This window comes from Pleurodeles waltl, chromosome 5 (genome assembly GCF_031143425.1).
Source record: "Pleurodeles waltl isolate 20211129_DDA chromosome 5, aPleWal1.hap1.20221129, whole genome shotgun sequence".
NCBI classification, from domain to species: domain Eukaryota; kingdom Metazoa; phylum Chordata; class Amphibia; order Caudata; family Salamandridae; genus Pleurodeles; species Pleurodeles waltl.
This window is the reverse complement of record NC_090444.1, coordinates 75,512,823-75,584,911: the sequence shown is the minus strand read 5'-3', so window position 1 is coordinate 75,584,911 and position 72,089 is coordinate 75,512,823. Positions and strand designations below refer to the sequence as shown.

Below are 72,089 nucleotides of genomic sequence, written 5' to 3'. Positions count from 1 at the left end.
GATGGGTGAACCACGCTCTCCGAAACTACTCGCCCTTAACATTTGGGGGTTTAAATCCCCTAATAAACACAAACAAATTTGGAGGTACCTTGCCCAACATGACCCAGACATCGACTTCCTGAAAGAGACATATCTTCTTCTGAAGGACCACATTCACATGGGTCACCCAAAATACCCTCATCAATTTTAGGGGTGGCCATTCTATGAAAAACCCATGTAGCCCAGAATCAGTCCTTGGTGTACAAAGCTAGGGAAGGACTGTGTTAAGTCTGTGTTAAGATCCACATCAAGATAGCAGGTACACCACCACCTACACGCTACTATATTTTGCACACGCAATACAGCACAGGACACCTTACGCTCTTGCTTCAGAGAACAATTTAAGGATGCTAGGGGGGACATCATAGTGGGTGGGGACTTCAAACTGGTATGGATCCAACTCACGACAGGAAACATAACTCATACAAGGAGAATGGAACAATGCCGGACCTACTTTAAAAGGAAATTGCGCAGTTGGGTCTAGTGGATATCTGTTGCCACTTAAACCCTGGTTTCAGAGACTTCACCCACTACGCCATGTACAACACTCTTACTCTTGAATCAACTATATGATTACTACTCACTTGCTCCTTCGGTGGGTGACCTCGACAGAGATTTCAGATATCTACCTCCCACTACACCAACACAGAACGTACATAGATCCACAGCTTACACCTACACCCTGGAACTTCCAACTGGTGCCTGAAACCAAATGTTTTATGGGATTCAGTGAATAGAGATACGATGCTGACTTATCACTTACACTATGGGATGTGTTTATGACCACGATCCTGGGTTCTCTGATTACTCTGGAGATACAGCACGTGAATTGAGCCTTCTTATGCACACACACACCTCTGAGGCACCTGAACATGGAGATAAACAGAAGCCCTCTAAAATCACCCAGAGAAAGCTAGCTATATCACAAAGCCAATTCTGATCCCAAGGGATGAACCGTGCTGAGTGTTCATTGTTATTTTTGAAGCAGCGTTTTTATGACAGCGGGGGTACCAGGTGGGGACACTACTGGCATGCAAAATTCGCCTTGAGTGGGCTAAGACATACATCTTCCAGATTAAGTTCTATGATGACTTATGGGTAATGAAGACACAGAAGAAGCAAAGGTAATTTCATGAGTTCTATCAAACTCTATATAAACAAGGTGATGAACACAGGACGGACATCCAGGCTTACTTACACTTGTGGCAGAGCACCAATCTCTCTCTCATACAACAAGCTTTTGGAGACAGAATAGAATTTTACAAAATTTGAAAAGTCCTTAAGGTGATGCAGACGGGGAAATCACTGGGACTTGTTGGCCTTCCATTTACCTTTTATAAGATTTTTCTGCCACTCCTTCAACTCAGTGATGAGCCTGACACCTACCGTGTGTGAAGCTGAAATTATGCTCATTCCCAAGCTGGGCATGGATCCTGCTCACTGCCCTTTTTATCGCCCAATAACATTGCTGAACAAGTACACTAAGCTATACAGCAAAGTATTGGCAGAGGAACTGGAATCTCTACTCGTGTCTGATTGATCCTGACCAAGTCAGTTTTATTTGCAATCACCAAGGCGCAAAATACATCAAAGGCCTTGTACACCTGATTGGAAAGACACACAGACGTAACATTCCTTTTCTGCTCCTCTCGCTGGATGCAAAGAAAGCTTTTAATAATGTCAACTAGGCCTTCCTTGAAGGGGTACTGGGTATGATAGCATTAAGACCAAAAATGATCTCTAGGATTATAGCAGCAGATATATTTCTGACTGCCTATATATGCCTCAAAGACCAATGCACCTCCTTCATTAAGATCGAGAGGGATCCAAGACAGGGTTGTCCACTCTATCTTCCCTCTTCTTTACCCAGGAGGTAGAGCCACTGGCTATTTGGATTTGAGCCTTGACCGAGATCGCCGAGATTCTCTTTGGCGACTGCAAATCTCTCCGCAAATGATCTTCTCCTTGCTGACAAATCCTTCTGATTCTTTACCGTAGGTGGTCACATTGGTTGAGGAATTTGAAAGGGTTTCAGGATTGGAAGTCAACATATATAAACCCTTCACCTCAGATGCATCGTTCCTGTTCGCTAGACCCTTAACTCCTTCCGATACTTAGCCCTTACTATCCCTCACCTCTAAGGATGGACAAAGGCTACCGGCACGCCCATCGCCACAATATCTCTGAGGACCCTTTAAAGTGGAGACCCTTGTATCTTTCCTGGTTGCGGTGCATTCATGTGGTAATAATGAATGTTCTCCTTACAGTACTCCATCTGTTTTAGTCTATACCTACCCCATCACCAAATCTAACATCACCAACCTCTAATCCAAACTGCGTACCTTTATCTGGGGAGTCGTGAAGCCTCACATCTCTAATGAGCTCCTGATGCTGCCTTTTTCACAGGGAGATCTGGCGTGTCCCAACCTCATGGAATATTATTGGGCAGCCTATCAACGCTACATCTCAGAGTGGGAGATCTGGGAGAAAGTGAAAAGTCATGGCTACGCCTCCACCGGGCAGTGGCATGCAGGTCACTGTGGGACCTGGCTTGTCTCCACAAACGCATTTGGCCCAAGAGCCCATAACTAGTGACAGCCAGGAGAACTGTCCTAGATATCCGTGACTGCCTAGCCACTAAAAGGGGAGTCACCACTTTCCCCTTGGCTAACACCCCCGGGTATGCAACTCAGACGTTTCAGTGGCTCTTGATCCAAAAGCATTCTCAAAGTGGACCCAGAAGAACTGTAGAATTTTGGGTGACCTTTTTCATGGCCCGTCCATCAAATCCTTTAAGCAATGTAAATTTAAATTCCGAATCTCTGAAACCTCCCATCTTCAATACTGCCAATTATGCGCTGGGCATTGCACCCTGCAAACTCTCTGGGAGCAACATGTCCAATTGTGCCATTTGAATTACAGGTTATAGGCCTGATTAGGATTTCGGCGGATGGGTTACTCAGTCACAAAAGTGACAAATAGCCCATCCGCTGAAATCTAAATCCCATAGGATATAACGGGATTTAGATTTCAGCAGACAGGATCACCGTTGTGACGGAGTGACCCGCCCGCCAAAATCTATATCAGGCCCTTTATCTTTTGAGCGCACCAAAGGGCTGATCTCAAGAACCTACAGCACTATCTAAGACACTAGTCTGCCCTCAGGTCATCCATACAAAGTATGATGGAAGAAAGATCCAGAAAAAACAGTCCCATTGTTTATCCAGAATTTTCTCTGAAGGGAGATCCCTAACATGCACAGGAGTATTCCCTATAGAGAAACAGCCATAAAAGCCATGTTTCAGTGGTATCTGACACCCGTCAAACTCTCCAGCATGTTCTCTACCACCCCACAACATGCTGGCATTCGAACCAAGCCTCTGGTTCGTTCCTACATCTCTGGTGGTCCTGCTCAGTGATCCACATATATTGGAAGGACATTTTGGGTCACATCAAAGGCACACTATACTACCCCCTTCCAGCCGAACCCACCAGCCAACCCCGCCACTCTGGTTCTTGGGATATGACCCACCACCCTGGAACGCATGACTCCTATGAACTGGGCAATGATCCGCTTTATGGCTGGAGAAGCGAAACAACTTATAGCGCTCTTCTGGAAGAAGGCACAGCCCCCGCTTTCCCCCAGCATTGTGGTTCCAGGGGCTCTGGCAGACACTAGCTATGGAATGAATGACCCATACAGTCTCCATCAAGCGACTGACCAAATTCTGGCAACCACTAATAGAGTACATTTCCAGGCTGGAATTCCTACGCTTTAACCCTCCTAGTGAATGCATCCCTCGCAAGAGTGAATGTCTGATCAACACGATGCCAAAAGAACCTTCCCTCAAATTGGAAGCTTGAGAGAGTGTAGAGGTAGGGGGTGGGATGAGTCAAGGTCCTCTACATTGTATGCAATATTTCATATGGCAATAACACTGCACCCACTACATTGACCTACTCCTATATTGTAGGACAAGTAAATGTGAACTATTCATAATTCCACTTCCACTACTTTTAAAGGCAAGAATGGGTGGAATGAAAAACAGCAAATATTTACTTACCTCGCAATATAGTGGTCGGTCATTGTAGTGCATACTCTGTTGCCGAAGGGTGATATTTGGACCTCAAGATAATGACATACATCCTCCCTTATGATCTCTTTAACTGTGCGACGATATTCAATTGCACAGCAGCCCCTTTTATTATCCTGCATCCAGACTTAGATTCAGCCTAACCTTCAAATCACGGCAAAGGTATGAGTAAGTAGTAAGATTCACATTCCGGAAGCCAAGATCTTTAAAAAGATAAGGCAACCTATGCATGGATAATGGCAGACATCTAATAATTTCTAAAAAATCACTAAAAGACAATTGGATCTGAGGGCAATAGAGAGGGGACAAGAAGACGCAAATGTCCTTGGTTTGGCATCCCATGTGTATTCTTATATGTCATCAAGAGTAAGCAATATGAATGATTAAGAAGTCAACTATTGTTCAGTCCTACGTGGGTGGGGAGTGTCAGGGCAAGGTAGGAAAAGGACTTTCTGGCCTGCACACAATGTTAGATTTTTCACACCACCAGCAGGAAAAGTGTGGCAGATCTATAAAATCTTTTGGATATATGGTAAATAAGCATCATTTTGATGTACAGAGTATCTTAATTGATAAACGATTGATGAGTGTGGCATAGTATTTTAAATATAACCCCCTTCTGCACCGGAAGCCAGTGCAGAGATCAGGTGGGATTTTACAGACTCAGTTTTGGGTACCTTGAGAATGAGGCGAGTTGCAGCATTTTACATCAGCTGAACATGTTGCAGAACATTCTGTGGGGCACCCAAATATATGAAATGTAATAATCCAATCTGAGTGCAATGAGTACTTAGATCATTGTTTTGCGTGAACTGATTGGGGACAGAGGAACAATTTTATACAAAGTGCAGAGAGTAAAAAAAATATATAACTGCCAGTCGATTTACCTGATTATACGTTACGGCCAACCATTAACTCCTATATTCCGGACAGTATCTACTGGAGCAGGATGGCACCCAAAACATCTGGTCTCCACTGTGAAGAACACACAAAGGCTTGGTTTCCTGGTGGTAGGGTCTCTGTTTTCTCTCCAGTGAGTTTAAAGCACCTGAGCATCATTTAGTTCACTATGGTAGACATGACCTGGGGAAAATGTTCCTTTGTGGGAGAGTGGTTATCTGAAAAAGTCACAAGTGTTTGTGTGCGATCCACCTATAAACCATTAGCTAAGGCAGGTGTGGGGGTCAGGAGGTTGATGTGTTTGGTATGTGGCTTCATATGATGGTTTCATTTTATTCTTTATATGGTCCTATGCTCAATCAATCAACAAATTTATTAAGCGCGCTACTCACCCGGAAGGGTCTCAAGGCGCTGGGGGGGAGTGGGGGGAGGGGGGCTGGGGAGGTGATGAGTTACTGTTCAAAAAGCCAAGTCTTGAGGTGTTTTCTGAAGGTCAGGAGGTCCTGGGTCTTGCGTAGTTTGGTGGGGAGGGAGTTCCAGGTCTTGGAGGCAAGGTAGGAGAAGGATCTCCCTCCGGAGGTGGTGCGACGGATGCGGAGGACTGTGGCGAGGGCAAGGTCAGCTGAACGGAGGAGACGAGTGGGTGTGTGGAAGTTCACTCTTTCGTTGAGGTAGACTGGTCCAGTGTTGTGTTTGGAATTTGTGGGCGTGGATGAGGATTTTGAAGGAGATCCTTTTGCTGATGGGTAGCCAGTGAAGGAGTCTGAGGTGGGTGAAGATGTGTTCATGGCGTGGGAGGTTGAAGATGAGCCGGGCGGCTGCGTTCTGGATCTGCTGGAGTTTCTGCTGGAGCTTGACTGTGGTGCCATCATACAGAGCGTTTCCGTAGTCAAGTCTGCTGCTGATGAGTGCGTGGGTGACGTTTTTCCTGGTTTCTATGGGGATCCATTTGAAGGTCTTACGCAGCATGATTAGGGTGTTGAAACATGAGGAAGTTATAGAGTTGATTTGCTGGATCATGGATAGAGAGGAGTCTAGGATGAAGCTGAAGTTGCATGCGTGGGTGGATGGTGATGGGGGTGTTCCTAGGGCGGTGGGCCACCAGGAGTCGTCCCATACTGTCCTGTTGGGTCCGAAGATGATGATTTCGGTTTTGTTGGAGTTAAGTTTGAAGTGGCTTGCTGTCATCCAGTTGGCGGTGGCGAGGAGTCCGGCATGGAGGTTTGTCTTGGCGGTGGTGGGGTTCCTGGTGAGGGAGATGACGAGCTGGGTGTCGTCTGCATAGGATATGATGGTGATTCCGTGTGGGCGGAGGATGCTGGCGAGTGGGGTCATGTAAATGTTGAAGAGGGTGGGGCTGAGGGAGGATCCTTGGGGGACCCCGCAGATGAGCTTGGTTGCTGGGGACTGGAACGGGGGAGGCAAACTTTTTGGGTTCTTTTGGCGAGGAAGGAGGTGAGCCAGTCCAGGGCCTTGTGTCGGATACCTGCGTTGAAGAGGCGTGTTTGGAGGATTTGGTAGCAGACAGTGTTGAAGGCTGCGGAGAGGTCCAGGAGGATGAGTCTTGCCCTTGTCAACTCTGGTTCTGATGTCGTCAGTGCAGGCGATGAGGGCGGTCTCAGTGCTGTGGTTCTTGCGGAATCCAGACTGGGAGGTGTTGAGTGCCTTGTTTTCCTCGAGGAAGTGAGACAGGCGGGCGTTCACTAGCTTCTCAGCGACTTTGGCGAGGAAAGGGAGTAGAGAAATGTGGCGGTAGTTTGTGATGTCATCCGGGTCTGCTTTGGGTTTTTTTGAGGAGTGTGGTTACTTCAGCGTGCTTCCAGGAGTCCGGGCAGGCGGCGATGTTGAAGGAGCTGTTGATAACAGAGCGGAGCTGGGAAGCGATGATTGGACTGGCCCTGTTGAAAACGTGATGGGGGCAGGGGTCCGTTGGGGATCCCGAGTGGATGGAGTTCATGGTTGTTTCGGTTTCTTCGTCGTTGGTAGGGGCTCATGTATGCAGCTGGTTGGAGTGTGGGGGGGTTGTGTCGTAGATCGTGTCGGTCGGGGTGAGAGTGGGTGCAGGTGGTGTGAAGCTTTTGTGTATGTCTAGGATTTTGTGGTGGAAGTGGTTGGAGAGGGAGTTGCATGGGTTTTGTGTGTGGGTGGGGTCAGTGTTGCAGGACTTGGGTTTGGTGAGCTCTTTGATGATAGTAAAGAGTTCCTTGCTGTTATGCGAGTTACTATCTATGCATTCTTTGTAGTGCGCTCTTTTGGTGGTTCTGATTAGTTGGTGGTGTTTGTGTATGGTGGTTTTGATTGTGGAGAAGTTTGATGTGGAGGGTTCTTGTCGCCAAGCTTTCTCGGTCTTGCGTCATTCACGCTTGGAGTTCAGCGGTGAACCAGGGTGCGGTCTTTATGTTGCGGTGGTGTTGTTGCTTTTCAGAGGGGTGAGGGAGTCTGCGCAGGTTGTGATCCATTGTGTGAGGTTGTGAGCGGCTATGTTGGGGTCGTTGGTGGGGTGGGGTGGGGTTGTGAGAGTTTGGCAAGCAGGTGTTCTGTGGGGACCTTGTCCACTTACAGTATGATGTGGTGTGCTGTCTGTAGTGGGTGGGGGTGCTTCGTGAAGGAGAAGTGGACGCAGTGGTGGTCGGTCCAGTGGAGTTCGGTGGTGTGTGTGAATGTTATGTGATTGCTGGCAGTGAAGATTGCATTTAGCGTGGGTCCTGCTGAATGTGTGGGTGAGGTGACCAGTTGAGTCCTAGGTTCGTGAGGTTGTCTAGCAGGGTGGTGGAGTGTGGTAGTGGGTGTTTTCTAGGTGGAAGTTGATGTCACCAAGGAGGATGTAGTCTGTGGAGGTGAGGGCGTGGGGGCTGATGGTGTCAGTGATGGCATCACAGAAGGGGGGGCGAGGTCCAGGTGGTCTGTAAATGAGGGTTCCTCTGAGCGTTGTGTTGGAGTTTACGTGGATTAGGAAGAGTAGGTGTTCTGCGCTATCCAGGGTGTCGAGGGTGTTGGGGGTGACCTTGATGGTGCTTTTATGTATGATGGCAATACCTCCTCCTGGTTTGTTTAGTCGATCCCTATTAGAGATTTTGTAGCCTTCTGGGATGGCTATGGCTATGTCGGGTTCGGATGATGGGTTCATCCTGGTTTCCGTAAGGAAGGTGATGTCGGGGGAGTGTGTTGTGATCAGGTCCCAAAGCTCGATGGAGTGCTTGTGTACGGAGAGGGTGTTTAGCAGTATGCAGTTAAGGGGGTTGCGGGGCTGTTGTTGTCGTGGCGCGTGTTGGTGTTGTTGTGGGGTGCAGTGGTGTTGTTGTAGAGTGTGTTAGTGTAGTTTCTGCCGTGTGTGTTATGGTAGGTGTGGTGTATTAGAGTTGGCGTGGAGCGTGTTGGTGTGGTTGGTGTTTGTGGGGTGCAGGAGAAATGGCACGCATGACATGTGAAGGGTCCATGTGTGTGCTTGGGGTTAGCTTGGGTGCAGGCCAGGTGTTGACCTGGGTTGAGGGCGTGGAGTGTAGAGGAGGAGTAGTGTTGCCTATGGAGGTCGGGCGGCGAGAGCCAGGGGGACTGGTGCTGGGCGTGGTCCAGGCACCGACGGGCGCAGACGGGCTTGCCTCCGGCACGAGGGCAAAATTGAGGGTCCGCCCAGCGTGAGGAATCTTGCCTGGCCTTAAGGCAGGTCAGGGGTCACTCATCACGCAGAGGCCATTAAGAAGGGGAGGTGGGAGGGAGGAGCAGCTCGGAGGAGGGATGGGGTGGACCAATGAGAGCGCGAGGGGGGCGGGCCGCAGGGGACGCAGCGGCAGGGACGAAGAACCGGCAAGAGCCAGAGGGGAAAATAAGGCAGCAGGAACAGCGGCTGAAACTAAAATGGGGCACAAAAAGGGCACAATACAAAAACAATCACAATTCTAAACTAATTTTGATATGTAAAAAACGAAACACAGAGCAAGAGCAGAGTATGCAAGGTGCTCCTACCCCAACAGCAGCGGCAGCGAGGCAGCAAGGACGGGGTCAGGGGCACGAGGGCAGAATGGAGGGTCCGCCCGGCGTGAGGAGTCTTGCCTGGCCTTAAGGCAGGTCAGGGGTCACTCATCGCGTCGCGCAGCAGCCGCCATTAAGAAAGGGAGGTGGGAGGGAGGAGCAGCTGGGAGGAGGTGGACCAATGAGAGCGCGAGGGGGGTGGGGCCGCAGCGGCAGGGACGAAGAACCGGCAAGAGCCGGAGGGGAAAATAAGGCAGCAGGAACAGCGGCTGAAATGAAAATGGGGCACACAAAGGGTACAATACAAAAACAATCACAATTCTAAACGAATTTTGATATGTAAAAAAATGAAACACAGAGCAAGAGCAGAGTATTCAAGGTGCTCCTACCACAGCAGCAGCGGCGGCAGCGAGGCAGCAAGGATGGGGTCAGGGGCACGAGGGCAGGATGGAGGGTCCGCCCGGCGCGAGGTGTCTTGCCTGGCCTTAAGTTTAAGTTGCTAAACTTTGGTCGCTCCTTGGTGCCTGCCTTTACTTGTTAACAGTTGTGCCACTTCATTGAATGCTGTATCCTGTGTTACCTGTTTTGTAGTGCGGTTTTATTTAATTATTTGCAAATGTTTGTGATACGCTGTGCAGTTCTGTGCTTTGTGTATGTGAAACGTATGTCTCTTATGTGGGGTGGGGTCTTTACAACAGAACTGAAGTTTACTATATATTAAAGTTATGTCTCATACGGTGGTCTTAACAGCAGAACTGGAGTTTATTATGGTGTGAGCATAATGAACGCCCATCTTTTACCTCTCATACCTATTAAGGTTCTATCAGTGCAGTCTTCTGGCCTAAAACCCAACTGTCCAGCGAGACATATGCTTTAGTAAATGAGTAAGGCTGTGCTGGTGCAGCATGCTCCTTAGTTCTAACCCATGTGTCAGACATCCTAGGTAAAGGTGACTAATTACTTGGAAGTCTTGTATCCGCTTTTGTTTTCTTGCAACGTGCAATGCTTGTTATTTTCAAAGGTCAAACAGTGGTTCTGGTTTAAGGGAGTACTGTTATAAGTATTTCAGGACAAGCCTCATCCAGTGTGGCAGACCACTGGTCCTTACCATTTTTAGCAAAAAATACCCACAACCTAGAGGCCACCCAGAGGAAACTAGAATATTTCATTTTCTATACAAAGATTCTGGAAAGGCCTTTGTTCTGGTTTGGAATAGCTGATAAACACAACTGACTATTGGTTACTTTGCTTCCTCAAATAATTTGTGGATTCCATCACCAAGGGTATCTGCTGCCGTGATGATCCAATCACGCTTAGAAGTTTGAAAGTTGGACTCCAGCCCAAGAAAAAAGGCTTGTTGTCCCATAAGAAAATGAAAAACTTGTAGGCCTGGCCATGGGTGTCAGCAAGCAATCCTTTTAGAATTTGTAACATATCACGCTAACATTTTATGACTACGGGGAATGACAAAGAAAATACTATACTATGTGTGATCATTAACAGAAAGGGGATACTGAAAAGGGCAAGCAGGAGATACCAAGTACTTGCACTATTTTAAGTGTCCTTCCATGATGGCTCTGAATCTTGCTAAGAGCTGGAGTGCTCCAAGGAGAAGAGATCTGATGAGCAGGGAGTGCCTACAGTACAATATTCAATTCAAAAACTATGGGCCTGATTTAGAGTTTGGCAGAGGGGTTGCTCTATCCCATCCGCCATTATATTCTATGGGATTTAGATTTCGCCGGATGGGATATCCCTCACGGTTGCGACAGTGTAACTCGTCAACCAGTTTCTAAATCAGGGCCTATGACTCTGCAACAAAGGCACTCTTATGGTTCTTTGTCTTGTTAAGCTTTACTACATAGGCGCAGATTGTTAATCAGTACTTTCCCTGCCTTCAGTGGTCATGTTAAACTGCTACCATTTTAAGTCATAATCTGCTGTGTCATTCTTCGGCCTAACACCAGCACCCATTTCTGATGTCATCACTTTCAATGGCTGGTCAATTTTATTCCAATGTTTGCAAGTTATCAAAACCTAGCTACTTACAGCTGCATGTCCCCAAGACAAAGGCTGTCATTTTGCAACCGAATCCCAGGAAATCTTTCCAAATCCAGAACAGATGCCATAATGTTTTTGGGGAAAACTATCACTTTTAATCCCCAATTTAGGAATGTAGGTGTGTTGCCGGAATCAGTCATGAGCCCGCCCATACAGATTCAGACCACCTATACAGGGTCTTCTAAACACAGCATTTTACAGATAATCTGCTTTGTCTAATCTCACTAACAGGACAACAGCGGTAGGTGCAGTAGTGTACTCCATGCCTGGATACAAAAACGTCCTCTATGCTCATCTCGCCTGCAGTGTTTCACAGAACCGACCCCATATTGTGTAGCTCCATAGGTACGCCCCAGCTTAAAACTCAGAACTTTAGATCAACACAGGGCGGTATCAATAATGTTAAATTAAGTCTTAGCAAAATTGGTTAAAGGCTTCTTTTCCATTCAAAAAATATAAAAATGTTGTTTTCTTTAGGGAATCAAAAGTTTGGAAAAAGCTAATGTTGGCTCTGCACCAGTGTTTTTTCCTAATGTTAATTTGCTTGTATACCACACAGTGCTTAACTGACCTGCTTGTAGGGGTTTTTACACAGAAATCCATGGCATGAGCCCTGAATAGGTTACAAGTTACTCATAATACTGATTTTAGCAGATGGGATTACATTTCTGTGGTTAGCATGTCATACGCAAGGCTGATGCCAAGGATTACATGCACATGGGGACAGTGATGTTGGCAGACAGGGTTACATTCCACAGGTACTATGTTTCTACAAATTGTTTAGGTAAGGAGTCATCATGATTTGAGTACCAAAACTTTGCCATGGTATTCAAGTTATTGGTAGTCTGTTTCACCGCGGTAGTGACTAGGGGTTCGAAAGTTCCTACCATCAAGGGTCTTTTGCTTGGGTCTTTACTGCTTGTTTGTTATGTCTAAGGCCACTGTAGTATCATACAGGGATTCTAGAGCCGGACTTGGCTGACTGAAAAGTTGGGTTTTTAGTTTTTGAACTGACATGATGACAGGTTCTTTTTAGGTTGCTTGGACCTCTCCATTACTCAGTGAGCTGTTGATGAAGGAGGGTAGAGGCCCAGCTAGGGACTTTGAATGTGTTGCAGCAATGACTCTAAGGATTGCCAGTTTTTGACAAGTCTCATTCTCTTTAAAAGTGGAAGGATAGTTTTAGGACTCAATGTGTTGTTGCCAGTATATGTCTGATACTGAAGATCACTGTTGTTTGTGTTACTCATCTCCCCTGTGCCACAATGAAGATGATAGGTAAATAAGAGCTTACTCTGTTAAATGTGCTTACGTGTTTGAGTGAGGGTCTGTCTTAACCCCGCCTATCCGGCTGACATCCTGCGGCTATTTTACCAATCCGGTATCGTTGCCTGTGCTGCCACTGGGGGCTAGGTGAGTGGTGCCAGAGAAATTCTGGTTGTACATGGCCGTCCTGGAATGCAGTAGTGATCTGGGATCCCTGTAAGCCAAGTGGAACCGAGAAGGGAATGAGGACGACTGTTGGTGGTGGGATGACCCATGAAATCTGTATGTGGCCCAGAACACCACTCCAGACCTGCTGACCGAGACTGTGGTCCCCGCAGTGGCGACAGAGCATGTCCTTTCACCCATGCTTCCCAGTCCATGCCATCTAAATGCGGATGGGTTGGGGAAGGTGAGGTGGGCCACAAGGAGGAGAGCAGCACTGTGATGAACGAAGGATCTCGGGGCTGCTGAGGAGGAAGGCCAGAGACCAAGACAGGCCGCTGAAGCTAAGGAACATGACAGCCTGTAAACAGCAGAGGGCGTAGCTCCTGGATTCAGACTCAGGACCGGGGGCTTATTGCAGGAAATTGCTAGACTACGCTGCAGCTTTGTCTCTGGCTGTGCGCCACCCCCTTCTTGCCTGGACTTTCGGCACAAAGGTGATAATCCTGCCTTTGCGGGTGTGACAGACAGCCATGTGAATGAGAGGCTCCCCACACTGGACACCTGTGCTTACTATTGCTGGATCCCGCTGAGGGCAGGCTATGCCTCAGAACCCTGATGGACTGAGGACCTCGGGTATTTGCTGTGGCTCAATGAAGTAACCCTTGGTCAAACAGTCCTCCGTTAGGACCTCATAGATTTGCAAGGAATGGGTGTGGCCAGCATCCATCATTGGGTGCCCCTAGTGAAGGGCAGAGGATTGGGAGTTGCCCTGCTGGACCTGCCCTGGCCGCCCCCACCCTCCTCAACTGCTCACTCTCCGGATACACACCTGTGGTTGACTGAGTTTTGGGAAGCCATCGGGGCTGCAAGTGTGACTTTAAATCGGTCAGAGAACGATTCAGTGGTCGACTGTTGGGGGGGGCTGAGCCTACTTCGACACAAGGGAATGCAGTAAGTTATTACTGATCAATCAATCAATCAATCAGGGATTTGTATAGCGTGGCTAATCACCCGTGAGGGTCTCAAGGCACTGGGAGAAATAAGGAGGGGGGCGGGAGGATCAGTCAAAGAGCCAGGTCTTGAGGTCCTTCCTGAACTGAGACAGGGTGGGGGATTGCCTGAGGTGGATGGGGAGGGTGTTCCAGGTCTTGGTGACGATGTGGGAGAAGGATCTTCGTCCTGCTGTGGTTTTCCAGATGCGGGGGACCTTGGCAAGAGCCTGGTGGGCGGAGCAGAGTTGTCTGGCGGGAGTGTAGAAGGAGAGTCTGTGGTTGAGATAAACTGGTCCTGCGTCATGTAGAGCCTTGTAGGCGTGGGTCAGGAGCTTAAAGGTGATTCTCTTGTCAATAGGCAGCCAGTGTAGGTCTCTTAGGAGGGTGGAGGTGTGGCTGTGCCGTGGGGAGCTCTTGATGAGCCGGGCGGAGGCGTTTTGGATGCATTGTAGTCTTCTTCAGGTCTTGGCAGTGGTTCTGGCATAGAGAGCATTGCTGTAGTCGAGTCGGCTGCTGACAAGGGCCTGGGTGACTGTCCTGGTTTCCGTGGGGATCCATCTGTAGATCTTTCGGTGCATGTGTAGGGTGTGGAAGCAGCCCAACGAGGCAGCGCTCACCTGTCGGTCCATTGAGAGCGATGAGTCTAAGATGACGTAGAGGTTTGGGGAGTGGTCTGTAGGGCTGGGGGCATTTCTGAGTGCGGGGGGCCACCAGGAGTCGTTCCAGGCGGAGAGTGTGGAGCCGAGGATGAGGACTTGTGTTTTGTCAGAGTTCAGTTTGAGGCAATTATCTTTCATCCAGGCAGCGACTGCTTTCATTCCTTCGTGGAAATTGTTTTTGGCGGTGGTCGGTTTGTTGGTGAGGGAGACTATCAGTTTGGTGTCGTTGGTGTAGGAGACGATGTTAAGTGCGTGGCTTCTGACGATGGCGGATAGATGGGTCATGTAGAGGTTGAAGAGGGTGGGACTCAGCGAAGATCCTTGGGGGATGCCACAGTTGATCTTGGTGGCTTCCGAGAAAAAAAAAAGGGGGGGGGGTGGGTGGACTCTCTATGTTCTGCCGCTGAGGAATGAGGAGAGCCATCGCAGTGCTGAGTCTCAGATGCCAGCGTCGTGGAGGAGGTTTGGCAGCCATGTTTCCACAGTAGAAGACTTGCACTCCCTTAAAATGGACATCACAAGATCCCGGGAGAAAATGGTGCAACTGAAAAGGTGTGCCAAGGATGCTGAAGGCTGATCTTGGAGCTACAATTTATTCCTAGTGGGAGGCCCCTAGTAAAGTCTAAGAGCCACAACCGAAACAATTCTTCACTAATTGGTTTAAATCTTGTATCTCTGAACAAGATCTGCCATCCTGTTTAGTGATCAAAAGGGTGCATCAGGCCTTCAGTAAGAAACCCACACATGGGTGCCCCTCACCATCCTAATACTAATCACCAATCTCAACATGGGATGTTATTCTTAAGGCATTCTGCAACCAACAGACGGCCCTGTTGTGTTCCCGAAAACGTATTTTTCCAGACTATAATGCTCTGGCCCAACAGCACAGGAAAACATTTGCTAGCATCAAGTCTAAACTCAAGGCCATGCAGACAAAATATATGGTTCTCTACTCAGTGGGTGTCAGACACTTCAGCTTTGGAAGTGTAGGGATTGAGAATGGTGGACTAAGGTTGCTAGTTGCATCTGATTCTAAGGCTAGTTTATGTGTTGTTTTTGTCCACACTGTTCAGTTGCAATCCCCACCCCCTGCTGTCCCTATATACTTACCCACCATGACAGATACAGGCTTAGATGGACAGTACTGCATTCTCCCTTGGAATATTAACAGAACTTAACAAGTTCAATAGGGCAGTGGTTCTTGACCACCCCAAAAAACTGGTCCTGAATGCTCTCCTGTTTCAGGAAACCCACCTCCTGGGTAATGTTTGTAATTTTCTGGGCCGGTATAGATACACTCAAATTTATCATGCAGGGTACGCAGCAAGAGTGAGTTGCCATCTTCCACCAGAGGATGTTTCCACTACTACCATTTGCGGTCTATGCAGACCCACTAGGTCGATTTATAAGGATCACAGGTGACCCGGAGACAAACCTGGCCTCCTTAACCCTAGCCAATCTGCTGGCACAGGCTCCAGCAGAGAAATTAGTCATACTGGTCGTTGGTGGGAATTTCAATGTAGTGGTGAATCCGCCGCTGGACACATTAAAACGGTAGGACATCAACTAGATCGACCCCCTCATTACTTGGGCCACTTTTCTGAGAGGCAATATACCTTTTATCCCCATTCCAACTCCTCGTTCTCACGCCTAGACCACTTTTTCATGCCAGCACCAGATAAGATGGGAATACTGGGGGGTCATGGTCCTACCAAGAAGCCTATCCTACAACTCTTGAGTGGAATTACGCATTAGGGGCAAGCCCATAAACATTAGCCTGGGCTGGCTCTTTAATGCTTGGTATGTGGGATAAGCGATGAGGGCTTCTCTAATAAGCTTTGAGGAGAGGTGTCTTCATTTGCTGATGTAATGTGGGTTTGGTAAATGCTGCTTGCAGTCTGGGAGGCATTTAAACCGGTAGTTAACGGTAGAGTTAAAGCTTTAATTACTGGTGGTAAGACTGATACAGGGTGTGCAAATGAGGGCCTTCAGGATGAAATTCTTGCCCTTGAAAAGAAGGCTTCCCTGTTGCATGATGACCTGTACATTAGAGGACTTGCTGCAGCAATGGAGGAATTCTGGTTGCACCAGCGAAATTCGTCCAGGCTCTCTTGGCTCACCGTACAACTCAAGATGCATGAATAGGGAGATAAAGAGGAAAAATTGCTAAGCTGGCTCGCAAAGAAAAAAATTGGAAGGCAGAATCATCCCGCATGTATGGCGGGGAGATGGGTAGTTGGTAAGGGATGCCACCTCAACTGTGGAGGCCTCTGTAACTCACTACACCAGCTTGTACATAGCGCAGACAGGACATTTGTTGTAAGCAAGTCACACAATGAACATTATAAACAATAGACTTATTGTCCTTGTACCTGACGAGAACAGTATTTCAGCAATACATCGATATTCTCATTTAAAGAAACTGTAATGTGGTATAATCAATCTATCTTAAATATATTATTATTATATAGTTATTAAATTGTAAATAGTTGGAATGGTATGTTCCTGACTCACCTTAGAATGTGTAGATAAATGGTCTAGCTCGGAGCTCACCTTGGAATGTTGAGTCAGTGAGCAGCTGGATGGCCTGATGAGGAGTTCGTAGAAATAAAGTTCCTGTCTTGAAGGTTGTCTCCTGTCCCTCTTTACAACAACATTCCCACCCCATAGCGGCCAATCTGATAACAAACACACTCAATCAGCCTAATTAGCGGCATCTGCATGCTCCGCTGACAGTGGAAGAAACTAGGGAGGCTATCGCCTCAGTGAAGACTGGGAAGACCCAGGCCTGTGCTCTCCAGTCACATTCTTCGGAATGAACTCGCTCATTAGTAGCTCTGCATCTCTTGCCTCAATTTGAGCAGGCTGGGAGGGCAGGGCATCTGCGGTTTGATCTCTGTTGTACAATGATTGTGGTGATCCCTAAAGCCAAAATCCTGGCTGATAGGTTAAGTCAGATACTACGAATTCTCATTCATGCTCAGCAGACTTGCTTGATGCCAAACCGTAGTAACCGCAGCTGGATTTGCTGCCTTGGGTGCATGAATGAGTCAATGGTGTGCTGTTCTCCTCTTTCCCAATAAGAAGAGGTACATGACAGGGGTGGCCCCTCTCTCCATTCCTCTGTTTGCTGATTGTGGATCTGCTGGTAAAGTGGCTCAGACCAGATGCCCAAGTTTGGGATGAAGTGGCAAGCAGGGCACGAAGACAGGGTTTCGCTTTATGTTGACAATCCTGTATACTTGCAACACCCAGAATCCTCTATCCACAGGCTGAAGGATATTTTACACATCTCCAGGGACACTTTAGACCAGAGAGTTGATTCGCCTAAATCACAATATATCCTGATCATGTACCCCAACTTCCATACCCGGGCAGCACTGAGCCAGCCCAGCACACACTTTATATTCTTGGGATTTCACATATCCAAGGACCCAAAAGTATATTGGGACCTCAACATCGCCCCACTGCTGACTCAAACCAGAAAAGAATTGGCTGCTTGGGAAAACCTGCCTATATCAATCACAGACAGAGGGGTCTTTCCAAGGTGATGGTGGTTCTGTGATTCCTGTAAACACTTTAAAATTAACAATATACAGTACATACAGCCCTGATCACAGACATAATATTTTCTACTAGGGAGATTTCTTTGGGTTGCCACTTGGGCAAGGGATTCACTGGCCAAATGCACACAGGTCTCATATAATGGTGGACTGGTGGTACACGACATTCATCTCGGCTACTGGGCCTCACAGTTGGCGGTTATTAATGACTGAATCTCTGGAGACTGCCAAAACCCTCCATATAGGCTGGATATTGATCTCCTCCACATGTAGAATCTTGAGGTGTTGAGATACTCCTCCATCCCCACAGCGATGCCTAAGCAGACCAAGACCTCTCTGGTTTGCTGGCACAGTGCCTTGAAACCTATCCGGTGGTTAAAAACAATCCAAGGGCTGGGGGTGGGGGAGAGTCTCTCTTTGGCAGGGCATCTGGCTCCCTCATGGCTCTGGCCTGGCAGGTTTCGGGACTTGACTGGCATCTCAAAAGTGGATGAAGTGTGGCTGGTGGTCAAATCGAAACATCTGTGCAGCTGAGGGCTCTTCCTTGCACATGTCCCAATTTTACAGCTCACTGCACCTCTGTCGTGGACTTCTACAACACAACCACGTATTGATGGCAGTTACAGAATTAAGGGCCAGATGTAGGAAACTAGCAAATTGCGACTTGCAATTTGCTATGCAGAAAGTTGTCTCAGACACCTTCTGCGAGTCGCTATGGGGTCGCAAAGACCCACCTCATTAATATTAATGAGGTGGGTCGCAATTTGCGCCCCCATAGCGACTCTGGGCACTCACGGGGATGGAGGCCTGCTGGGAACAGCAGACCTCCATGACCGTGACTGCTTTTAAATAAAGCAGTTTTTTTTCCAAGTGTAGCCCGTTTTCCTTAAAGGAAAACGAGCTGCATTTAAAAAAAAAAAACGAAACCTTTAGTTTTGGATTTTTTCAGGGCAGGTAGTGGTCCCTTGGACCACTGCCTGCCCTGAAAAAATAATTTTGGGTCCAGTCACAAAGGGGAAGGGGTCCCATGGGGACCCCTTCCCGTTTGCGAGTGGGTTACCATCCACTTCAAGTGGATGGTAACTGCAACTCCATTTGCGACCACGTACGCGGTCGCAAATGGAATTGCATACCACTGTGACTCGCAAATAGGAAGGGAACACCCCTTCCTATTTGCGACTCGCAAAATGCATTTCTGCATAGCAAACACGCATTTGCGAGTCGCAAACGGCGATTTTAGACGTTTGCGAGTCGCAAACAGTTTGCTACATCTGGCCCTTAATCCTTTGGAACCGAAGATTGTGATGGAGCTGCTTGAGAAAAAGAGCATATCCTGCACATATAGATCTTTACTGGTGAACTCCCCAGACACCCTGAGGGCTAAATGGCATTAGGATGTGGACCTCCTTGAGGATAATGAGTGGTCAGAAGCCAAGATGGCTGTGAGAAAATTGGTCCCCTCTGCCAAACTGAGGCTAATGCAGTTCACATATTTCCAAAGATCATATTACGACTCTATTAAACTTTGAGGAGAAGGAAGCAACGATCACGGTCTGTGCTGTTGAGTGCCATTATTTCACATTTTAAGGGTTTGCCCAGTGATTACCCATTATTGGATAAAGACATATCAAACGCTCAACTACACAACATGCTTTCCTTTGGTACCTACCTCCAAACAGGCTATTCTGGGTCTTGAATAGGAGAAGGTGGACACCCCTGGGACCTGATGGTGGCAATGCGGGACAGAGCCAGGCAGTGGATGGGAGCTGATCCCTCTACCCTTGAAGAATGAATCCGAGTCATGAATATGTGCATGGGACTGCAAAAACTATCAACAGAACCTGTGGCTATCTACAAAATATAAAACTTGGGATGTATAGTGGGGCCTTTGTCTCTGAACTGAAAAGAACATATTGGTGGGGTGGAGACAAATTCACAAAGTGATGAGGCTGTGATCGCTTAAGCAATTTAATGTGAATTTTACTGCAGCAGTGTGCTATTTCTTAGACTTAACAGCAATGAAATAAAAATAATGTTCAAAAAAGTGTGCCTAGGTGCACTGTCTCTTTCTCTCTCTTTCTGTCTCTATGCAGGTTGTGTAACCATTTGCAGCACAGTCTAGATGCATTTCAGAACAGCAGCTTTAATGTTAACAGTTGTAGATTGATTTATTAACGTATTTTAAGTTTTATACTGCAAACATCCAAAGGGAACACATGGTACCTTGCAAACAACCTATTAACACATGGTCAAATTGCCTAAATGAAGAAATAGCAATAACACAGAAAATCAACAGACGGTTTGCATAAACATTCACAATGAACATGCTGGATACATAGCTTTTAAACAAAAATTAACCTGCACACAGATCCCTGGTGGCAAATAATGTGGATAGAAAGAAATCATAATAAGACACAGAATTGTGCTACGTTAATTAAGACGTTTATACACCAATACTTTATCCCTTTTGTACTCTACTCTTCAGTGTCCTGTTGCTATTTTTTTCTCCATGTTCCACACTTTGAGGTTTACTTTTCATTCTGTGTTCTATTGGCTTCATAATCTTATTTCAACAATCTCCTCTTGATAGATCCTCTGAGTCTTTATATTTCTCTTTTCCTCAGTGTCAGTGTTCTTCTCCACTGTTTCATTGCTTTACTTGTCTTAATCTCACATTATTCTCATTTCTAAATCAACATTCTACTCTTCATTTTTGCAGTTCTCCATGCTGTCAGTCTAAGTAGATTTGTGTCTCATACTCATATGGTGCATCCTTTTTCTCTTTGTTTTACCCTTTCAGCTTAATTTCATCTGGCGACCAGGCACTTGCACATGGATGTATTTCCATTCTCTTTATTTCCACTCTTTTATTCTCACCACTTGTCTCTGCATCTTATGGTTTCTTTTTTAACAATGTTTGCACTGATAGTTGTCTCGCATATTATCCCCTCTTCTAAGGAGGATACTAGTGCCCATCCTTTGTACTTCTCACCATTGCCTGTGTCTCTCGTTTCGCATCACATCTTTATATATTCCTCTTTTCTGCTACTTCATTGCCTGCATACATGCCTCCTATTTGTTTTGTGTCTATTTGAAGTGGAACATGATGTGACATTAAAGTTTATGGTATTTGTTTGAGCTGTTAAGTCGTCTGAACTGTAATCAAATGCTATGTTTGTTAAAACTCGATATAAAATAGCCATGCCCCGTTAAATCTTGTAGATGGGTTGATCAAGCTGGATGCCAGTTCATAAAAATGTACACTCATTATAGATGCTGAGGCTAGGTAGCTGCTGGCCTTCCTAGTGCCTATCAACATGAGTGGCTCACTGATTGCCAACAGTTGTCACAGCAGCAATAAATAATATGTACAGGCCACAACAGTGCACACTTACTCACAACTTGGGATGTGTTTAGGGTTTGCCAGCTGCACAACATCCATCAAACATAAGCCAATGTCCAGTCCATCTTATTTAGAATGCACTGCTATCCAGACACTCTAAATAAAGTTTTGGTGCACGTCTCTCATCTGCCAAACTATAAAGCAGGCCCTTTGCATACTAAAACAGTACTTTGGCTGGTTCAGAATTTAAGATGTTTAAGATAACCTTAATGGTCTCCTAAAGGCCTGTAGGTTTCTACAATTAATGGAAGAAAAAAAATCATCTGAAAATGGAAACGATTACAAATGAAAATATTTAAGGGCAATGTTTCAATTACAGGGTATTTATTATTTCTACTCGCACAAGTACTGGATTTCTCACAGGGCTGTAGGGTGTGAAAACAAGATGCTGTTCATGTAGTATTTTGAAAATTGAGATGCAATGTATCAATAAAAAATATTGCTCACGAAGTTAGGGATTCATAAATTTGAAAGTGCAGTTAAAAGAAATATATATTTTCTAAGGATGTTTAGTGATTATTTATTTCAATAGCAATATTCGCAGCCATTCAACAAAAAAGAGGGAATGGCCTGACAGCAGAAAGTTCCACAGGTCATGTGGTTGGTATTTAATGACTGCTAGTGTTGCAAACGTGCAGTGGAGGCCAGATTAAAAGAAGGCTGCTTTTGTGGCAAACCTGTCATCTAAAACAGATTATCAATCAGCGTGGAACTGGAAAACAGCCTACACAGAGGCAAATGAGCTCAAACTTTTAGTAAGAGAAAAAAAACATGAAGAAATATAACTGAGTAAATGTATCTTTTAGTCCCTTGGGAAACACTTGATAATTAAACGGACAATCTAATGTAATACTTTTTGTACCTCAGGACTGTTCTACCCAACCTATCTCCCGGGACCTTTTATAGCATGTTTTCAGTATTGGGGTAAAGAAGATAACTTTACAACATGGCAGTGATGAGACACACGCTTAAAGCAGCCCGACTCCCTTTCAACACAACCTACAACATAAGGAGGACAAGGCCAGTGTCAGGTCACTTAAAAGCAGGTAGAGAAAGGTGGCTGTGGTGCTGGGGTTTGCTTATGCAGATCTCATCCTTTCTGCATTTACAAAAGAACATGGCAGATGCATCTGATCGCTGTCAACTTCTAGTATGTTCCTCCAGCTGGAAAGCCCCCAAAAAGTTTAAAGCCCTGGAGAGGCGGAGTAAGGGTGGGACAGTGGTGGCACAAAAAAGGGACAGTGGAACTTCAATTTCAAGTCCTTGTTTAGGAAGAGACCTTTCACATACTAACACTCACAACTCATAGTGATCTGGGTCAGGTTTTTCAACCTTAGTTCCATCTGGAAGAGTGATTCGCACACTTGTCAGCCGCTCATGTCCATCTGGGTCAGTGTATACTACAGCATGCTTTCGAATACTCCGTCCTATCTGCCAGTTATGTACAAGACGCACAATGGTTTTTATAAAGTGAGGATGATCCTCTCTGTGACAACTTAATCGCTTTTTCTTGATTTCCTCTACAATCCAGCATTTGAGCCATTCCTCTCTGTTAGCTTCCACAAAATCCATCACTTCCTCTGGGACATAAGGATACTCCATACCCCAAACTTCATTTACAAATTTGCGGACTTCCATTTCTGCCCTACTTAACCGTGGAAGCCAATTTCGATAAGGCGTAGCTGGGAGCACCCATACATCTGTACTTCGTACAACTTCCTTAGTAGGTCCCGGGATAACCCTTTCAGCATGCTTGCCTTGGATTCTTCTCTTCTTGTTTGCATCATTCTTGACACCTTGTTTATCCTGTTTTTGACAAACAAGCGGAAGGCACCTAGCACCCCATGATTTTTCACTATTACTTACAGTGCTCTGACGTGCTTCAAACGTCAGAACGTCATCTGGATGCCTTGCATTTGGCTTATGAAAATCGTTTGATGTTGTTTTCCATGAAATATCAAGCTCACCATTGCTGGTTTGCTCCACACAGCACTTTGCAACTGAACTTTCTTCTACATCCATGAACTCTGAAAGTAAGTTGGTGACCTCTGAACAGCATATACTCTCAACGTCAGTAAGCTCAACACTGCTCTCCAACCACTCACTGACCTTCAAAGCTGCAAAATCATCTGGGAGTTCAGCCATGTACAGCAAGGATCTTGCATGTATGTTGGTTGGCAATGACATTTTATCTTGTTCATAATTTACAATGCATTTCTCACTGGTCTGTCTCTCTAAAGACACCAGCATATAATCCTGGGCAGCAGATGCAATGCAGATGTCTTCAGTGTTGTCACGGAGCTCTGCAACTTTCCAGCTTTCGTTATCATGTTCCGTGTTGATACTAACTAAAGAAGTACCTTGGCTTTCAACCTCTTCCTCATCAAAAGTCTGCCTTGGAGGACTCAAGCCATAAATTGTTGCTCTTTCATCTTCAACAGTAACAACATCTAGTCTCTCATCTACAGCCCAGTTGGGTGTTTCCAGAGCACTATCCCTTACTGCTTTACCATGGCACATATGCTCCTTCAAGTTTTTGATAATCTGCATTGACCTCCACTGAAGGAATTCTTCTGCTTCAGTACCCCTTACATGCTGGAAGTACATTTCTTGGCAGCTGTCACACCATGCCTCTGGATCAATGTGCTGCCCCCGGCATTGGCAGTTCCAACAAACTGGGACCCCTTCATTCTCACCATTCTTGAAAATGTAACATATACGTCCAGTAGGGAGGGACCTGGCCATCTTTGCAAAAATGATGGAAATGGCGAAGTAACACGATCAGGTTCACAATGATATGATGCTGTGAAGCAACACAAAACAGAGAACAAGGTGAATCAACATGCAGGACTAACACATGTAATGAACGAGTTACTTACCTTCGGTAACGACTTTTCTGGTGGATACATTAGCTACCTGTGGATTCCTCACCTATTGAATACTCCCCTTGCGCAAGCATTCGACGGAAATCTTCTTCCTAGCTTCTGCACGTCGTCGAGAACGTCACAATTGCCCACGCGACGCCGTCTGACGTCATACAGGCAATAAGAGGTCCTCGCCGACGTGCCGACGTCAGTACCAACATTTTTTACGTGCCTGAGACGAATAGGCCATTGAAACAATCAATCATATAACAATATTTAATAACACCAAAAGATAAAAACATCATTCTAAAATCTCAATTTTTTTTTTAAATACATAAATATATACAATATATCTGCAAGCCCTCAAATACCAAGAGGAGCACAACCAAGAATAACTTGGTCAGACCAGACAGGCAACGGGGAGGCGGGTGGGACCGTGAGGAATCCACAGGTAGTTAATGTATCCACCAGAAAAGTCGTTACCGAAGGTAAGTAACTCGTTCTTCTGATGGATACAACTACCTGTGGATTCCTCACCTAATGAATAGAGTCCCAAAGCAGTACTGCACTCGGTGGAGGGTGCCTGAATGGTCAAACCAAGAAATCCTGCAGCACTGACCATGCAAAATGGCCATCCCTCCTAACCTCTGAATCCAAGCAGTAATGCTTCGCAAAAGTGTGGAGGGATGACCAAGTTGCGGCCTTGCAGATGTCGACCACAGGAACACCCCTAGCCAAGGCCAAAGAGGCCGACTTAGCTCTGGTGGAATGAGCTCTTATTCCATCAGGGGGTTCCTTCTTTGCCAGAGAGTAACACAGTTTAATGCAAAGAATGACCAACCTGGAGAGTGTTCTCTTGTGGACTGCCCTTCCTCTCCTCTTTCCCACGTACCCGATGAAGAGCTGATCCTCCAACCTAAAATCCTTCGTTCTGTCCACGTAGCTCAGCGCTCTCCTCGGGTCTAAGCGGTGCAGTCTTTCTTCCTCTTTCGAAGGATGAGGTGGAGGATAAAACGAGGAAAGAGTAATTGTCTGGGCCATATGAAAGGGTGAAACAACCTTGGGCAGGAAAGTAGCCTTGGTCCTCAACACCACCTTATCCCCATAAAAAGATGTATACAGGGGTTTTACAGATAGAGCCTGCAGCTCACTCACTCTTCTTGCTGAAGTAATTGCAACAAGGAAAACTGTCTTCAGAACCAATAACCTTAAAGGGCAAGAATGCATCGGCTTAAACGGCGAGCCCATAAGAAAAGTCAAGACTTGGTTCAAATCCCACTGGGGCATAATGAAAGGAGTGGGAGGAAATTTATTAATGAGACCTTTTAAAAATCTTAGCACTATAGGAGATTTAAATAAAGAAGGCTGGTCTGGAAGGCATAGAAAGGCTGACAGGGCCGACAAATATCCCTTGACTGTAGCCACTACACAACCCCTCTGTGCTAGGGACAACGCAAACGACAAGATATCCGATAAGTGGGCACGTAAGGGATCAATTTGTTTCTCTCCACACCAAATCACAAATTTAGCCCACCTGCTAGCGTAGATAGATTTAGTGGAGTGTCGCCTGGCCGATAAAATAACATCCACTACCTCAGGTGGGAGAGAAAAGGAACTCAGGTTGCCCCGTTCAATCTCCAGGCATAAAGGTGCAGGCTCTGGAGGTGGGGGTGTAAAACCTGCCCCTGCGACTGCGAGAGGAGGTCTGCCCTGAGAGGGAGACGGAGCGGGGGGCACAGAGAGAGTTGGAGAAGATCCGAATACCATACCCTTCTTGGCCAATCCGGAGCTATTACGATGACTTGGGACCGGTCTTGGCGAATTTTCCTCAAAACTCGAGGAATTGAAGGTATGGGGGGAACGGGTAAAGTAACTGGTCGCGCCAGGTGATCTGAAACGCGTCCCCCAATGTTCCTTGCACCGGATACTGGAGGCTGCAGAACAAGTGAGAGTTCTCCCGAGTGGCAAAAAGATCTATCAGAGGGAACCCCCACATCTGGAAGATTTGTCGGACTAGATCCGAATGGAGACGCCACTCGTGATCGGTTGAGAAATGCCGACTGAGACTGTCCACACGCACGTTCAAGACTCCGGCCAGATGGTTTGCTACCAAGCAAATCAGATGGTCCCTTGCCCAGGACCATAGCCGCAGAGCTTCTCTGCAGAGAAGGTACGACCCTACTCCTCCCTGTTTGTTTATATACCACATCGCGGTAGTATTGTCCGTCAGGACCTGAACCGACTGACCGCGAAGGGAAGGGAGGAAGGCCTTGAGAGCCAGACGTATTGCCCGCAACTCCAACAGATTTATATGAAACATCTGTTCCACTGGAGACCAAAGACCTTTGACCTCCAGGTCCCCCAGATGAGCACCCCACCCTAGAGTGGAAGCATCCGTTATTACTGTGGTCACCGGCGGAGGTTGCGAGAACGGCCTTCCTTGAGAAAGATTGCCGTCCGCAATCCACCATTTTAAATCCGCCGCAGCGTCCCTGGAGATATTTACCAATTCCTCGAGATCCCCTTTGTGTTGAGACCACTGCTTCCGGAGGGACCACTGAAGAGCCCTCATGTGCCAGCGAGCGTGAGTGACCAACAGAATGCAAGAAGAGAACAGACCGAGCAGACGCAGGACCTTGAGGACTGGAACGACCGCTCCACTTTGAAACACTGGAGTCAACGCCTGAATGTCCTGAATCCGCTGAGGCGGAGGAAAGGCTCGATTCAATGTTGTATCCAGAACTGCCCCTATGAACAGGAGGCGCTGAGAGGGCTCTAGGTGAGATTTGGGCACATTCACTGAAAAACCCAGGTCGAACAACAACTGGGTTGTCGACTGTAGGTGATGCAACACAAGCTCCGGAGACTTGGCTTTGATCAACCAGTCGTCCAGGTAAGGAAATACCGCTATCCCCTTCTTTCTGAGCTCTGCTGCAACCACGGACATCACCTTTGTGAAGACTCGAGGTGCTGAAGTAAGACCAAACGGAAGGACCGCGAACTGATAGTGCTGCGATCCCACCACAAACCGGAGATACTTCCTGTGCGACTTGAGTAACTGTATATGAAAGTAAGCATCCTGCAAGTCGACGGACACCATCCAGTCTCCATCGTTCAGCGCCAAAAGCACCTGAGCCAGGGTCAGCATCTTGAACTTCTCCTGTTTGAGGAACCAATTCAAGATCCTCCGGTCCAGGATTGGTCTCAACCGACCATCCTTCTTGGGGATCAATAAGTATCTTGATTAACAACCCTGACCCCTCTCCTGCTCTGGAACCAACTCCACCGCACCCTTTGAAAGGAGGACTTGAACCTCCTGTTCTAGCAACAGGAGATGCTCTGAACAGTAGGATGGGCGGGGCGGGATGGGGGGAGGAAACTCCAGAAAGGGAAGGGCATAGCCTTTCCCCACAATGCTGATGACCCAGGAGTCTGATGTTATAACCTCCCACTTGCGGAGAAAGTGCAATAACCTCCCCCCTACAGGAGTGGTATGAGAAGGAATTGGTGGAAGACTGAGGCTGCTTCCCATGTTGCACCCCTCCAGAGGAAGAGGCAGAGTGCTGCTGGGCGGCTCCCCTGGTTCGGACCTACCCCTCCCCCTGTATGATCTGTAGGAGAGAGCAGAGGCGGGTTGTTGCTGAAATCTGCCTCGAAAGGAGGAGGAGGAACCACGACCAAACCCTCTAAACCTTCTAAAAAATCTGGATGAAACAGAAGAGGAGGCCTGCAAGCCTAAAGACTTCGCCGTGGCCCTACTCTCCTTAAACCTCTCTAGGGCAGAGTCCGCCTTGGAGCCAAAAAGTTTATCCCCATCGAAGGGAAGATCCAACAAGGTTGACTGTACATCAGACGAGAAACCAGAGCTACGAAGCCAGGCTTGCCTCCTTGTAACAACAGCAGTACCCACAGCCCTGGCTACAGACTCAGTCGTATCCAGTCCAGATTGGATTACTTGGGTTGCCGCTGCTTGAGCATCAGAAACCGGGCTCATCACCTCTTGAGACACCTCAGTATGGGACGACTTTATTTCATCCATCAGGGCGTAAATGTATCTTCCCAAAATACATGTAGCATTAGTAGATTTTAAAGCCATGCTACATGACGAAAAAGCCTTTTTAGAAGAATGGTCCATCTTCTTTGAGTCTCTGTCTGAAGGCACACCTGGAAATTAACCTGGGGCAGACCGGGATGAACCTGAAGCCTGAACCACCAGGCTCTCAGGGGTTGGGTGCCTGGACAGAAAACCTGGGTCAGCAGGAGCCACTCGATATCTTCGAGCCACCGATCTATTCACTGCCGAAGATGACACCGGCTTCTTCCATATTTCCAGGATTGGATCTAACAGAGCCTCATTAAAAGCCAGAAGTGGCTCTGCAGCTGTTGAAGCAGGATGCAATACTTCTGTTAAAATATTAGGCTTAGACACCGGCAAAGGAAGGTCCAAAAAATCAGCTGCTTTCTTAATAGCCGAGTGGAATGATGCAGCCTCCTCCGTATACTCTCCAGGCGATGTTAAGTCCCATTCTGGAGAGGTGTCCAAACCACTGGCTGTATCTAAACCATGGAGGTCTCCCTGAGATTCCTCAATCTCTCCTTCCTCCAATGCCTGCTTCTGATATTCTTGCTCCTCAAGGAGGCGAAGAGCAAGTCTCCTCGAATGCAACATTGCCTCAATTCTAGGCGTTGACATGGCTTCGGCAGACGTCGAAGCTTGACGCCGATCCTCGGATCCATCAGACGCCGGATCCATCAGCGCCATGGATTTCTTAGGCGCCGTACGAGGCAAAGGGCGGACAGGAGACTGTTCCGGCGCCGGAGCCACATGTCTACTCGGCTTCACCGGTTGACGCCATAGGCGCCGAGCCCACATTTCCCATGGGAAGAAAGGGCATAAAATGTGCCGGTCATAACGGAGCCGGAGCACCCATGTTGAAAGCCAAGGGGCACCACCTGGAGCCATCTGCTGAAAAATTGTAAACATCGCATTCAAGAATGCGGAACTGTCGGCTCCTGGGGCCGGGAAAGCCGGATACTGAGGAGCCTGGAGTCGAGGCAACATCGGCGCCGGCGTCTGAGAAGCTGGTGAGAACTCCTGACGCTGAGGAACCTCAAACACCGATGGAGGATTCACAGGCGACGTCGGCGAAGCTGGTGAAGTCGGTGATGCAAACGGCGTCTGCGGCTGTGGAGAGATGGTGGGACTCACTTCCCATGTCTTGTGGCGTTGAGCTGAAGGCGACCTCGAACGCTATCTCTCCCTACTCGACCGGCGCCGAAATTCACGACGACGCCGGGAGTCACGATGACGCCGATGCGACTTCGGAGAAGATGACTTGCGATGATGCCGATTTTCTTTTTTCTTAGACTTCGCCAAAAAGAGCTTTGCTTCTCGCTCTTTTAATGCCTTCGGATTCATCCGTTGACAAGAGTCACATTTGTCAACGTCATGGTCGGAGCTGACACACCACAAACAGTCTGTATGTGGGTCCGTAACCGACATCTTGCCACCGCACTACTCATTGCAGGGCTTGAATCCGGATTTTCTTTGCGACTTTCTATCTTTTCTCAAAGAAGAAACAGCAAAAATAACTGCAACTACGTAGAGTAGTAACAGTAGCTCCCTTGAAGAATAACCGTTGTTCGAATGGCACGGAAAAAAGGGAACTGATGTCGGCGAGGACCTCTTATTGCCTGTATGACGTCAGACGGCGTCGCGTGGGCAATTGTGACGTCCTCGTCGACGTGCAGAAGCTAGGAAGAAGATTTCCATTGAATGCTGGCGCAAGAGGAGTATTCAATAGGTGAGGAATCCACAGGTAGTTGTATCCATCAGAAATTAGTTTACTGCAACACATCAGACATGTCAAAACAAAGCACACACACTTTCAGTTTCAAATGTGCTTAATATGAAGTAGCTTAGGAATGTTACAGAGCCCTTCGTAGTCATTCTTCAGAAATGTTCAAGTTACCCAAACTGATTTGAAGAACACAGTACTTCACCTTCATGTAAAATATATGGAACAAATGCCAATGTCTGAAAAATAAGAACACCAAACATAGTGCAGTGACAAAATGGGCATATCTTCAGTTTCAAAACTTATTTTTACTTACGTTATACCATATAGGATGCCTAACCACTGCTGTTCAAGTAGCCTGTCATTATGTACTAAAAGTGAAGGTCACAGGGGTGGCTGAAAGGAGGAGGGTATCGAAGGGGGAGGGATTTAGCAGGTGATGTCATGTGGTGAGGGGCTAGCTGAAATACTTTGCTTAAGGTACCGTCTACATTAGGGTCACTTCTCTCTTGATAAACTTTCCTGCTGTATGGCTCTCCTTCCTCCAATGAATGGATATCCTCCTTCGGGGGAGACACTGGGGGGTGCTGCGAGGGAAGGCAAAAGTCTTCATGCACAGCAAAAAGTACAAAAATAAAATCTAACTTTGGAGTCTGTGTTTTTATCTTTATTACAAGGCAGGAGGATTTATTGTGCAGTGTTTCTTTGTGCCTTTTATTTTCACAACACACTTTTAGTTCAGGACATTTCCCTCAATCTCACAGCTTTGGGCAGGAAATAACAAAAAAGAAGGGCATCATCCACTATAAATAGGAGACGTCCACCTTTAACTTCTACATTTCTGTCTGTTTTCTGAGCTAAGTATGTGTTGAAATTCAGGGCATTTTGCCCCTTAAAACTATTATGTTAGTATGATTCATTAATGCTTTATTGAGGATATTGCCACCTTTGTCGTGTATTTAATGTTCTTTGGTGCAGCACATGCGAATGTTAACACACTAACTCTTTCTAGTTGTTTGTTGCTCTTTATGATTATTTTCTTGCTGTTCATGTTAAATGGTGTGTAATTCGCCAAAGGAAATGTGTTTCTGATTCTTCAGACTGTCTGGGTTGACAGCTATTTGCTTTGTTACAAATGGTGCTCCGGAGACTTTTCATCTATAAAAGCTGCAGGTAATACGGTGTCATTTTTGCTTTATTAAAGGAACTATTAGAAGCTTCTATTTCACTTGTTACGAGGGATTAATTCCTGTTAGAGCAATTATGTATTACAATTAAAATAGAGAAATGAAGAGGATGATGAGGAGTTTAAAAAATACCTCAGAACATTTTAGACACTTCTGTGTCTAATTCAATTTAGATAGTGGTCTCATCGTCATTTAGAAATGTGGCCACTTAAATAGGTAACTCAGAGGCAAGTGCAGTATCAAACACACTGTCTGTACCTGCAGAGTATATGCCCTGTAAGAGAAACTGTTTAGTCGAGGTGGCAAGAGAATGATGAAAATTAATCCTATTTCCTCTCAAGGGTGTGAGGGGGTGACAATCGTGGCAGTTCAGTTCCCTGTAAGGATAATGGACCATGGTCAATGTGGCAAGACACAACTTATGACATTACTGAACACAATTTTGATGAGTGTTACTACAGTGCTGATGATGGTATAAATAGTGTGAAAAAATTAAAACAGGGGACAAACTCCAAACTTTGGATTAGGGAGGCAACCCTATGTTTGAGCCTGGACTGATACAACACCCAAATTGTGCTGAGTGGGCACCTCAAGCTTTTGTTGATGAATATATAAAGTCTAAAATCAGCAGCCCAGCGGACAGGGGCACCATACTGATTACTTTTTGTTAAGGGAATACAACACTGGTCTTAGGTTCCAAGATCGTGACATTCCTGAGTAGAGGTGACAAGGACCTTAAAAGGGGTGCCGACAGGGCATGGCATCAGGTCAAGATAATTATTGAATACTCTGGGTCCCTTACTCTAATGATATGCATAGCTTAAGAGGCAAAAAGAAACAGGGGATCAGATGGACCCGGAAGTAGTTTCTAGCTGGGCCCAGAGGAGGATATTTTTTCTTGGCAATGTGAATGCAGGGCTTTATTCTGAAAGGTGCAAGAAATTACTGAAGCACATTAATATTAATAGCCAGGCATTGTTGTTTGGAGATGATTTTATCAAGGACTTTGGACGATATGTCCAAACTTTTGTCTCCCTGGACAAAGTGCATTCACTCTAGCCTGTCTATGGTTGGGTCTCTCCCAGAGCTGGTTGATATGCGGGTTGATCTGCAGACCCTATTACCATAGTATGGATATTCCAGATGAATGTTCTTCCCAAAGTTGAATGGGGGGACGTTTACTTGTCAGCAGAGGCCGCGTAAAAGGAGGAGAGCTCAAGGTAAGCATTGTGTCTTCTCCCCTTGTAAAAGTTAGGAGTAGGTTACCACTCTTTGTTCAACAGTGGGGATCAGTATCAAGCAAGCCCTGGGTATTGAAAACAGTGAGGGGATTTCAAATAAAGTGTTATGCAGTCTGAGTTTCAACCAGATGGCCTATACCAATACAGTTTTCCCAAGTGCAGTGGAAACTAGTTATTACAGAAATACAAAAATTGTTGCAGAAGTGAGCAATAAAAATGTCTTCCAGACACTAGGGTTTTTTCAGCAATATATTTCTTGAGATATTTAAACCAATTTGTACTTTACCATAATTTCAAGTTGAAGATGATAATATGTCTTGAAGATATTCTTCTGCTAGGAGATTGGATGATATGACTGGATCTCAAAGATGCTTACTTAACAGAACCAATATGTCAGCAACACAGGAAGTGTCTGCTATTCCTATGGCAAGGGCAGGTGTTCAGGTTCAAGTCCCTTCCATTTGAGGTTATCCTCCACTCCTTGGTACTTCACCAAGCTGTTAAAACCTCTGGTGGGGGCCCTCAGAGACCAATCTGATATTCTTAGGACAGAGAAGGAGAAGCTAGGGCTAGTTCAGAATGCCTAACAGCTGATCCAAACATTGGGTATCATTATCAACGTAGCAAAATGGGAATGCATTTCCTTAAGGAGGATGGAATTTTTGGGATTTCTGGTGGATTCAGAGAACAGTGTTGTTACAGGATTCAAAGCTACGGTTAATCAAGGGGACATTGAGGCTGATGTTGGCTCATCAGTTTCTCTTGGCTGGTTGATAAGGCCAGTGGGCCTGCTCTCTTCCTCAATTCAGTTGGTTTTTCCAGAACCTCTAAATTACAGGGTCCTCCAGCATGCGAAGATAAGGGACCTGCAGAGGTGTTTCGAATAGTCACTGGTCATTCTTTTAAGTCAGGAATTAATGGAAGAAATAGGTTGGTGGTTAAATCACAGAGATGCCATCTTTTCTACGTCCCCAGATTTTGTCTTAGAATCAGATGCAAGTATTTGGGGCTGTGGCACCAGATGTGGCAGTTACATGACTGGGGGAGAATGGTCTATGAGAAAGTTGGCAATTCACATAAACTGTTTAGAGCTTATTGCAAGCTCCTTTGCAAATGGAAGTCTGGTACAAAAAAAAAAAAGTGTACAGTTCTTTGGATAGACAGATACATAAACAGACTAGAAGGTACAAAATCAACGAGTTTTGACTTCAGCAGAGGATTGCTCCTGTAGCAAAGTAGATTATGGTCCATGCAATATGGCAGGGGACTGGTATATGATGACCCTGTTCGACGCCAGCGAGAGGCTTCTGAATCCTCAGATATTCAATACCATGAACAAGTTGTTCCAAGATACAGCTCAGCTAAGGAAATATTTCAGCTGCAGACTAGATCCCAATGCACTAGCAAAGGATGCTTTTCTTCAGGAATAGTCTGGTGGAAATCTCTACACTTTTGTACCTTTTATTGTGAAGCCAAGATGCATGTCTCAGATCTGCAGGCAATTAGCAAGTGGCACTTTGGCAATTCCACCATGGAAGGCACAACTGTGGTATCCCCTCTTCTACATTGCCAAGGGATTACCAAATTCTAAACTCAGTTTTAATCAGTTATTGAAGGATACTCTTGGACACAGTCACAATCATGTTCTAGAAGGCAAGCTCAGTCTGGTAGCATGAAACTTTTTGGGATGTTTATAGATGTCAGGGCTTTCTGAGTCAGCCTCCGGTAAAGGGTATATAGGCCTGGAATAAATGGCGCATGAAATGCGTTTTTGATCCCATTCTGTCAAATGTCACAAGTGTTCTAATATTTCTGGCATCACTTGCCTTCAACAACTGTCTACGAGAATCTACAATTCTTCTCTCATCATCCATAACAGTCACAAATACTGACAGACAGCTAGAATAGCCATTATTTCATCTCAAAGAAGAGAAGCTGCAAGCCCAATAGCAAGAGTTACTAGGATAAACAATTTGTAATTACTCCCTCGCCCCAGTGCTTGAAGAAAAATGGCATAATTTCAAAGTATTCTGAGGAACACAGCTAAATCATACAGTTCTGAAGCTTTGACTAGACAGAGCATAATTTGTGGAGCAGCCCTCCCTAATATTACAACAAGTATGAATGTTGGTCCACATGGCTGTAAGAGCACTGACATGGTCAGGCTGCTTGAGCTTGGATAACACCCAGAAAGAGTTTGCTGATGGTAAAATACCTCGGAATAAAGTAGATAACGCATTGCTCAGTGGAAGGACTGGGGTGCCAAAGCAAACAATGTAGGGTCTGTTAGAAGAGTGGAGCAACTGCATATAATGCAAAAACAACCTGAGAGACCTAACAGTTAAACTGTTATGGGCCTGTTTAGCATCTGAGCATGGATTTTCTTTTTTAAAGATGCAGTGAGAACAAGCAATGGTTTCTTAGAACAACCCTAATCCCAAAGACCAGTACAGGATGTGGGATGTGATCTAATAGCAATGGGGAATAGGTTCTTTCAGGATGCCAGTTTAATGTCACCGAATGCTACAGACTTCAGAAGGCTTGGGTACCAAAGGAGCATAAATATCCCTTAAATTCACAGGGGCCAACAACCACAGGGTACAAGTGGACGACCGTATATAAACATAATTTAACATTTTGAAAAGGGAAGCATTCTCTTCCTTACCTATTCTAGAGGCCAATAACTATCAAACAGGATCTTCAAGAGTTGTTGACCAGTGAAACACCACATAAAACACAAGATCTACTGTGCATGAAATCGGGCTCATGTACTTTGTTGGGTCTCAATGTTAAAACTTCATGCTATATTGGCATGCGGCCGAATTTCCTTAGCTGCCTGAAAAAATTCACCGTATGTGTGAGTAGTTCTATAGCGCTGTTTCAAGAATACCCAAGATTGCACAAGTTAAGTCCTCAGTTAGGAAGTGGCCAAGATTAGAAAATGAGCCCAAGGGAGCATCACACTGCCAATTAGATCTAGTTAAGATTCCCCTTTCAAAGGCAAACAACGGAGGAACTTAAATGTTTGCATCAAACTGTGCTATTAGAATAGCTGGCTCTCCAACAACATTTAAACACGAGATGCACCAGAAGAAAGACAGTAAGAAAAAACCTATCAAAGGAAATTAGATATGTATCCTCAATGAATCCAGTCTGTGCCCATCCAGAAGGTAAGCATGCCACACTCGACGTGTTCATGAAAGGCACAGTCTGTAACACTAGTTCACCACCTTTTTGTTCAACTCAGTGGGAGAACACTTCACTCTGCAAGGTTTACTCACCTGTGAGTCAAGAACAGCAGTGAATGAACAGAGGACAACCACATGCAGTTTGATAAGAGCCCAAGACAATATCTCAACGGTCAGCAAGTAAAAAGCTCACAAAACATTTTTTCATCAGTAATCTACATTATCCTTTACAGGTTGTTTAACACCTCTATGCTCTGGATGCTTCCTAATAGCATGACTTGAAATGCTAAGGCACAGACAGGTGACTCCTCTCCGACCCAATCGCGCCCTGGAAAAGGTTGGAAATTTACTTCTGACAAGGGAAGAAGATAAAACATTTCCAGCGGGAGAAGGGACTAACTCATATGTGATGGAACCAGAAGATGTATGCATCACCCTAGGTCTTCTGAGTAGTCACCTGTCAGAGAAAGTCAGCCGTTACGTGGTGCACAGATTGAGGAAACCTCTAGACAAGGGGCTAAGGGGTCGTCTGAAAGCAGAATGCCCCTGCCCATGAATGGACGGGAGAATATCTGCACACCTAAGACAGATGAGAAAATGTCCACTTTTCTATCCAAATTTGTCAAGGATCCTAAGGAGAGGATCAAGAGGTCCTGGAGGCAATGTCAAGATAAGTTACCCTATGTGATAAGACCCTTTACTAAGATTCTAGATATGGCAGGGAGGCTAAAGTGAAGTGGGAGTCCCGGCCCCACATATTCTCTCTAATTGGGCACAGCAGGCAATTTGCCTTTTGGGCAATGCTAACAGGATGGATGACACATACACAAGACGACTGGGCTCTGCAGACAAAGCAGGGTTTCCATTTGGAGATCTGAGGGACTCTGAAGCAAGTGCATCGCACACAAACTCTTGTCTTTTCATCGAATCGGAGGGCAGCAGTAGACGCAGAGGGCGAAGCCTTGGAAGCCAAGAGAGCAGTATTCAGACCGTTGATCCAAACTAGGGGCTTTGTCAGCATTGGTTTCTGGTGCAGAAGAAAGAAAAAGGGTGACACCTTTTGCTCAATCTCAGGGAATTTAATGGTTGGCTTGTTTATTGCCACTTTCAAATGGAAGGTACCCACCTTCACAGGGACATTCTTCAACAGAACTACTGGATGGTCACATACTATTGAATAGACTCAAATCTGGACCTCCCAATTTTCACTTCATACTAACACTTCCTGCAGTTTTCTTATAGAAGCAATATTTTTGAGTTCACTGTGTTTCACTTTGTTTTCTCCTCAGCTCTTTGATGTTTCACCAAGTTAACGAGGCTGCTGGCAGAAGCTTTAAGGGTGAGGGGGTATAAAGCTGACTGTGTACCCAGAACATCTGCCCCTCATGGGCCAATCGTGGGACTGGTTGCTTTCCCATCTGCAGATCATGATTACTCTTATTAAGAGTATTGTCTTTGTGATCAATATAAAAAGTCGGACCTGACTCCCTTCTCAGTTGATCATATTTCTGGGTTTCTTGATCAAGTATTTTCCTGCCTCCCTTCACTCTCCGAAGCCAAAGGTACTAGCCATCAGGCAGGAGTTACATTACTCTTGTCATTCAGGAAAGTTTCCTTCACAAGCTGGCATGCATTGGGGAGGGGCTCCTTTCCTCACCTATTGAAACAATTTTTTAACGCCATCTCCATTACTGGGTCTTCCTAAGACTCAAATGAGTACACCGTCACAAAGGCCTGAAGTATTCAAACTTAGAGCCTGATTTAGATCTGGGCAGACCCAGTCCGCCAAAATATAAATCTCATTATATACTATAGGATTTATATTTCTGCGGACGGGATATCCGTTACCATTGTGACGGAGTAACTCGTCCACCCAAATCTAAATCAGGCCCTAAGTCTCCTTCATGGAGAAAGCCAAAATGGAAATTCGTTGTTGATTGGAACATATGGAGACCTGGAAAGGAAGAGCAATTTTTGGCAATGCTCCGGACCTTGTCATCGAATCGGATGCCAACAGTCGGGCTGGGGGTGCACTGCAGCGACATTTCCACATGCTGACACTGGTCAGCAGGGAAACTTGAAGTCCATAACAACTGTCTCAAATTGTTGATGGGTTCTTTCACAGTAAAGGCACTGATGACAGACACCCTCTCCTGTTGTGTTCTTTTGCAGACAGACGGTATTTGGCCTAAGGATTTTGGCATATCTGTCTGGCCAACAAGATATCGGTGGTAGCAACGCATCTTCCAGGTTTTTTTAATGTGGTGGCAGACTGGAATTTCAGATACCTGGACGATGCCAAGCGACTGGATGTTGACATGTCCCATATTTTTGGGGCAGCTGAACAGTCCTTGTGAAGTGGACCTCTTTGCCTACCGTTTGAACTGTCAACTAGAGAAATTCTTCAGATGACATCTGGACCCATAACCCTGGGTGTTCAACACCTTTCTCCAAGACTGGGAGGGTGGGCAAGCAATCACACCTTCCCTTCCTTCGCTATGAACAAAAAGACATTGGAACAATTATACAAAGTAATTTTGGTCAGTCCTCTCTGAAGGGCTCAAGCTTGGTTTCTGGTTCTTCTGGGGCATTTTGGGGGGATTTTCTAATCCTTTGATCCTTCTCCCCAAGATTGGAATATTGTGACAAATCGGTTCTTGTCATGGCCCATAAATAAATTCCAGGCTTGAAAAGAAATTTCCCAAAACTTAAATAGCACTTTGCCTGGTCTTCTGTAGACGGGTATCTGATGTAGAGCCCCTGACTTGACAGGCAGGATGTTTAATCCAGATGGACTGACCTCTGTGAGCCCAAGAAGGACACAATCGAATACTAGGTTAGTAACTTATCCTGTTTTCCCTCATCATCTGAAACTACGCATAGTGAACTTTCTTAAGGCTTATGAGGAAATAATGTCTGTGGTCTGCCTGGAAGGTGGGTTAATCAACATCGTATTTCCATCAGGAAGACCTCTGGTGTAGTATCGTCCACGAGATGGGTCGCTGGTTCTCGTCTGAAGCAGCAATTAACATCTTGCTTCAGGGCTTATTTGGCCGCAGGTGCAATGGCATCTAAAGCTTTTGTGCTTTACAGAGGCTAGGAAGGAGTGTCTTCATCAGATTGTAGAATCGACCGTGGGATAATCACGTGGTTGATGACAATGCATACGCTACTCCTAATTATTTGTCAGTGGTATAGGGGATGTTAAAACGTTTAATGTATCCGGTGCAATGCAGTGCTTGAGTGGTATGCTGTATGATTTCAATAAAGAATTGTTGCAAAAAAATAAAAAAGCCTTTGTGAAGGTGGTAGACTGAAAGACATTATGATCTGCTGAATCTATCTTCAAGGAATTTTAATTTAAACTGGTGGTGAATGTGGTTTATCCAGTCCTGAGTAAGCTTTGATTTTGCATAATTCTTACCTCCGGGCCTGACACAGATGTAACAATTCCTAACCATTGTGACAGAAAGTTTACATTTTATTAAAGACACTGAGGCGAGAAGTATCTGACCTGGTTTCTGGTTCATCATGTCCCCCCTAGAAGACACTGTAAGGTGTAAGTATATCTCTTAATTAATATTGTGCTTGCTTTGTTCACTTTGGCTTGCATAAAGTTTGCTTTGAGAGCAGTTTAAGCTTCCACTGCTGAATCATAGTGGTGTATATACCACAGCAGGCTCAGAATCCAAAAAGGATTTGTGATGTTAAAATAGATAATCTGTGCCTTTCGCATGCAGAAAAAAGGCCTTTTCGACCGAACTGTGACTAATGGCGAGTGCTGGATCCTGATTGACTGAAACATGCACTGGTTATTCTAGGACTATAATTTTCTCTTGTTCTCTTTGTTCCTTGAAGTGTCATAAGAACATTGTTTTTTCTATGTTTTTGTATGCTGCTGCAGTTGGAATAAAAGGAAATTAATGTATAATCCTTGCCTCTGTGTCCATGTTAGAATTTAAGCTTTCCATCACAATGGTTAGGAATTTTTACATTCCACACCCCTGCTTATCCCTGGATGCATTTGTGTGTACACTGGAGTGAGCTATATTGTGCTGCAGTGTATGTTTGATGCGGGCAGACGTCAGGCAGCAGACTGCTCATCTGTAAAAGTGTACCTGTTTGGATTGGACAATCTCAATCCCTGCTCATGTGGAAAACACTGTGAATAAGAACTACGCACTGTGGCAAGAGAACATCCAACATATGGAAACTGTAGTAGGATGTTCTGATAACACTTTTAGATGTGCCCAACAAAAGAAAATTAGCAAGGTGCTATCATGGCAGGTACGATTTTAGACCACATGCTGCAATGGGAAGAATGGATGAGTGCTAATGGCGTCCCCAGGCATGGCAGTGGCCAATGTATAAGTGTAGACACCAGCCACTGTGCTGCCAGTGCACACCCTTGATGGCAATGAGTTTTCACCACACCAGACAATAGCCTGGCACCAACTACGGCTTAGGAACCAATCCGGTATCACCGCTATTTACTGGAGAATTGTATCGACAGCAAGAACTCTGTAGACAAGGCCAGGAAAAATACGAACTTCCAGAAGAATTTAGAGAATTATCAGACACCTGCTTTGGTGACGGAAACCTCCGCCCGAGGGCAGGTATTCATACCCAGTCAAAAAAACAGAGTAAAAAACAGACCTTACTGCTCCTGACTTTGTTCTAGAACAGGACTGTTAAGCTGTTCTAAAGGGAAGGCATGCCCACTTTCTGTGACGATGAAGAGGACCCCACTGAGCTGGCTCACATGCAAGTGCAATGCTGTTGCAAAGCTTCTTCTAAGCTGCCATTTTTGGACTTTCAACGCTCTAGATTAGCTGTTTTAAATAGCACCAGGTTGCTCAAATGAAGACTGAGAATAAAAAATGCTTTCCAGAGGTGTGGACTCTCAGATTTATGTTAATGTATGACTTGCATGGGCAATTTGCTGATACTTATTCACTTTTAGACACAGCTTTTAGACAAGACCTCGCCCAAGCCATTGAAGGATTTTTTTTTGTACAAATGTAGACTGTCGCTAAATTCAGTACCGTGTGGGAGACCTTTAAGGTGTACATACATGGAGTGACCATCACAAAGCATGCAGGAGTGGTGAAGTCTCTCTAGGGGAGTTTGGCACGATTGGAGAAAGGTATAGGGCAGCTGGAGGGGGAGCAACAGACCTCTGGAAATGCTAAACTGCTTGTCATTATTCACACAAAGTTAACGGAATTTAGAGACAGCACATACTGAAGTCCAGCATATGCGGAAGTATGCCATGGCCCGCGCATATGGGGAAAGGGATCGCCCAGGTGCAACACTAGCGACCCTTTGGCACCCCCAATAGAGAAGCTGAATGATTTTAGAGATAAAGGATAAGATCCGGACGCTGTCACCGGATGGTTCCGAGATTATTATGCCATGTTGTATAGTTCCAGGGCCACTTCTGATCCAGGTGCAATATTAGATTATTTAGAGCACATGGCCCTGCTCTGGTTGACCAACACAAACAGAGATAGTTTAATGGCCCCACTGCAGCCTGGAGAGATACGTCAGGCCCTCGAAGGAATGGCATCGGGGAAGGCACTGGGCTCTGATGGGCTTACTGTGGCCTTTTATAAGGCATATCAGGGCCTTTTGATCCTGCACTGCATGGCGTTGTATGAGGAGATGGGTGGGGATGCAGAAATGCCACCCTCAATGAGAGAGGCACTAATAGTCACTTAACTTAAACCAGGCAAGCCCCCACAGCAATACTCCTCTTATAGGCCACTTTATTTGATCAATGTGGACACAAAAGATCTATGCCATGATCTTAACGAATAGCTTGGAGCAGTTGCTACTGAAGCTCGTGGGAATGCAGCAGGCGGGTTTTGTGCCAGGCCTCAGTCTTACACTGAATCTTAGGACACTGTTTGGCACTGCACAGCATATAGACCCCAAAGTACAGGAGACAGCATTTTTTTTAATGCCGAAAAGACATTTGAGTCTGGCGAGTGTTTTTTTTTTGTTTGCCACTGGCTTGCGCTACAAGAGTATCATGGTCACAGGGACCTAAGTTTTCAAGGTTATAGGTTGATAATATCCACTTATGCAGATGATACTTTGCTTTACATTAGGGATCCATCCCAAAACCTTACACCGGTGCTGTGAGAGGTGGTGAGATTTGGCGACCTCTCAGGACTGAAAATTAAAAGGAGCAAGTCTATTGTATTCCCCCTAACCCCAGCCACAGTGCAGGTGCCACTGGAGTTCCCCCTTGTCAGATACTGTGCGTTATTTGGAGATACAGTTTCATACTGACCCCGCAGTAGTTATGACAGATATCTATGGGGAAGCCATACAGACACTAACTGAAGATGTGAAGCGGTAGATCAAGTTGCCACTCTTGCTGGTGGGGCGCATCGCTATTATTAAAATGGTAGTGCTCCCGAGGTTTCTGTTAATTTTTAAGAACATCCCTATGCTACTCCCCAAGCATGTATTCTCCACGGGTTGATGGAGATTTGTTTCGGGACAGGGTGGCACAAACCTGGGAATACCTTACGGAGCAGATGGAGGTGACTTTGCCACTTTCAGTAATATACTTAGGCATGTACTTTGTGACCTCAGTTGCAAGAACCAACAGATATGCAAGCGGCCTGACTAACAAGTTACCTCCCACTTTGTTTCTCATGCCTCAGTGGGATTTGAATTTGGTTCTTACTTTTTTAATGGGTTCACCGTTTGAGCCTATGCATTGTTGCCCGTTTAGAGTTTTAGTTTTGAAAATGTTTTTTCTCACAGCCATCACGTCTGCTAGGTGTGAGAGTGAGCTCCAGGCTCTTAGTATGAAACCTCCTTTCATGCTGACACAGTGGTGCTGAGAACAAGGGCTGCTTTCCTTCCCAAGGTTGTTACTACCTTTCATATGGGGCAATCTATAACGCTGCCTTTCTTTTACCCTCCTACCCATCCTTCAAAGAAAGACTTAATCGCCTAGATCCAAGAAGGGCTTTGAGTTTTTACATTGAAAGGACAAAAGACTTTTGTATTAATGATCAACTCTTCGTTGGATATGTGGGCAAGATGAAGGGCAAAGCCATCCACAAGAGAACCCTTTCCAGGTGGGTCATTCTTTGCATAAAGATTTGTTATTCACTGGCAAAGAAGGTTCCTTTTGAGGGTATTAAGGCCCATTCCACCAGGGCTAAGTCCGCCACTTCAGCCTTGGCTAGAGGTGTACCAGTTGTGGGTATTTTTAAGGCAGTAACTTGGGCTTCCCTCCACACTTTCGCAAAGCATTATTGCTTGGATTCGGAAGTTAAGAGGGACGGCCATTTTGTACGTTCTGTGTTGCAGGATTTCTTGGTGTGACCGGCCAGGCACCCACCTTCGAGTGCGGTACTACTTTGGGATTCTATTCATAAGGTGAGGAATCCACAGGTAGTTGTATCCATCAGAAGAACAAGTTACTTACCTTTGGTAACGCTTTTTCTGGTGGATACAGTAGCTACCTGCGGATTCCTCACAATCCCACCCGCCTCCCTGTTGCCTGTCTGGTCTGGTCATACCAAGACTTCTTTTAGTATATATGTATATACGTTTTTGGTGTTTTTATATAAACAAATATTGTGGCTTATATTTGTATTTGGATTGGTATATATACTGTTCGTGTGAAGTCGGTTTTCACCTGTTCGCCTCGAAGGCATGTAAAAAATGGTGAAACTGACGTCAGCACGCCAGCGAGGACTTCTTATTGCCATTATGATGTCAGACGAAGTCGCTTGCGTAGCCGTGCAATTGTGACGTCCTTGTTGACGTGAAGAGCTGGGAATAAAGTTTCCGCGAATGCTGGCGCATTGGGAGAATTCATAAGGCGAGGAATCCACAGGTATTTGAAATTTGGTGGCAATGGGCCTTCTTCACGCTAAGCGCAGAGTGGCTATAAGATGGAATCATGGCCCACTACACACATTAAAGGAATGGCACACTGATATGCTATTCTGCAACACTCAAACAGATGCATATAATGACCTGATTCCACCACAGAGTCGCCCACACAACTATTGGGGTCCATATCAACTTACCTGATCGGAAAGGAAACGGGTGAGCCAAAGGGTATTGGTTAATACAGTGGTGCATGGCACTTGGGAATAGATGATGTTCTTTAATGTATCGGATAATGCTATGTGACAGATACGTCTAGTAGGATTTAGTACACATTTGCATGTAGACGATTGTTCAGGAATATGTATTGTTAAGCAACAGCCCATGTTATGCACTGGTTCTGTAGTTTTGTAACTTAAAAAACAAAACAAAATAAAAAACAAATAGGGAGTCACTGAATCCTGGCTGCAAATCATCAGCTCATATTAATTTGAGCAGAGAGGAATGTAGAAATCATTTCCAGCTGATTAGTTCAGAATGTGGCGGTCTCATGCAGCTTTAAGACCAAAATCTACATGCCACATGTGCATTTATTCACTGTTTGTAAACTAATGAAGATGAATGGGTAGATACAACCATAGCTTTCTAGCACTCTGGCCAAATACCGCCCAAGTTTAAAACGAACTCTGAAAATCAGGTTCTTTAGCAGTTGGTGAACCAGTCGTTTATGTAAAGAGCGAAAATGAGTCCGTTTTGTTGTCAATAGTTTGGAAACTCCAGACAGTAAATGCGTTGCCGGAAGGTTGGCATGGTAAACAGCAAAGAATGTAATTTTTCGATCAGATTTGCAGCATACTGTTGCTGATACATGCTCAGCAGCACAAGGAAAAAAGTGGCAGCACCAACAACAGCAGTAAGCACCCAACTGCATCGGGACAGCCTGACCCCAACATGGCTGCCCAAAGTCTTGCAAGACTGAGGCTTTTGTAGGTAATTTATCATGACTTCAGGCAGCCATTTTGCAGACATTCTGTCAAGAAGTGAAAAAATAGACAAGCCATGACAGGGTTAGGATCAGTGGGGGTCCAAAATGTATGCTGCAAACAGCAAAGAAAATATATTAAAATATGATTGTTTTCTGCATATAGTACTTGTGTGAGAAGGAATTAAATGTCCTAAAAATATAGATTGAGTGTACTTTTTATATGGCTCTGAAGGAGGCAGTATTATGTCAAAAGCATGTAGGGAGAGATGCTTACTCTGAAGTTTACTGTATGCATAGTTTTTGGAAACGTAGCAACAAATAGTCTCTCATGCACCTGTGCTGTCGAGACAGATGTATAAACCACACCCTGTGACATACGACATACCAATAGGGCATAGAGCTGAGGAAGCAATATGGTTTCTGCTTCCTGTGAGTGCCAAGTGGATGCAAGACAAGCCAAGAGTTTACACCGTGACACTGTGGGCACGAGCAGGTTGGTAACATTCCTTATATTAATAGAGCAACCACAGAAGCTGCTGAAAGCCATCCAAATCCACGTGAGAAGGTAGCATCATAGACAGTGCCATGGTTGAGTTCCAAAAGTTGAGGTCTACAGCATTATGGCACAGCTACCAAAGTGAAACTGGATATGGAAGCAAGTGCCAAAGTGATACTGAGGGCCACCCATTACCTAGCGGTCTTATATTCCTCTCCAGCCACTCACATAAACGGTAAACCATAGTACCAATTCTGTAAATCCACTGTGCCAACAGTACCATGACCGGTTGATCAGACCTTTGTGAGAAGAAACAGATCCCCTTTGGGTTGATGTCTGTGGCATGGAAATCTCAGATATGGTAAAAAGGTTATCATGCATATAAATAACTATGTCGGAGTGCAGGTATCCACCATACTCATCTATGTTTTGTGCCATGTCACCTGAGAGAGAATGCTTATTCTTCACAAAACATCTGCACACAGACCAGTCATATCTGTAAAGGTGACATAGCAGAACAGGTAAAGAATTACCACCCTGACAAGACAAGCCCAAACCAAGTCAGAGTGGCAACAAAGAGAGGACTCAGCAATGACCTGTGGGGAAAAAGGTATATTACAACTCTGAACAGACTAAAGATTCACTTTCTCATCCAGAGATAGAAGACAACCAGTGCAAAAACTCTTGGTTACATGTCACAATATAGTGATCGAAATATCAACCTGTAGACAGATTGTGCCCATATTGTTGACTATCAAAATACAGTTAAGGTTAAGTGTATATTTATTATTATCTCCTTGCTGATATTTTGGCAGTCATTATTATGGTCAAGATATATCTACAGGTGCACATTTCAACTCCAACACAGTGCTGCAACACCAAAATCGACAGGACAAAATCAACAGAAACTTCAGCCCCCAACTCAAGCCTTACGACTTTTTCAAAGGTCTTTCATCCACTCACATGACCATCCCAAGGCTAACCACTTGGAACCACCTCACCACTCAGTACACCATCCCCATCATGACATCCATTCACTCAGGGGCCCATCCGACCCATGTCCATAACACATCTTCAACCTTCGACTATACAGGATCGGCCTCAAATATTCTACTCTACTCAACACCTCACTGGATTCAGCCACCTTCCCAGAAGATTGGAAGCACGCAGAAATCAAATCCTTGCTGGAGAAGCCTTCAGTGGACCCCAAAAAACTCAGCAACTACAGACCCATCTCCCTGTTCCCTTTCCCGACCAAAGTAATCAAACAAATCATCAACGCACCATCTACTTGGAACACAATCCCCTTCTGAACGGCTCCCAATCTTTATTCCGCAGCAACCACAGTACCAAGACAGCCCCGATTGCGTCCACAGATGACATTTGGGACCTCCTTGACAAAGGAGAGAAAGCTGCACTTATCCTACTCGACCTCTCAGCAGCCTTCAAAGCAATCTCCCATCACATGCTCATTGCCAGACTTCACAACATATGTATCCAAGGAGCTGCCCTTAGATGGATCGCCTCCTTCCTCATCAACAGCACACAACAAATCCACCTTCCACCCTTCACCGAACACAAACCAAGCATCTGTGGAGTCCCTCAAGGCTGATCACTCAGTCCCACCCTCGTCAACACCTACATGTACCCCCTTGCCAAAAGAGTCAGATACCACAGACTCAACACTGTAAGCTACGCCAAAAACACACAACTCATCTTCTCGCTCTCTGAAAACTTCACCACCGCCAGAACCAAATTCCACCAAAGCATGATCAATATCACCAATTGGATGAGGAATAACTGCCTCATGTTGAACACAGATAAGATGGAAGTCTTTATCTTCAGCAGCGATAACTCCCCAGGGGATGCTCCTGGTGGCCCACAGAATGGACGCCTCCAGGTGACCCACAGAACTGGGGCCCACCCCAACCCCAGCTGAGCACGCCAGGAATCTCATTATTATCCTGGACAACAAACTCACCATGAGGACCCAAGTCAACACAGTGCCATCCTCCTGCTTCTTAGCTCTGCGCATGTTAGTAAGATTTTCAAGTGGCTTCCCAAAATGCGAAACGCACCATCATCCAAGCCTTCGTCACATGTCGAGACTGGACTACGAAAAACTCTCTACTGTGAAATCGAGGCACACTTAGTTCAAAGACTACAGGTCACCCAGAACACCAAAGCAAGACTCATCCTGGATCTCCCTCATCAAACCCACATCACCTCAGACCTAAAAAAACTCCACTGGCTCCCAGTTCAGAAGAGGAGCCAGTTCAAGCTCCTCACCCATGCGTTCAAGATCCTGCAGGACTCCGGACCAGCCAATATCAAACACCACCTGAAATTCCATAAACCCCTTTGACACCTCTGCTCCGCCTCCCTCGCAATGGCCCATACCTACTGTCAGACCGGTCATCCTTGGCGTAGTCTCCCCTGTCTTTTTTTGCCGCTGTTTCCTATGTTTGACTGTGTGCTGGACTTTGTTTTTGCTGGTTTTGGTACACTGGGCACTTTACCACTGCTGACCAGTGTTAAAGTGCAAGTGTTCCCTGTGTAAATTGCATGTGTAATTGGCTTTTCCATTATTGGCATATCTGATTTACTAGTAAGTCCCTAGTAAAGTGCTCTAGAGGTGTCCAGGGCCTGTAAATGAAATGCTAGTAGTGGGCCTGCAACACTGATTGTGTCACCCACAAGAGTAGCCCTGGAAACACGGCTCAGAGTCTGCGTGTACAGTTCTAACCTGCCAATTCGATGTGAAATGTGCACCCACTTACCAGGCCCAAACCTTCCCTTTTTATACATGTAAGGCACCCCTAAGGTAGGCCCTAGGTAGCCCCCTGGGCAGGGTGCAGTGTAGGTTAAAGGTGGGGCATGTACTGATGTGTTTTACATGCCTTAACAGTGAAATACTGCCTATTTTGATTTTCAATGTTGCAAGGCCTATCTCTCTCAAAGGTTAACATGAGGGCTGCATTTAAATACCTTTTAAGTGCAGGTTCCCTTTGGGAGCAGATAGAGTTTGGGGACTCTGAACTCACAATTTAAAAATACATCTTTTGGTAAAGTTGGTTTTTAAATTGTCTGTTAGAAAATGCCACTTTTAGAAAGTGGGCATTTTCTTGCTTAAACCATTCTGTGACTCTGCCCGATTGTGTATTCCCTGCCTGGGTCAGACTGACAGCTGGGCTGTTTGTGAATCTCCACCAGACAGTGACATAAAGGGAGCTGGGTGTAGCCTACATATCCTGATGGGTCATCTAGGCTAGAGTGGAGGGAGCAGCTGACACACCTGAATGGGCTGTTCCTGCCCTCACACAATGCAGTCTTCCACCCCCGGTGTTAGTCTGGAGGCAGACCTGGGCATGGCAGGTTCTTGTGAACAACAGATACTTTCCTTTGAAGTCTGCCTAGTTCAAAAGCAGAAAGGGGTATAAGTAGTGGACCCAAAACCCCAAATTTTCAGATTATTTCTGGAACCAAGAGGAACCTCTGCCAAGGAGAAGGAGCTGGAGGAGGAGTATTGCCCCTTTGCCTATGACTGTGTGTTGCTGGGTGGCCTGCAGTTGCTGCTCCTGCCTGTTAGAGGACAAAGACTGAACTTTGTGGTATATTCCTGCTTTTGAAGTGCCTCCAAGGGCTTGAACTGATCTTGCCTCCTGTTTTGAAGTCTCAGGGCCATCAAAGACTTCCTCTGCCAGCACCTGGACTCTCTGCTGAGCCTCCTACCCTGCCAAGTGGTGCCCTACCCAGTCCCTGGGCCCTTGAAAGGTGAAACTGGTGAAACCAAGATGGAAATCCACGCACAGTAGCTGTGCGGGGAAACTTTTGCTGCACCACCTGCAACACTGCTGTAAAAACGACGCACCACTTGCGTGGCAGCTGAAATCAACGCACTACCTGCATAGCAGCTGGGACATAGACGCATCACCTGCATTGCGGCTGGAGAAACAACGCAACATGCACTTGCAGCTGCTAAAATCAACGGAAACCCCACTCAGCGCAGATTCTCGTCCTCGTGCGGATTTTGCACACAACATCGCTGGGTGTCAAAATCGGCGTGAACCTACCCGGACCCGAATTGCCTATCTGGAAATTGACACATCGCTCTTTTGCGGGAGAGAAAAACAACGCATTGCCTAACCAACCGGAGAAGAAACAACACACGGCCTCACTTACGAGTAAGGAATCGACACATCGCTGACTTTTCCGATGCACGCTGAGCCATGCAGCTTTATTTTTGACGCAAACCAGGTACTTTGTGTAACCTGAACGCATCCATTGTTTTCTATGGAGTAAGACTCGTTTTAATTTAAAAATTCATAACTTTACTTTTGTGTGTTGGATTTTTGTTGTTTTGGTCTTATTTGATTAAGATAAATATTGACTATTTTTCTAAACTGGTGTAGTGTCCATTTTGTAGTGTTTGCACTGTATTACTGTGTGTTGGTACAAATACTTTACACATTGCCTCTGAGATAAGCCTGACTTCTTGTGCTAAGCTACCAAGCAGGGGTTATCCTGGGTGTGTATCTCCCTTACCCTGACTAGAGTGAGGGTCCCTACTTGGACAGAGTGCATACTGACTGCCAACCAGAGACCCCATTTCTAACACCCACTGCATACAACACAGCAGAGAAAGAGAATGCTCCTACTCCTACCTGGCAGTCAAAGTAGGGAAGGGCCTGCCCCAGCACTTCAGTATCTCCCCTACTCGACAGGAGTTCCGAAGGATGCTGAAAACCTGGCTCTTTGACTGAGACCCTGAACCATGCCAGCAAATGGATACCTTCATGGGTAACAAGTCGAATGATTGATTGAATATGCTCACCACAAGTCCTGACTCACTCTAATGTCCACCAACACGGATAGCACCATTTATTGATAACAGATAACTGGCACAAGGGCTGCAGCTTTACTTGGAAGTTTGGGTGAGCGGTACTTCAAGATGAACTTGGATATCGATGGCAATTAAGTTGAAATATTCCGGAATAATAATTTAAACATCTCTGGATTTAGAGCGTATACATGACTAGAAGATGACAGGCCAGCATAGAAACGTCAGTACCAGTTTTGCGATCTAGTTAAAATCACTATCAGCAAGGCTACAAAGGCAATCATGCCTTCCTTCTTCTCCCTTTTGTACATGGTGGGAGCTGACATCAGCCCTGGATGCCCACTGCTAGGAATACATTTAAGATGGTATCTCTGATTGGACTATTTTCCACCACTTCACTCCAGGAAGCCATCAGCTTGGGTTGGTGGCATGTGCACCATATTGAAATGACAAATGCCAACAAAGCAATTGTTAAATAACCTTTCAGCCAGGATTGTGGGATTTTATAAAAATATCTACTTGTCCAAGAGATGGAATGCTAAAGAAATCTATTTTGTCATATAATATAAAAGCACTTGTCCCATTAGCTGTCAAGCAGAAAGGTGACAGACTATGGCGGTGTTCTTATTATATCAGAGCTCTGATAATAGCCTCTGCGATTAGGTTATTGGTCCTAATGTATGAAGGTTTGATTAATAGCTAGGCTCTGATGTTGCTATCTCTCCACAAAATCTAAATATAGAGGCTGGAAGTAAGCAGAAAGTGGTAGATCCAGGGTTGGAATGCTCGGAGTCTTTGTAAACCCACACTTGACATGTTTTAGGGTATTCACCAACCCATCTCCAATCTCTTCCCACACTGGAAGAGGATGGATATTTAACCCTGACTAGGGCAGGTGTAAACCATTTTCCTGGGTGGGAAAAACGGGGTGTACAGAATGTGAATTTGCAATAGCTTAGCAGATGTTCCCAGGAGCAAATGCACCAGCATATTGACTCACGTGAACATGGAATTCACACAGAATTCACTAGGAGTGTGATTTTCAGGCCTACGTCTAATCTTCTGTTAACTCCTAAAAGTCATAAATCTGAACCATTGAAAGGACATATGCCTGCAGGTGGACTTTGGTAATTCTATTTAAAAATCAGGCCCCAAATTAGTTTTCATGTTATCCTTAATGTTGCTCATAATGGTTTAAAGCTGAATCTCTATTATTAACTTTTTTTTAAATGTCGGCAAGTATCAAACGCATTTCATTTAATAATACCTCAGAGAAATGGTAATTAGAGTTGTACAATAGTTCATCGAAACCTTTTTTTCTCCATGGAGCAACTTTTTTTGTCTCCATTTTAGTTTCAAAGGACACAATCCTAAATTTTACTTTGATTCTAAAACATGCATAAGAATGAAAGCAATTCATTATTCATTGCTTTGATTCTTATGGATGTTTTCGCATATAATCAGAGATCATTCTGGGAGCAACATAAAAGCCTCAAAATGTTACATCTTTCAAACATGCATGTGTATTTTATAATGTCAGTAATGCAAGCTGAGCTCACAGCTCACTCAATTTCCTTGGAGCACTCGCACTAACAGTGAAGGCTTGAACAACTTGTTCATATAGATACAAGCTTCCTTTTTCAGAGATCCATACAGTGCTACTGTCAAGAGACAGTAAAAGTGTTTCAGTAGAAGAGGGTTGGATCTTCCTTGTATTTGATCCCAAAGAACTTGTCCTGGGCAATTGGTGATAGGATTTCCACACCTCTGATTAAACAATAGGATCCTATTCTTTTTCTGTCAAATACCTTTGGGACTATGCTCAAACTTCTTCTCAGGACTACTCATCTAATTGAGTTTACCCTTTCTGTCTGATTATTCTGAGTATCTTTTCACACAATCGGTTGACATTGTGCCTGTCAATTAAGGGCAACCTGGAGAGTTCTAACAGCACAACTCTCCAGGCCTCATCCGTGGCCAAAGATTTTCAGGATAAAGCATGTCCCTATGGTCCATACCCATCCAAGTAATTGCACAAATACTTCAATGTATTCCACCCGCTGCACTTGGACAAAGGCTGATATTGAATAGAAGATTTTGCTCCATTTGTCCTTAAGCCGGAGAGTGGGCATACTATTGCACAGTACTGCCCGGTATCTGTACCAGGAACCTATTAATCAAAAAGGCATAGTCTGTTTTACAGTTTAGGCCAGGAAGCATTAGTCATTGATAGCACTAACCTGTAACAACACAAAAATTGCACTTTTCATCTTCGACGTGTACTGGTCGGAGGTGTTTCAAATCACAAAATAAAAAAATGCAAAGATGTAATTTTACTTTTGAAAAAACACTCTTTAGATAAGTCAAACATAGTGATCGTGGCTGGCAGGGTAAGATGTAGAGGTGTTCTTGTAGGGATTCTGCCCATGTCACCATAACATACCTGTAATCTAGTGCCTGCTTATCTATAGATGCTGTGGAGATATAGTGTGGGAACAATCTTGCCTGGAGGGTGAATAGTGCGGAGGAGTCCATGCCGGTACTCCCTTTACTTGCAGAGATACTAAAGTTGAAGGGGAGGCCTGGACTTTAGTTCTGCCTCCCTTCACAGCCTCTACTGCTGGGGTCAGAAATTTGGTGAAGGAGGAGTCGTCTATGGCAGTCACGGTTTCACTGCTGGAATCTGCCCAAGTCAGAAGACACAGATCAGTGTTTCCCTCCCGCTGATGGCCCTGTTTCACATTTCACCCTCAGACCCACGAAGTAAAAGAAGTTGAAAGGATTGGTGCCTTCCAACACAAAACCAGGAAATTATGGTCTTCTGTCCCTCCCAGACCTCCATTAATTTTCCCCACAGTAACGCAGCTGGCCATCCTGCATTGTGGTTCAACTGACAGACTTACCCTGCTTCAGCACCGTACCTCTGGTAGAAATCGAGTCATTGGACTAACTCCTGAAGAAATTCCATTACTTTAGGCTTCAAAATATTATGACATTCATTCCCGTGCTGAGCACTGGCTATAGTGACTATCTGTCCCTGATAAGGAGCTACATATTCCAATGATCTCTTTTCCTAACTTGGGACATTATTGACTTAACCTTCCCAAACTAAATTTAACTAATTTTCCTTAGAAAGCGGACAATGTTGCAGTAAAGCAATGAATGGGTCTTGTAAGCCACTGCAAGAACTACCCCTTTTGTGGTCAAGAATGCCTATATTCCTTACAAGCAGGAAGAAACGTTGGCCCAACACTGGAGATTCAGCTTAAATTGTCACATCCACCCAGGTTGCTAGCTCTGAAGAAAGGTTGCCGGTTTTGAAGAGGAGACCTGATGAGTCACCTGTCTACTGTCTCAAGAAAGTATGATGAATCTTGGCCCATCTTTAGTGCTCTGAACAATCTCTTTAGCTCTTGCTAGAATATTCTCTTATCTAGCGTGCTCCCCTGATGGTGACAATTAAGCAAGCACCTGTAGACACTATCAATCATACCAGTCTTAACCCTTGCATGCTGCAGACACACAATTCCTGGTGCTCAAGGTGGATGCAATGCCTCTGTCTCCTTCTGGGTGCACAGACCGGACAGCTTGCAGTAACATCACACTTCCAGAGTCATGCACAGACATGAGCCCTAGTCTTCAGACACACGCTCACTTGCACCTGTAAGGGTTCCCTTAAGCTCTCCAATGTCAAGTTTGCCTTGTAACTCATGGCCATTCCTGACCAGTTCCTATGTGTACACGTTTCATCAGATCCTGTTGATCCCTTAGTACACATTCATCCAGCTAACTACAGGCGCCACACACATTCCACACATACATTCATCTTTCACAGACCACATAATCCTCTGGCCTCCTTAACTATATATGTATTGAATAATATATTAACTTACTGAGAAACTCATGGTATTCTATATCCGTAGGTCTCATTTACACTAAGCCACTCTCTAACTTAGCATGACTCGCCTAGTTGAAGCTCTGCTGAAGAGCACCCATGCTTCCTCCCCAACCAACGGTGGCAGCTAGAACACTGTCCTCCAATTCCTGCTTGGGTGTCTGCAGCTGATCACTTCAGTACATTGGTTTTCTAATTGCATATCTATACCTCCTAAGATAGCACCCACTTTGATACGTCACTTATCAAGCAGATGTCACCAGGGTCTGGGGATGAGTGGGACTGCAGTAGAAGTGGAGGCGGTACGAGGATGAGGCTCTTTCCTCTGAAATGTGTGTGGTCTTGTCAAACTGTCTCTGGGGGCTTGCTGCCACGCCAGTGAGTTCCAAAGTTGATGTTTTTACTCCTCAATCTGGTCATTGGAAGGGATGCTATATTCAGACTTGCTTGGCTGACCCTTACTCCTGCTGAGTGGGTTCAAAGTTCTCCTAACCCCTCCTACTCTCTATCTGTCAAAGGACAGGCACTGCACTAACAGCACATGACATGGGGCCTGCACAGTTTGTACTCTTAGACTGCTCTGCAGCACATTCCAGAGCTCTGTACAAGTTTCTTCACATCAGGGTATCCTGGTGGCTAAGAGTGCACATGTCCCTAGATCTATCAGCATAATTGTTAGACTTTTTATCCTTGGCTTGGTCTCCCTTAACTTTTTGCCTCTGTTTCCCAAGTTGTTGATGTGTGCTGGACTCTTGCTGTTTTTGTTACTCTGGGCACTTTACAAAAGTGCAAGTGCTCCTTTACAAAATGTGTATGTAATTGGCTTATCCATGATTGGCATATTGATTTATTAGTAAATCCCTAGTACAGTGCACTAGAGGTGCCCAGGGCCTGTAAATCAAATGCTACTAGTGGGCCAGCAGCATTGGTTGTGCCACCCACAAAAGTAGTTCTGCAATCATATCTCAGACTTGCCATTGCAGTGTTTGTGTGTGCAGTTTTAACTGTAAATTCGACTTGGCAAGTGTACCCACTTGCCAGGACTAAACCTTCCCTTTTCTTACATGTCAGACACCCCTAAGGTAGGTCCTAGGTAGCCCCAAGGGCAGGGTGCAGTGTATGGTTAAGGTAGGACATTTAGGGGGTGATTCTGACCTCGGCGGACGGCGGTCGCCGCCCGCCAAGCGGTTCCCGCCGAAAGACCGCGGCGGTCATTCTGGCTTTCCCACTGGGCTGGCGGGCGACCGCCGAAAGTCCGCCCACCAGCCCAGCGGGAAACACCCTTCCCACGAGGAAGCCGGCTCAGAATTGAGCCGGCGGAGTGGGAAGGTGCGAGGGGTGCAGTTGCACCCATCGCGAATTTCAGTGTCTGCAAAGAAGACACTGAAATTCTTTGTGGGGCCCTCTTACGGGGGCCCCTGCAGTGCCCATGCCATTGGCATGGGCACTGCAGGGGCCCCCAGGGGCCCCACGACACCCCATACCGCCATCCTGTTCCTGGCGGGTGAACCGCCAGGAACAGGATGGCGGTATGGGCTGTCAGAATCCCCATGGCGGCGCAGCTTGGGCGGATTCCCATGGGCAGCGGAAAGTCGGCGGTACACCGCCGGCTTTCCGCTTCTGGCCACGGCTGTACCGCCGCGGTCAGAATGCCCGGCGGAGCACCGCCAGCCTGTTGGCGGTGCTACCGCCGACCTCCGCCATGGCGGTAATTACCGCCAGGGTCAGAATGACCCCCTTAGTAATGTGTTTTATATGTCCTGACAGTGAAATATTGCTAAATTTGTTTTGCACTGTTGCAAGGCCTGTCCCCCTCATAGGTTTAACAAGGGGGCTACCTTTAAATCTGATTAAAGTTTTGATTCCCTTTGGGAGCGGATGGACATGTGGAGTTTGGGGTCTCTGAGCTCACAATCTAAAAATACAGCTTTTAGTAAAGTTGATTTTGAGATTGTGTGTTTGAAAATGCCACTTTTAGAAAGTGAGCATTTTCTTGCTTAAACCATTTCTGTGACTCTGCCTGTTTGTGGATTCCCTCTCTAGGTCAGTTTGACAGTTGGGCTGGTTGCACTTCACACTAGACAGTGACACAAAGGGAGCTGGGGTGTAGTCTGCATTTCCTGATGAGCCATCTGTGCTGGGAGGGAGGGGAGGAGTGGTCACTCACACCTGAAAGGGCTGTGCCTGTCCTCACACAATGCAGTCTCCAATCCCCTTATGAGTGTCTGGGGCCTGGCATGAGCATGGCAGGATTGCACATTCAAGAGAGACTTTGGTTTGAAGTAGGCCTACTTCAAAGGAGAAATTGGGTATAAGAAGGACACCCAAAACCACAAACTTTAGAACACTTCTGGAAACCAAGAGGAACCTCTGCCTGGAGAAGAGTTGAGGAAGAAGAGCTGCCCTGCCTGTGACTGTGCTTTGTGGAGCTCTCCTGCAGTTGCTGCTTCTGCCAGAGTAAGAGGGCAAAGACTGGACTTTGTGTGCCTTTCATCTTGTGAAGATCTCCAAGGGCTTGATTTAGAGCTTGCCTCCTGTTGTTTGAAGTCTCAGGGACAGCAAAGACTTCTCTGTGCCAGCACCTGGAGTCTCTGGAGAGACTCCTACTCTGCCCTGTGGTGCCCATCCAGTTCCTGGGACCCTGAAAGGAGAAGCTGGCACCCTAAAGAGGAAGAAATCCATGGACAGAATGCTGTGCGGGGAAACGATCAACACAACTCTGATCTGTGGCTGAAAAATTGACACGCTGCCGGCTTCGCGGCTGCAAATCGGCGCACAGAGCTGGAGAAACGATGCGCAGCATCTCTGATGGAGAGTGGGAGATCGCAACCCAGGCTACATGGTTTTCGGATCATCGTGCGGCTGGATTTCCGACGCAAGTACCACTGGGTGGTTAAAAACAACGCAAAGCCTGCGACACATCACTCTCCTGCGGAGAGAAGAAACGATGCGCCCGACCCGACGAAAGGAGAAATGACGCAAGGTTTCGCTCGTGAGTGAAATCACCGCATCGCAAGCCCTTTCTTACGCACACCCGCCCGTGTGAGGTTATTTTTGACGCACCCAAGGTACATTTTCACGCTAACAGTTTTAGTGTGTTTAAAACTACATGAAGACTCTTTTTGCTTTTTAAATTGATAACTTGACGTGTATTGTGGATCTTTGTTGTTTTGGTCTTGTTTTGTTTAGATAAATATTCTTTTTTTCTAAACCTGCGTTGTGTCATTTTGTAGTGTTTTCATTTAGTTGCTGTGTGTGTTGGTACAAATACTTTACACCTAACACTCTGAAGTTAAGCCTACTGCTTGTGCCAAGCTACCAAGGGGGTAAGCAGGGGTTAGCTGAGGGTGATTCTCTTTTACCCTGACTAGAGTGACGGTCCTTGCTTGAACAGGGGTAACCTGGCTGCCAACTAAGGACCCCATTTCTAACAATAATGACTTTCCTTGCAGAATATTTCTTTGTGTTAGATGGTCGCAACAGGATACCTATCAGGTCCTGCGAGCTCTGGATGATGTTAGTTAAATGGATTCTAACCAGTGAAAACTCCTGTTTTTTGCTGTCTGACATCTGGTATGCGGACCTAGCTGCCCCTCTCCCCTGAACCAGTCCTCATACACAACCTGCTGCTTTCCAACAAACTCCACCCACCACTCCCTTACTCAAGCATGCTTATTCCCAACATTCTGAAGAAGACATCATAGGCCTTAGCTTGGCAGTTGTTGTCAGGATCTCAAGTCACATACACACTCAGAAACAAAACACTCTTAGATGAAATGTAACTCTGTTCCGAATGAATAAGTCCCAGAAAAAGCACATAGCAAGACACACTGCTCTAAATCTTAAACAAAACATTGCAAAAAATCTTCATTAAAATATTGATATGGATTATGTGAAAACAAGTAACTCTCGCAGCAATGTGAAGGAATTACTATAATGTAGAAGGCAGCCTTCATGGTGTCACAGCGCTTCACTCCCTCTTCTAAGGTACACCCTTATTTTTGTACTTGCTCAGACACACATATGTATATGGCAGTCCTGCAAAGTTACCTTTGCTTTATGGATCCAGAACAAAGAAAGACTCCCAAAGTGAAAAACTATTTTGAAAAATCCACATTATCACTCAGACTAGTAGTGTCCTCTTTTCTGCATTACTAGGGCGTCTCTTTCTGGCATGGATGAGATCCTCCTGCCCATATGCATGGGGGAAGGCAGGACAGTCAGAAGGAGCGCAAAAACAGGGAGAACGCTGACTTGCTGAGAACTCTTTGTGAGAGCGATATCAAGATGGTTACTCTGAAAGTCCGTTTCTTACAATGATCTCTGAATGCCAAATTCTTCTTGTCTCAACTACCAACAAGAATAAGCAATGAAGAAATTCCAGCCTGCAATCATATGGGCTTTTGTGATATGTGAAGAGCGATCATTACACTTGTGATGAGGAGTTTTGTGACTGCACTGCTTGTCTCAACATCCTGTGCCTTCTCTACATTCTGGTGGGGGAAGTAAGCATGCCGTCCTCCATCAATGAGAAACCAGAGGCAAAGGCTGAGCCAGTCAGGTCATTCATTGAAGACATCTGGCAAATCTGCTATCTCTGTGTGCGCCCCTCTAATCTTTAGACTCACCACCTCCCACAACCTTGGCACACCGTGGTGCAGGTGCGTGAACTATCTGTATGGAGGCACTTGGCACTAAAGATACTTCAATTTGAGAAAAGCGAAAGAGGCTCTTCTGCAAAGCTCGAAAAAGTGTAACGGTGTAAATCCTTAAAAAAAAAAAAAAAGTCAACTCGAAAGGTACTTGTTTCACTCCATCATGCATGCTCCTGATGTGTTCAGAATTGATATTTTGACAATTACAGCTGCAAGGAAAGATTTTGCTCCCAAAAATCTTGCTGAATTTGACTTTTCCTTTCTGACAAAAACTATATAAGTCTTGGAAACTCAAATATTTCTTGTCCATGGTCTGTATATTCCTCACTGCTGAATATAAAGTAAAAATAATGAACAGACATAAGTACGAGACTGCAACTGAAGAGATACTGGCCATAAAAAAATCTATGCTTCTAAGACAATGACCAAAGATGCCTATGCTACCTGTGTGGCTAAGACTGGTCTCTCATGAGACTCAAAGTTCATGCCATTAATGTGGAATGTCAAGTCATTTCCAAAGTCTCTGCTAAAGTCAATCTGAAGGCAAAGGCACCATCAAATTCCTTTCATGGCTTTTGAGTCCAGGGTATGCTGATAACAGGGACAAACACTTCTTCAAGAGCACTCCATGGTATCAGAGAAGCAACGGCATGTTGTCAAATCCACACCAGTGTCGTTGTCCACAAAGAAGACACCAAGCATAGCCAGGATTTTCTCTGCGAAGAAAGCATTTGAAATGATGATGATAATGATCTTTCTGAACTTGTACTGGACACTGACAATTCAAGGTATCCTGTTCCATTCATAGTAGACAATGGTGCCACGAATAATGTAATGATTGATGCCACTTTTGAGATTCTTACAAACCCAACCCTGGTAAAGCCCCCAAATGTATGCTTCTATGCCTACAGCTCCAAGAAGTCCCTCAGGCGCTTAGACACATTTCACTAGTAATTCTCTCATGGTATTGTTTATGTGGTGGAGGCCGCAGCTGGCACTGGGTGTCTTATCTGTTTTAAGGCTGCAATCCGCATGGGTCTACTGCAGGAACTGTGTCAGCTTGTTGCTAAGATCTCTGAAGAAGAAGCAGCTATAAACGTCAGTCGGATGTTTCATGAACTCTTTCAAGCAGAGGCAAACTCAAAAACTAACTGAGACAGCTACATAACAATGAATTGGTAGTTTATGAGTAAGCACTTTAGGGGAATACCATTCGAAATTCAGATACAGGTAGAAGATAAGCTTAACAATTAGCTAAAGTTTAACATCATAAAGCCCCTGATGGCCTCACCCCCCAATTGTTCCTGTGCCCAAAGGTCTGGTCTGTTTGAGAAAAAAGTGGATCCGCATGGACATGCAAAGTCCTAACCTCGCAATTCAGTGTGAAAGATATCTTGCACCTTGTATCCATCAACTACAGTTCAATGGAGAAAAAGTCTTCTCAAACTTTGATTTAAGGCTACCATCAAATAAAATTAGAACAGAATTCTAAATACATTAGTATGCTGCCACACATTGTGGACTATACAGATAAACACACATTAATTCTGACGATCCTTCTGCAGCAGCTGAGGAAGAACTCAGAAAATGAATGCACAGCTTTTCTAACTGCCTGAATAAGTGTTGGGATGCCCTTATTTTACCAAATAGGATCCCGAGACGACATTGAGCAAGGTCTATAGCTCTAAAAGACTGGAATCCAACTCTGAACAAAAAAAAAAAGAGTATCATTCTGGCAGGACCTCACTCTAATTATGTGGACATTTGTATCTGAGGACAACCTTCATGATCCATACAAGATCACAGAGCTCATTTCCACTATGCACCTCAGAATGTATCAGCCCATTGTTCTTTTTTAGGCTTATCCTGTTACTGGGCACAATAGATTCTGAACTTTGCCACGCTAGTGAGCCCTTGAGAAATCTGACAAAGGAACAGCGTTCACATGTTGAAAAAAGGTCAAGTCACTTTTCAACAAACTGGCAAAAAAAAATTGCATGTGCTGAAGGTGTGGCATATTATGATCCTGGTCTCACTCACTGAGACAGTGTTAAATGCAAAACCGGTGAGCACAAGTGATATACTTGTCCAGAAGGATACATATCCTGAGGCCCCAAATTTGCAGCAGTCTATCTCTAAGAGCGGAGGGGCAGGGCCTTGCCCATCCGCCTTTTACTAATGTCAAAGACCAGCCTGACAGACGTTCTTCATGTTCAGGTCATGCAGCCAGGTGATGTCCATGTGCTAAATGCGCAGGAGCCTGCCTATCTGAGTGGGTATTACTTGAGCTGAAGATTTCACAGCCCTCTAGGCATGACATTCTCAGCCTAGCAAAGTCTCATGTGAGCCTTCCCTACACGACGAGTGGGAGTGTCACTGATAGGCGTGGACCTGGGCACTTCAGTTTTAAGTGCTTAGGGCCAGTGTCTATCAGTGATGCTCGTCACAGGATGGAATGGGATCAACAACTCTCACTGGACCCATTCTGCTCTGTGACGAGGTAAGGAAGGTCCTCCTGTCACTGGCTGCTCTTTAACAAGGTCAGCCAAGAGGAGGCAGTGGGATATTCTTACCGTCACTTCCTTACCTGAATCCTCCAGAAAACAAAGGAGGCTTCCTTCCTGCCACCCAAGATCACCACAGGTGCACGGTAAGGGTATTTTTTTATGTTGGGTGCGTGCTAGTGAGTATGTATGGATGTTTTGTGTATCTGTCTGTGCGCGCATGCTGTGAATGGATATCAGTGTGTATGTGTCGGGTGTGTGTATGTGCGTGCGAAAGAGTGTGCATGTGTGTGTGACCGCATCACGCCAGCTGTACATTATGGGTCACCACTGTACCACGTTGCATTGTGACCTATGCCAGTGGCATCCCCACTAGCCATGAAAATAATTATTTGCAAGTGGAGAAAGAAAGTCTGGCTGGTGTATGGGCCTGTGAACATTTTCACCTATGTGTAGGTAAGCATTTTGCCATTGTAACTGACCATCAAGCACTTGTCTCTATATGTGGAGTACCCAAAACGCAGATGCATTCCAGCAGTGAGTGTGTGTGTGTGTGTGTGTGTGTGTGTGTGTGTGTGTGTGCAGGGGGGGGGACATTTTGCACCTCCAGGTCTTCAAATTCAGCATTAGTAGCCAACCAGAGAAAGACCATAATCCAGATTTCCACTTACATCAACTGGAACAGGGCCATCTGTTTCTGAAGAATATCTGCGCTACAGGATCAAACAGGATCATCCACGTGCTCTGAAAAGGAAAGCTATTGCTTAAGTGTGGAGCGATGACTCCTCTGAGCAGTAGCTGATGATCTGACTACTCGGAGATGGAGAGATCCAGAACACAGCCATAAAATGTTCAAGAGCAGACGTTCCGAATTCACACTGAACTGGCAAGCACAGCACGCTAGACCACAGCTTTGAGGCACTGGTGGTATCTCATTCCTTACAAAGATGTGTGATTGATTTGGCCCATGGCGGTCATCAAAAAAGTATTGCTATTAAAAGTCTTCTGGGGCACAAGGCCTGGTTACCTTTTCTTGATTCGCTTGTATGGAAGATGGTTGGAGAATGCATGTATACCAGGCTCTGGTAAAAGCTCCAGTAGCGGAGCCCCTTCAGATGTCCCAGCTACCCATAAATGTGTCGCAAGAGGTTCCAATTGACTTTTTGGTCTCATTGACAATGGACAAATTTTACTAGTGGTCTTTCCTACACTGAACAAAATATTTGCCACGTTTGACATTCCTTCATTAGTCAAAGTGGATAACAGACCACCTTTCAATGGAAAAGAATTCAAGGAATTTGATGCCTATGTAGGTTGTAAGCATCAAAACATCACTCCCGTATGGCCATAAGTTTCAGGGTTGGGATGCCTTTGTGTATGTGTGAAACCTACTAACGTGTGTGTTTTAAGGACTTTCACAAGCTCTTCTTCAATCTTTTCGCATACAGTGAAAGGATGGAAATGTACTCCTGACAGGGGCAGAAGTGGAAGTTCTCACAGGGTTGGGAAAAAAGTGGTTGGAGGGAAAGTGTACTTGCGCATGATCAAATCTACATATACATATTTGCTTGTGCTAAAATACAATTAACAAATATTGTCTAGGAGTATGATTTCCTGGTCTACTTCTGTAAATTCTTGTGAATTCATGAAAGACATAATTCTGCACTAATGCAAAGTCAAGTACCATGGGTGCACTTTTGTGACTTTCTTTGAGAGCTGGGCCCCTAGTTAGGTCTAGCGTTAACCAAGACCTTCTGTTTTTATAAAAATGATATTTCTTTCCATCTATCGGCTGGCTTTACTGTGAGTGGTATCATTCTGCTCTTCTATAAGAAGCATATTGGCAAACAAAGTAGCTTTGTTCAATGGCAAACAAAGTAGCTTTGTTCAATGCCAGAAACTACTGTGGCAATGTGTGCTTTTTGGGACCACATCTTTTTTTGCTTTTTTGCCAATGTTTGCTACAATAGTGAGGGCCTGGCAGCTACCACAACAATAAAATTTTACAAAAGCCATGTCAAAACAAGACATGCATTGACAAAACGAAAACACTGACCATCAATGACGGATCAGTTGTCTGTGCCAATGTCAACTGAAAACGGTGAGAGGTGCCTTGTTATGTTTTCCAAAGCAGGGATAATTAACAGCTGTTATAAGAAAGCAAATTAATTAACAAGCATAATACTGGCTTTAAAAACTGCATTTATGGTCTTAGTGCCTCGACTGTAATGCTACGCTGATGAGCGCTGTCATTCTAGGCGCTCAGTTGAAGGAAAAATGTAGCCATTCTTCATTTTTTGTGAAATGCCCGTTTTTGGCTTTAAGATTATGGTCACCCTAACCTGCTTGCAATTGTACAAGTGTCTGATTACAAGACAAAATTACTATTTCTTGCAGCGGTGCATGTTTTTGCGTATTTTTTTTTTTGTAGGTAACTGAACGGGAAGGGTTATCTCGTGTTTTGGTGTTTGAGAAAGCGTCTCATTTGCACTATGCTGCAATCAGCGCAGGCACGATTGCACTTTAATATCAATCTCATACGGCCCTCAAAGTTCGAGGAACAAATCGTTCTTAGGCACGGTAACTGTAAATCCAACGTCGCCCAGTCAATAAAAATTAGGCCATAGAACTTTCTCTTCATCTCACCTCAGAGGAAACCATGCATGTGCATGTAAAATAACCCGAGATTAGCTCTGTGAAGTTTACTTTAGATGGCCAAGGATTTACCTAAAATATCTCCAAAAGAAGCGGAGTGAAAACAATTACTGAATTTTGAAAACAAGTATTCCCGTTATAAGGAAAAGGCACACCAAGAAAATGTTGTCGGATAAATGACGTCTAAGAAGGGAGCAGCTCGTTGCAGACCTACCTGTCAGAGCTCCCAAGCACAACTGTAACGGTCAGAGCGCGAGGCACGGACCACGGCCCGGAGAAACGCAAACGCAATAGGGGGAGCCGGGGCGAATTAAGAGGACAACTGCATCAAGGAGTCGGAAATGCCCGTACTTCTCACACTTTACTCATTAAGTCATTTCAGTATACACAAGCCTGTACAGTTTACGCGTGTTAGTGTGCAGAAAATAGCGCAAAAAGTAGAAACATAAGTGAAAGCGTCCCCCCTCTCCTGGGTGACGTGGACTCTCCCGGCTGCTGGAAGTCTTCCTGAATGTTTCAGCTCGTGCGTCCGTCTCCGCTCCCCCTGCGCGATGTTGCGCATGCGCGAGCACTCACAGCAACACAGATTCAAACGAGGTGTTTAACCCCTTCGCTGCCAGGCCTTTTCCTTCTCAGGTGCCAGGGATTTTTTGGTCTATTTGGGGCTCTTCGCTTTTAGGCCCTCATAACTTTTTGTCCACATAAGCTACGCAAGCCAAATTTTAGTCCTTTTTTTCCCCACATCCCAGGGATTCTACAGGTACCCAGACTTTGTGGGTTCCCCTGAAGGAGACAAAGAAATTTGCCAAAATGCAGCAAAGATTTTGTTTTTTCAAATAAGGGAAAAAAGGGCTGCAGAAGAGGGCTCGTGTTTTTTCCTTGAAAATGGCATCAACAAAGGGTTTGCGGTGCTAAAATCACCATCTTCCCAGCTTTCAGGAACGGGCAGACTTGAATAAAAAAACGCAGTTTTTCAACCCAATTTTGGCATTTTACTGGGACATACCCCATTTTAATGTAGACAAAATTTATTATTCACCAAGGGGTCATTTGTGTAGATCCTACAGTGTTTTCCTACAGAAATAACAACATAAAAAAATAATAATAAAATTGACGTAAAAAAAAAACCAACTGTTTTTCTCCACGTTTTACTCTGTAACTTTTTTCTGCGAAGTTAGATTTTTGAAAGCAATATACTGTTACGTCTGCTGGACTCTTCTGGTTGCGGGGATATATTGGGCTTGTAGGTTCACCAAGAACCCTAGGTACCCAGAGCCAATAAATGAGCTGCACCTTGCAATGGGTTTTCCTTCTATACCTGGCGTACATCAATTCATTTGCTGAAATATAAAGATTGAAAGATAGGATTCAAGAAAACCTTTGTATTTCCAAAATGGCCACAAGATAAGGTGTTGAGAAGCAGTGGTTATTTGCACATCTCTGAATTCCGGGGTCCCATACTAGCATGTGAATTACAGGTCATTTCTCAAATAGATGTCTTTTTTACACACTGTCTTACATTTGGCAAGAACAAATGTTGAATAAGACAAAGGCCAATAACACTTGTTCTTCTATTCTGTTTTCCCACAAGTCTCCTGATAAAAATGGTACCTCATTTGAGTGGGTAGGCCAAGTGCCTGCGACAGGAAACGTAACATGGACACATCACATTTTTACATTTAAATTTGAAGTGTTTTTTGCAAAGTGCCTACTTGTGGATTTGGGCCCCTAGCTCATTCAGCACCTAAGAAAACCTAGCAAACCAGGACATTTCTGAAAACTAGACACCTATGGGATTACAGAATGGGTTGGCTTGTGGGGCACTCACCAAGTTCCTTTACCCAGAATCCTTTGCAAACCTCACAATTTGTCCAAAAAAAAACATGTTCCTCTCATTTCAGTGACAGAAAATTCTGTAATCTGAGAGGAGACACAAATTTCCTTCCACCCAGCGTTCCCCCAAGTGTCCTGATAAAAATGGTACTTCACTTGTGTGAGTAGGCCTAGCACCTGCAACAGGAAATGCCCCAAAACACAACGTGGACACTTCACATTTTCCTAAAGCAAACAGAGCTGTTTTTAGCAAAGTGCCTAGCTGTGGATTTTGTCTTCAAGCTCAGCCGGCACCTAGGGAAACCTACCAAACCTGTGCATTTCCCCCAAGTCTCCCGATAAAAATGGTACTCCTAGGTCTTGCGACAGAAAATGCCCCAAAACACTATCTGGACACATCAAAATTATTAAATACAAAACTACCTGTTTTGGTGGGGAGGGGGGCACCTGCGTTTTTGTTCCTGGATTCAGCAGCCATCTAGGAAAACCTACCAAACCCAGACATTTCTGAAAAATAGACACTAGAGGGAGTGCAGGGAGGTTTGACTTGCGTGGATCCTCCAATGTTTTCTTATCCAGAATCCTCAGCAAACCTCACATTTAGCTAAAAAATCTAAATTTTCCAACATTTCTGTTTGGGATCACCACACCGGGACAAATTTCCTACCACCCAATGTTCCCCTCAGTCTCTCGTTAAAAATGATACCTCACTTGTGTAGGTGGGCCAAGTGCCTGTGATAGGGAAGAGCCAAAAACATGTGGAAATCGAGACGGAACCAAAGCGGGTCCAAAAAGGCATTTTGAGATAAAAAAAATGTTGTCTGACAAATGCAGCATAATTTTTATCGGTATAGATGAGACTATGTTGAGAGGTAGGAGGTTTGTGTATTCCTGCAGATTCCGGAAGGTTCCTTTACAAAAATGTAGTAGAAATGTGTGATTCCCAGCAAAGTTGGAGGTTTGCAAGGCATTGTGGGAAAGAAAATGGTGTGGGGTGTATGTGAAGCACACTATCCTGGAATCAACTAGATGTTTAGTTTTCAGATGTGTCTAGGTGTTGTGGATGTTTCTAAATGGCAGCGTCCCAAAGTCCAAAAAGCGCAGCCCTCAACATTCCAAGTGGCACACTTTTGAGAGTTACCAAGCTCTCATTGCCCAAACTTAAAACCAAGACCCAAAATAATTGGGGGGGGCAGGAATGGCCTAAAAGTAATTAGGCCCCACCGGGAGTGACCCTTGACTAAGGGGTGGCTCCCCACATATAAAAAATAAAACATAAACAAAAAAATAAGTTATCCCTGGTATCTAGGGGTTTTCTGCCCACCCTGGGGGCAGATCGTCCTAATTATATTAGGCCAATCTGCCACCGTGGGGGCAGAAATGGCCTACAAATGTTTTGCCCCTCCTTGGGAGCGGCTCTTGCCCAAGGGGCCACTCCCCTTCTGAGTAACTATAAAAACAATAAAAATTCCCTGGTGTCTAGTGGTTTCTGCCTCTCTGTGGGCAGTAATGGCCTAAAAATAATTTGCCCCCCCCCCCAGGGGGTGACCCTTGCCTAAGGAGTCACTCCCCACATATAAAAAAAAAAATATATATATATATCCCTGTTGTCTAGGGGCTTATATTAGGCCGATCTGCCCCCATGGGGTTGGTGGGACTGGGCAGAAATGGCCTAAAAATATTATGGGCCCCTAGGGAGCGACCCTTGCCCAAGGGGCCGCTCCCCTTATGTGTCAGCATGCTAAAAAAATAAAATTCCTTGGTGTCTAGTGGTTTCTGCCCGCAGGTGGGGCAGAATTGGCCTAAAAATAATTTGGCTCCTGGGGAGTGACCCTTGCCTAAGGGGTTGCTCCCCGCACATAAAAACACGGGGGCAGATCGGCCTAATTATATTAGATCTGTCTGCCACCAGGGGCGGCAGAAATGGCCTAAAAATAATATGGACCCCTAGGGAGCGATCCTTGCCCAAGGGGCTGCTCCCCTTATTGACAGTACCTAAAAAAAAAATCCCTGGTGTCTAGTGGTCATTTCGGCTGCCCAATCGCATTGCGATCGAACAGCAGAAATGCTGTGAGAGAGGTAAGGTCTTTCCTTTCCTTTCTTGTCCCTCCCGCCCCACCTCCCGGTCGGAAGAGAAATGCAAAAGCATCTCTCTTCCGGTGTTCTAGCTGTCTGCGCATTCCCGTCCGTCTGCGCATCCCCGTCTGTCTTCGCTCCCCCGATGTCAGAGGGTGCTCAGGAATACCGCTGCTGCCTGTATGTTTGAGCTTGTACGTCTGTCGGTGCCTCCCCAAACGTGATGTTATACAGGCATATTGCTGGATGAAATACTTATCCTTGCAAGGTCACACAATCTGTCCAATAGTTGCAGAGGACATGGATGCTGCCCTAGCGCGATCTGCTCCGGCACCAGGCCAGGCATAATTGGGCCCAGTAAAGGAAGAACGGGTTGACGCCGTCCAAGGATGCTACAATCAGCCGCATGTGGCTCGACCACCGAGACTGGAGGAAAAGAGGTACGGTAGCTGTGGTCTAGAGCACAGGATACCAGGAATATGCCCTGCCAAGGGAAAGAACTTCTCCAAATGTGATAAGCCCAACGATTTTGCAAAAGTTTTCCGAGGGAGGTGGCCCAGATCCGTGACCATGTTGGCCCGGAAGGCGGCAATAAAGGAAGTTACGCCAGACGATGGCACTGGGATGGTGGCGGTTGACGCATACCCAGGCAACAAACCCTACGAGGATGATGAAGATAAGGAGATATTTGTTGTTTCGTTTGCTGACAGGTTGGACCAGAGGTGGAGACCACCACCCATGTGTACCATAACGGTAAATGGCACGACAGTGCTCATAGACACTGGGGCGTCAGTAAACGTTATGGATGTGGAACAATACAGCAAGATATCTCCCCCACCAGAGCTCACACCATGCTGGACCAAGATATATGCCTATAGGGGCGTGGACCCGTTACCCCGGCGAGGGGCGATAGAGGTTACTGTTGGTAGTGAGCGCCGTTTGACACATGCCAAATGCCATGTGTTGGAAGGCAAGAAAGGAACCCTTCTCCGATGCCACACGGTGGAAGACCTGGAGCTAGTGTTTTTCGCCTGGCAAGTCCACGACTCCCTGGCTGAGGCGGTGCTGGCCCATTTCCCGGAGTTGTTTCAGGGGCTAGGAAAACCGAAAGGAAAGTAGTTCCAGTTACATGTTGATCCTGCAGTACGACCCATTGCCCTAAGGCACTGGCGGGTGACTTTCCACTTACGACCCCAGGTGGAGAGTGAACTACAGACAATTGAGGAGTGGGGGTCATAGAGAAGGTGACCGGCCCGACGCCTTGGGTGTCGCCACTCGTCATCGCCCCAAAGCCTAAGCAGCCTGACACCATTCGCCTGTGTGTGGACATGCGCCTTCCCAACATTGCCATAAATTGAGAACGCCACATCACACCCACCATGGATGATATTGTTGTGGATCTTAACAGGGCCCAGTGGTTCTCTAAGTTGGACCTATACTCGGGATACCATCAGCGGGAGCTAACCCCAGAAAGCCGGAACGTCACCACATTCTCAAACCAGGTGGTGCTGCGACGTTACAAGTGCCTTAGCTTTGGGGGCTCTTCGGCCGTGCATATCTTCCACAATGCCATACGGGACACACTGTCCGGTTTGACCGGCGTCATTCATCGACATCTTAATTTTCTCCAACACGTTAGAGCAACATCAAAAACAGCTGAGAGCCACTCTCCAGAGGTTAGCAGAAGCAGGACTAACGTTGCACTGGAAGAAATGCGCCTTTTACCACAACTCCATTGACTTTTTTTGGTTACATCTTTTCAAGGGAACTTCTGAAGGTTGACCCCAAGAAAGTAGAGGCCATCCAAGGAGCAGCCTTACCTCGCAACGCCACTGAAGTCAGGAGCTTCCTCGGTATGGCAACGTACTATGGGAGGTTCATCCCCAATCTGGCCACACTTTCCGAACCTCTTCGACAGCTCACGAAGGCCAACACCCCGTGGGAGTGGGGCATAGAAGTGGACAAGGCGTTTCAAGCAGTCAAAAGTTCACTGTTGGACTCTGTGGTCATGGCATACTTCCACCCGCACAAGAAAATGGAAGTCATGGTGGACTACAGCCCTATTGGGCTCGGAGCCATATTGCTGCAGGACAGAGCCACCAGCAGTGGACGCCAGTGGCCTATGCCAACATGGCCCTCTCGGCAACGGATGCCCGGTATGCGCAAATTGAGCTGGAAGCGCTGGCCATACGACGGGCCTGTCAGCATTTCAACTTGTATTTTTGAGGGCACAAATTTATGATGGTTACCAACCACAAACCACTGGTATCCCTCTTTGCGGGCACGGCCCGAATTGCCCCGCCAAGAATTGAAAGGTGGGCGGTGCTCCTCCAGCCCTACCGGTTTTACATTGTCTACTGGCCTGTAGTCAACAATCCTGCAGATTACTTATCACGCCATCCGTTGCGGCCACGCTCGCAGGTAGAAGAAGAGGAGGAGGATGGACGGACAAAGAGTTTCGTAAACATGATTGTGAACCTAGCATGTCCCACAGCGCTGATGGTGACGGAGATCACTGACGCCTCAATCCGAGATGCAGTCTTCGGCTGAGCCAATCGGTCATGGAACTGTTTCCTTGACAAGAAGTACGATTTTGACTCTGAGGAGCGCAAGACGATGCAGTGGATTTGGAATGTGAGGGCTGTAGCTCTCTGTGAGTCCAGAAGGTCTTCCTCTCCAGGGCCAGCGCTTAGTAATACCCCGCAGTCTACACCTTAGAGTTGTAGAATTAGCTTACTAGGGTCATCAGGGGACAGCGAAGACTGTTTGCGTGAGAAGGTGTGGTTCCCCAGGATGAACGCCATGGTAGATGACCTGATACCAACAGGTGATCCCTGTGCGATCACCGCTCAAGATTCCGTCCTTGCTCCAGTGATGACCAAACCGCCCAGCACTCGACCATGGCCCCGGGTAAACCTGGATTTTGGTAGTTTTCCTGATGGCTGGCTGACGGCTGTCATGACTGACTTGTGCGCCCGGTTCCCGATGGTGGAACTGGTGACGTCCACGGCATTTGAGCATGTCCATCCTGTCTTGGAGAAGGTTTTAGCTCTCCTGGGTCTGCTGGAGGACATAACAATGGACAATGGTCCTCCATTTCACGGCCAGGAGTTTCAGGTTTTGTTCGCCATATCACACTGGTGAATTACCCCTCAATATCCCCAGGCAAACGGGGATGTTGAGCACTTCATGTGGACCTTGAACCCCGCTTTACGAACTGGAGTAAGTCAACAAGAGAACGCCAAGATATGCCTGCATGCGTTCCTGAGGGCATACCGGCAGACACCCCATAGCACGACGGGGTGTGCCCCGGCAGCGTTGATGTTTCGTTCGCCACCACAGGACTGCAGATACGCTGATGAGCAGTGGCAACCTACTGAATTGGATATACTCAAGACGCAGGAGAAGCGAAAACAGACCAATGTCTAGGCCAGCAAGAGGAGAAGGGCGAAACATTCTGACCTAAAAGTGGGGGAATCCGTCATTCTGAAGGATCGCCACCCAGGTTGGAAGTTCCGTACCCCTTTTGAACCTGACATCTAGATAGTCGAGAAGAACGCTGGGACCATCGCTGCTGCCACAAAAGTGGGGCGTGAGGTGACCCGGAATGTGTCGTGGTTCTGGAGGGTGGAGCCTCGGGATGGCGATTCAGGAGCTGACCCGCTGGAGGAGAGTGGCGAAGAGCTTGAAGGAGGCTACGTTTCACAGCCAAGTTCTCCAGATGAATGCTGACCAGGAAGTGACGGAGGTCCCAGCAGAGATCTCGAAGGGTCCTGTTCCCCATATCGGGGACCCGCACGAGGGCTGAAGCAGAGCGGGAGAAGTGAAAGGTACCACCTGCTGCCCAACCCTGAACCCAGCCAAAGTCTTAAGAGACTTCATGTGTTTCAAAGAAAAGTGACTGGTGTGTGTGTACAGCCAATAACTCCTGCTGTTATCTTCTTTTCCTTTCTCTCTCTTTTCTTTTGTATCCCTGGTTGTTATTGTTATTCATATGCCTTGTTCGAGGGTGAATGTTTTGTAGTAGTTCACTAAAACATGGGGGGGAAGTAGACAATCACCCGGGCTCTCCCCTACATTGTTGCCTGCTCTGTGACACCATACGTTGTCCGGGGCGGAGGTTATAAAATAAAGAGGTGCCCGACCTGCGCGGTATTGGCGCACTAGTTAACTGTACAGCTTGCTGCAACAAGGTTTTGTTCCCCCATTAGGCCGTACAGTCCACAGTCAGCGCGACGCACCCAGCCGTGCTACAGTAACTAGAACCTCCGCCCCGCCATGCAGTTATGTCATCAAACATTTTCCTACAAATGTTATGGCCACACATCAATTTTGTTATAACAGATGTAATGAGTGCTGTAATATATGGGTTAATTATCAGCGCACGGCCAGTGCACAAGTTATATTTAACCTCTATCATATCATTTTACTTTTAGCCCTGCGGAAGTGGTGGTCTCCAGGGTGTGGGGGCTAGGCGCAGCCCTTGCATAGTTACTAAGCTTAGCCCTGGGGAGGTGGTGGTCTCTGGGGCTTCTAAAAGCACTAGTAAGGGGGATCCTGTGTGCCCCCATCCTATTTTTAAGCCATAATGCCCTGAGGACCTGGCCAACCCTGGGGCAAAATAACTGTGAAACTTGGGAGACCATTTTTTTAAACCTCTGCAAAATCTACAGATCCAGCCGCAGATTTTGCAAAAATTTAAAAACAAAATACCTTTAAGCCCTGGTGGGGTCCCAGGGGGACCCCTGGACCAAAGCTAGTGTGTTAGACTATACATATCCCGTTACATTTTCTTTTTATGTTTTTATTGGGACTCTGGGAAGCTGAATTCCACAGGTGCCTGGAAGAATGTATGGGATTTAGGAGTGTACGTACGTCTGATGTCTTAGGGGTCACCT

The 72,089-nt window shown here is 45.8% G+C and overlaps 1 protein-coding gene across 2 annotated transcripts; it reads right to left on the bottom strand.

Moving 5' to 3' along the window:
• Positions 1-19,745: 19,745 nt before the first annotated feature.
• On the bottom strand, positions 19,746-63,801 carry LOC138295363 (uncharacterized). Of its 2 annotated transcripts, none has more exons than XM_069233605.1 (2): positions 63,497-63,801; positions 19,746-23,914 (listed from the first exon to the last, which is right to left on the bottom strand). In XM_069233605.1, the coding sequence occupies exon 2, from the start codon at positions 23,854-23,856 to the stop codon at positions 22,408-22,410; it is 1,449 nt and encodes a 482-aa protein (XP_069089706.1). In that variant the 5' UTR covers positions 23,857-23,914; positions 63,497-63,801; the 3' UTR covers positions 19,746-22,407. The 2 variants fall into 2 exon arrangements, with proteins under 2 accessions (XP_069089706.1, XP_069089705.1); XM_069233604.1 differs by lacking the exon at positions 63,497-63,801 and adding an exon at positions 63,355-63,431.
• Between the last annotated feature and the right edge of the window lie 8,288 nt (positions 63,802-72,089).

Excerpts from the sequence above, each read along its gene's own strand:
- LOC138295363 (XM_069233605.1), bottom strand. The coding sequence starts at position 23,856 with ATGGCCAGGTCCCTCCCTACTGGACGTATATGTTACATTTTCAAGAAT.